The sequence below is a fragment of the Calliopsis andreniformis genome, unplaced genomic scaffold, assembly GCF_051401765.1.
Source record: "Calliopsis andreniformis isolate RMS-2024a unplaced genomic scaffold, iyCalAndr_principal scaffold0007, whole genome shotgun sequence".
Lineage (NCBI taxonomy): Eukaryota > Metazoa > Arthropoda > Insecta > Hymenoptera > Andrenidae > Calliopsis > Calliopsis andreniformis.
Genome location: NW_027480425.1, coordinates 2,283,342 through 2,355,430, shown reverse-complemented (window position 1 = coordinate 2,355,430; position 72,089 = coordinate 2,283,342).

Sequence of the window (72,089 nt, the reverse complement as noted above, 5' to 3'; positions counted from 1 at the left end):
GAGTCATAAAATACAATATAAATACAACAGCTCTTCCATCGTAAAGAACGTATAATTGCAACCAGTGTGAAAGTTATGGTTATTTCTACATTCCGAGCAACCTAGGCTTCACTCTAGGGCGTTGCTCCACCAGATCGAATTGTTAGGTCCTTAGAAGTCAACGCCAGAAGCATAAAGTACGATATAAATACAACAGCTTTTGCATCGTATAAAAGGAATAATTGCAAACAGTGTGAAAGTAATTGTCATTTCTACGTTCCGGGCAACCTAGGCTTCACTCTAGGGCGTTGTTCCACCAGCTCGAATAGTTAGGGCCTTAGAAGTCAACGCCAGAGGCATATAATACAATATAAATACAACAGCTTTTCCATCGTAAAAAACGAGTAATTGCAAACAGTGTGAAAGTAATTGTCATTTCTTCGTTCCGGGCAACCTAGGCTTCACTCTAGGGCGTTGCTCCACCAGATCAAACAGTTAGGGCCTTAGAAGTCAACGCCCGAAGCATAAAATACAAAATAAAAAGAACAGTTTTTCCATTGTATAAAACGAATAATTGCTACCAGTGTAAATGTTATGGTCATTTCTACGTTCCGGGCAACCTAGGCTTCACCCTAGAGCGTTGTTCCACCAGATCGAATAGTTAGGTCCTTAGAAGTCAACGCCAGAAGCATAAAATACGATATAAATACAGCAGCTTTTCCATCGTATAAAAGGAATAATTGCAAACAGTGTGAAAGTAATGGTCATTTATACGTTCCGGGCAACCTAGGCTTCACTCTACGGCGTTGTTCCACCAGATCGAACAGTTAGGGCCTAAGAAGTCAACAGCAGAAGAATAAAATACAAAATAAATACAACAGACTTTACACCGTATAAAACGAGTAATTGCAACCTGTGTGAAAGTTATGGTCATATCTACGTTCCGGGCAACCTAGGCTTCACTGTAGGGCGTTGCTCCACCAGATCGAAGTGTTAGGGCCTAGGAAGTGAACGCCAGAAGCATAAAACACAATATAAATACAACAGTTTTTCCATCGTATAAAACGAATAATTGCAACCAGTGTGAAAGTAATGATCATTTCTACATTCAGAGCAACCTAGGCTTCCCTCTAGGGCGTTGCTCCAACAGATTGAATAGTTAAGGCCTTAGAGGTCAACGCCCGAAGCATAAAATGCAATAAAAATACAACAGTTTTTCCATCGTATAACAGGATTAATTGCAACCAGTTCGAAAGTGATGGTCATTTCTACGTTCCGGGCAACCTAGGCTTCACTCTAGGGCGTTGCTCCACCGGATCAAACAGTTAGGGCCTTAGAAGTCAACGCCCGAAGCATAAAGTACAAAATAAATAGAACAGTTTTTCCATTGTAAAAAACGAATAATTGCTACCAGTGTAAAAGTTATGGTCATTTCTACGTTCCAGGCAACCTAGGCTTCACTCTAGGGCGTTGTTCTACCAGATCGAATAGTTAGAGCCTGAGAAGTCAACGCCAGAAGCATAAAATACGATATAAATACAACAGCTTTTTCCATCGTATAAAACAAATAATTGCAACCAGTGTGAAAGTTATGGTCATTTCTACGTTCCGGGCAACCTAGGCTTCGCCCTAGGCCGTTGTTCCACCAGATCGAATAGTTAGGGCCTAAGAAGTGAACGCCAGAAGCATAAAATGCAATAAAAATACAGCAGTTTTTCCGTCGTATAGCAGGAATAATTTGCAACCAGTGTGATAGTAGTGGTCATTTCTACGTTCCGGGCAACCCAGGTTTCACTCCAGGGCGTTGCTCCACCAGATCGAATAGTTACGGCCTAAGAAGTCAACGCCAGAAGCATAAAATACAAAATAAATACAACAGCCTTTACACCGTATAAAATGAATAATTGCAAACTGAGTGAAGGTTATGGTCATATCTACGTTCCGGGCAACCTAGCCTTCACTGTCGGGCGTTGCTCCACCAGATCGAAATGTTAGGGCCTAAGAAGTCAACGCCCGAAGCATGAAATTCGATATAAATACAACAGCATTTCCATAGTATTAAATGAATTATTGCAAACACTGTGAAAGTAGTGGTCATTTCTGAGTTCCGTGCAACCTAGGCTTCACTGTATGGCGTTCTTCCACCACATCGAATAGCTACGGCCTCAGAAGTCAACGCCAGAAGCATAAAATACAAAATAAATACAACAGCCTTTACACCGTATAAAACGAATAATTGCAAACTGAGTGAAGGTTATGGTCATATCTGCGTTCCGGGCAACCTAGCCTTCACTGTCGGGCGTTGCTCCACCAGATCGAAATGTTAGGGCCTAAGAAGTCAACGCCCGAAGCATAAAATTCGATATAAATACAACAGCATTTCCATAGTATTAAATGAATAATTGCAAACACTGTGAAAGTAGTGGTCATTTCTGCGTTCCGTGCAACCTAGGCTTCACTGTATGGCGTTCTTCCACCACATCGAATAGCTACGGCCTCAGAAGTCCACGCCTGAAGCATAAATTATAATAAAAATACAACAGTCTTTTCATCGTATAACAGGAATAATTGCAACAAGCGTGAAAGTTATGATCATTTCGGCGTTTCGGGCATCCTAGACTTAACTCTGAGGCATTGCTCCACCAAATCGAATAATTAGGGCCTTAGAAGTCAACGCCAGAAGCATAAAATACAATATAAATACAACAGCTTTTCCATCGTATAAAACAGGTAATTGCAACCAGTGTGGTAGTAGTGGTCATTTCTACGTTCCGGGCAACCCAGGTTTCACTCCAGGGCGTTGCTCCACCAGATCGAATAGTTACGGCCTAAGAAGTCAACGCCAGAAGCATAAAATACAAAATAAATACAACAGCCTTTACACCGTATAAAACGAATAATTGCAAACTGAGTGAAGGTTATGGTCATATCTACGTTCCGGGCAACCTAGCCTTCACTGTCGGGCGTTGCTCCACCAGATCGAAATGTTAGGGCCTAAGAAGTCAACGCCCGAAGCATAAAATTCGATATAAATACAACAGCATTTCCATAGTATTAAACGAATAATTGCTACCAGTGTAAAAGTTATGGTCATTTCTACGTTCCGGGCAACCTAGGCTTCACCCTAGGGCGTTGTTCCACCAGATCGAATAGTTAGGGCCTAAGAAGTGAACGCCAGAAGCATAAAATGCAATAAAAATACAACAGTCTTTCCATCCTATAACAGGAATAATTGCAACCCGTGTGAAAGTTATGGTTATTTCTACATTCCGGGCAACCTAGGCTTCACTCTAGGGCGTTGTTCCACCAGCTCGAATAGTTAGGGCCTAAGAAGTGAACGCCAGAAGCATTAAATACAATAAAAATACAACAGTTTTTCCATCGTATAACAGGATTAATTGCAACCAGTGTGAAAGTGATGGTCACTTCTACGTTCCGGGCAACCCAGGCTTCACTCTAGGGCGTTGCTACACTAGATCGAATAGCTAGGGCCTTAAAAGTCAACGCCAGAGTCATAAAATACAATATGAATACAACAGCTTTTCCATCGTAAAGAACGTATAATTGCAACCAGTTGAAAGTTATGGTTATTTCTGCATTCCGAGCAACCTAGGCTTCACTCTAGGGCGTTGCTCCACCAGATCGAATAGTTAGGTCCTTAGAAGTCAACGCCAGAAGCATAAAGTACGATATAAATACAACAGCTTTTGCATCGTATAAAAGGAATAATTGCAAACAGTGTGAAAGTAATTGTCATTTCTACGTTCCGGGCAACCTAGGCTTCACTCTAGGGCGTTGTTCCACCAGCTCGAATAGTTAGGGCCTTAGAAGTCAACGCCAGAGGCATATAATACAATATAAATACAACAGCTTTTCCATCGTAAAAAACGAATAATTGCAAACAGTGTGAAAGTAATTGTCATTTCTTCGTTCCGGGCAACCTAGGCTTCACTCTAGGGCGTTGCTCCGCCAGATCAAACAGTTAGGGCCTTAGAAGTCAACGCCCGAAGCATAAAATACAAAATAAAAAGAACAGTTTTTCCATTGTATAAAACGAATAATTGCTACCAGTGTAAATGTTATGGTCATTTCTACGTTCCGGGCAACCTAGGCTTCACCCTAGAGCGTTGTTCCACCAGATCGAATAGTTAGGTCCTTAGAAGTCAAGGCCAGAAGCATAAAATACGATATAAATACAGCAGCTTTTCCATCGTATAAAAGGAATAATTGCAAACAGTGTGAAAGTAATGGTCATTTATACGTTCCGGGCAACCTAGGCTTCACTCTACGGCGTTGTTCCACCAGATCGAATAGTTAGGGCCTAAGAAGTCAACACCAGAAGAATAAAATACAAAATAAATACAACAGACTTTACACCGTATAAAACGAGTAATTGCAACCTGTGTGAAGGTTATGGTCATATCTACGTTCCGGGCAACCTAGGCTTCACTGTAGGGCGTTGCTCCACCAGATCGAAGTGTTAGGGCCTAAGAAGTGAACGCCAGAAGCATAAAACACAATATAAATACAACAGTTTTTCCATCGTATAAAACGAATAATTGCAACCAGTGTGAAAGTAATGATCATTTCTACATTCAGAGCAACCTAGGCTTCCCTCTAGGGCGTTGCTCCAACAGATTGAATAGTTAAGGCCTTAGAAGTCAACGCCCGAAGCATAAAATGCAATAAAAATACAACAGTTTTTCCATCGTATAACAGGATTAATTGCAACCAGTTTGAAAGTGATGGTCATTTCTACGTTCCGGGCAACCTAGGCTTCACTCTAGGGCGTTGCTCCACCAGATCAAACAGTTAGGGCCTTAGAAGTCAACGCCCGAAGCATAAAGTACAAAATAAATAGAACAGTTTTTCCATTGTAAAAAACGAATAATTGCTACCAGTGTAAAAGTTATGGTCATTTCTACGTTCCAGGCAACCTAGGCTTCACTCTAGGGCGTTGTTCCACCAGATCGAATAGTTAGAGCCTAAGAAGTCAACGCCAGAAGCATAAAATACGATATAAATACAACAGCTTTTCCATCGTATAAAACAAATAATTGCAACCAGTGTGAAAGTTATGGTCATTTCTACGTTCCGGGCAACCTAGGCTTCGCCCTAGGCCGTTGTTCCACCAGATCGAATAGTTAGGGCCTAAGAAGTGAACGCCAGAAGCATAAAATGCAATAAAAATACAGCAGTTTTTCCATCGTATAGCAGGAATAATTTGCAACCAGTGTGATAGTAGTGGTCATTTCTACGTTCCGGGCAACCCAGGTTTCACTCCAGGGCGTTGCTCCACCAGATCGAATAGTTACGGCCTAAGAAGTCAACGCCAGAAGCATAAAATACAAAATAAATACAACAGCCTTTACACCGTATAAAATGAATAATTGCAAACTGAGTGAAGGTTAAGGTCATATCTACGTTCCGGGCAACCTAGCCTTCACTGTCGGGCGTTGCTCCACCAGATCGAAATGTTAGGGCCTAAGAAGTCAACGCCCGAAGCATAAAATTCGATATAAATACAACAGCATTTCCATAGTATTAAATGAATAATTGCAAACACTGTGAAAGTAGTGGTCATTTCTGCGTTCCGTGCAACCTAGGCTTCACTGTATGGCGTTCTTCCACCAGATCAAACAGTTAGGGCCTTAGAAGTCAACGCCCGAAGCGTAAAATACAAAATAAATAGAACAGTTTTTCCATCGCAGAAAACGAATAATTGCAACCAGTGTGAAAGTTATGGTCATTTCTATATTCCGAGCAACCTAGGCTTCACTCTAGGGCGTTGCTCTACCAGGTCGAATAGTTAGGGCCTAAGAAGTGAACGCCAGAAGCATAAAACACAATATAAATACAACAGTTTTTCCATCGTATAAAACGAATAATTGCAACCAGTGTGAAAGTTATGGTCATCTCTACATTCCGAGCAACCTAGGCTTCACTCTAGGGCGTTGCTCCACCAGATCGAATAGTTAGGGCCTTAGAAGTCAACGCCCGAAGCATAAAATACAAAATAAATAGAACGATTTTTCCATTGTATAAAACGAATAATTGCTACCAGTGTAAAAGCTATGGTCATTTCTACGTTCCGGGCAACCTAGGCTTCACCCTAGGCCGTTGTTCCACCAGATCGAATAGTTAGGGCCTAAGAATTGAACGCCAGAAGCATAAAATACAATATAAATACAACAGTTTTTCCATCGTATAAACCGAATAATTGCAACCAGTATGAAACTTATGGTCATTTCTACGTTCCGGGCAACCTAGGCTTCAGTGTATGGCGTTTTTCCACCACATCGAATAGCTACGGCCTCAGAAGTCAACGCCTGAAGTATAAAATACAATAGAAATACAACAGTCTTAACATTCTATAACACGAATAATTGCAACCCGTGTGAAAGTGATGGTCATTTCTACGTTCGAGGCAACCTAGGCTTCACTCTAGGGCGTTGTTCCACAAGATCGAATAGTTAGGGCCTTAGAAGTCAACGCCCGAAGCATAAAATACAAAATAAATAGAACGGTTTTTCCATTGTATAAAACGAATAATTGCTACCAGTGTAAAAACTATGGTCATTCCTACGTTCCGGGCAACCTAGGCTTCACCCTGGGCGTTGTTCCACCAGATCGAATAGTTAGAGCCTAAGAAGTGAACGCCAGAAGCATAAAATACAATATAAATACAACAGTTTTTCCATCGTGTAAAACGAATAATTGCAACCAGTATGAAACTTATGGTCATTTCTACTTTCCGAGCAACCTAGGCTTCACAATAGGGCTTTGCTCCAACAGATTGAATAGTTAGGGCCTTAGAAGTCAACGCCCGAAGCATAAAATACAAAATAAATACAACAGCTGTTCCATCGTATAAAATGAATAATTGCAAACAGTGTGAAAGTAGTGGTCATTTCTACGTTCCGGGCAACCTAGGCTTCACTCTACGGCGTTGTACCACCAGATGGAATAGTTAGGGCCTAAGAAGTCAACACCAGAAGAATAAAATACAATAAAAATACAACAGTCTTTCCATCCTATAACAGGAATAATTGCAACCCGTGTGAAAGTGATGGTCATTTCTACGTTCCAGGCAACCTAGGCTTCACTCTAGGGCGTTGTTCCACAAGATCGAATAGTTAGGGCCTAAGTAGTCAACGCCAGAAGCATAAAATACAATATAATAAGAACAGTTTTTCCATTGTATAAAACGAATAATTGCTGCCAGTGTGAAAGTTATGGTCATTTCTACGTTCCGCGCAACGTGGGCTTTACTCTAGGGCGTTGTTCCACCAGATGGAATAGTTAGGGCCTAAGAAGTCAACGCCAGAAGCATAAAATACGATATAAATACAACAGCTTTTCCATCGTATAAAACAAATAATTGCAACCAGTGTGAAAGTTATGGTCATTTCTACGTTCCGGGCAACCTAGGCTTCACCCTAGGGCGTTGTTCCACCAGATCGAATAGTTAGGGCCTAAGAAGTGAACGCCAGAAGCATAAAATGCAATAAAAATACAGCCGTTTTTCCATCGTATAGCAGGAATAATTTGCAACCAGTGTGGTAGTAGTGGTCATTTCTACGTTCCGGGCAACCCAGGTTTCACTCCCGGGCGTTGCTCCACCGGATCGAATAGTTACGGCCTAAGAAGTCAACGCCAGAAGCATAAAATACAAAATAAATACAACAGCCTTTACACCGTATTAAACGAATAATTGCAAACTGAGTGAAGGTTATGGTCATATCTACGTTCCGGGCAACCTAGCCTTCACTGTCGGGCGTTGCTCCACCAGATCGAAATGTTAGGGCCTAAGAAGTCAACGCCCGAAGCATAAAATTCGATATAAATACAACAGCATTTCCATAGTATTAAATGAATAATTGCAAACACTGTGAAAGTAGTGGTCATTTCTGCGTTCCGTGCAACCTAGGCTTCACTGTATGGCGTTCTTCCACCACATCGAATAGCTACGGCCTCAGAAGTCCACGCCTGAAGCATAAAATACAATAAAAATACAACAGTCTTTCCATCCTATAACAGAAATAATTGCAACCCGTGTGAAAGGGATGGTCATTTCTACGTTCCAGGCAACCTAGGCTTCACTCTAGGGCGTTGCTCCACCAGATCAAACAGTTAGGGCCTTAGAAGTCAACGCCCGAAGCATTAAATACAAAATAAATAGAACAGTTTTTCCATTGTATAAAACGAATAATTGCAACCAGTGTAAAAGTTATGGTCATTTCTACGTTCCGGGCAACCTAGGCTTCACTCTAGTGCGGTGCTCCACCTGATCGAATAGTTAGGGCCTTAGAAGTCAACGCCCGAAGCATTAAATACAAAATAAATAGAACAGTTCTTCCATTGTATAAAACGAATAATTGCTACCAGTGTAAAAGTTATGGTCATTTCTACGTTCTGGGCAACCTAGGCTTCACCCTAGGCCGTTGTTCCACCAGATCGAATAGTTAGGGCCTAAGAAGTCAACGCCAGAAGCATAAAATACGATATAAATACAACAGCTCTTCCATCATATAAAACGAATGATGGCAACCAGTGTGAAAGTTATGGTCATTTCTACATTTCGAGCAACCTAGGCTTCACTCTAGGGCGTTGCTCCACCTGATCGAATAGTTAGGGCCTTAGAAGTCAACGCCCGAAGCATTAATTACAAAATAAATAGAACAGATTTTCCATTGCATCAAACGAATAATTGCTACCAGTGTGAAAGTGATGGTCATTTCTACGTTCCGCGCAACCTGGGCTTTACTCTAGGACGTTGTTCCACCAGATGGAATAGTTAGGGCCTAAGAAGTCAACGCCAGAAGCATAAAATACGATATAAATACAACAGCTTTTCCATCGTATAAAACAAATAATTGCAACCAGTGTGAAAGTTATGGTCATTTCTACGTTCCCGGCAACCTAGGCTTCACTGTATGGCGTTCTTCCACCACATCGAATAGCTACGGCATCAGAAGTCAACGCCTGAAGTATAAAATACAATAAAAATACAACAGTCTTTCCATCCTATAACAGGAATAAATGCAACCCGTGTGAAAGGGATGGTCATTTCTACGTTCCAGGAAACCTAGGCTTCACTCTAGGGCGTTGCTCCACCAGATCAAACAGTTAGGGCCTCAGAAGTCAACGCCCGAAGCATTAAATACAAAATAAATAGAACAGTTTTTCCATTGGATAAAACGAATAATTGCTACCAGTGTAAAAGTTATGGTCATTTCTACGTTCCGGGCAACCTAGGCTTCACACTAGGCCGTTGTTCAACCAGATCGAATAGTTAGGGCCTAAGAAGTGAACACCAGAAGCATAAAATACAATATAAATACAACAGTTTTTCCATCATATAAAACGAATGATAGCAACCAGTGTGAAAGTTATGGTCATTTCTACGTTCCGGGCAATCTAGGCTGCACTCTAGGGCGTTGCTCCACCAGATCGAATAGTTAGGGCCTTAGAAGTCAACTCCCGAAGCATTAAATACAAAATAAATAAAACAGTTTTTCCATCGTATAAAACGAAAACTTGCAAACAGTGTGAAAGATATGGACATTTCTACGATCCGGGCTTCCGAGGCTTCACTCTATGGCGTTCTTCCACCACATCGAATAGCAACGGCCTCAGAAGTCAACGCCAGAAGCATTAAATACAAAATAAACAGAACAGTTTTTCCATTGTATAAAACGAATAATTGCAACCAGAGTAAAAGTTATGGTCATTTCTACGTTCCGCGCAACCTGGGCTTTACTCTAGGACGTTGTTCCACCAGATCGAATAGTTAGGGCCTAAGAAGTGAACGCCAGAAGCATAAAATACAATATAAATACAACAGCTTTTCCATCGTAAAAAACGAATAATTGCAACCAGTGTGAAAGTTATGGCTATTTCTACACTCCGAGCAACCTAGGCTTCACTCTAGGGCGTTGCTCCACCAGATCGAATAGTTAGGTCCTTAGAAGTCAACGCCAGAAGCATAAAATACGATATAAATACAACAGCTTTTGCATCGTATAAAAGGAATAATTGCAAACAGTGTGAAAGTAATTGTCATTTTTACGTCCCGGGCAACCTGGGCTTCACTCTAGGGCGTTGCTCCACCAGATCAAACAGTTAGGGCCTTAGAAGTCAACGCCCGAAGCATAAAATACGATATAAATAGAACAGCTTTTCCATCGTATTAAATGAATAATTGCAAACAGTGTGAAAGTAGTGGTCATTTCTGCGTTCCGAGCAACCTAGGCTTCACTCTAGGGCGGTGCTCTACCATATCGAATAGCCACGGCCTCAGAAGCCTACGCCTGAAGCATAAAATACAATAAAAATACAACAGTCTTTTCATCGTATAACAGGAATAATTCCAACATGCGTGAAAGTAATGATCATTTCGGCGTTTCGGGCATCCTAGACTTAACTCTGAGGCATTGCTCCACCAGATCGAATAGTTAGGGCCTAAGGAGTCAACGCCAGAAGCATAAAATACAATATAAATGCAACAGCTTTGCCACCGTATAAAATGAATAATTGCAAACAGTGTGAAAGATATGGACATTTCTACGATCCGGGCAACCTAGGCTTCACTCTATGGCGTTCTTCCACCACATCGAATAGCTACGGCCTCAGAAGTCAACGCCTGAAGCATAAAATACAAAATCAATATAACAGTTTTTCCATCGTATAAAACGAATAATAGCAACCAGTGTGAAAGTTATGGTCATTTCTACGATCCGGGCAACCTAGGCTTCACTCTATGGCGTTGGTCCACCAGATCAAACAGTTAGGGCCTTAGAAGCCAACGCCCGAAGCATTAAATACAAAATAAATAGAACAGTTTTTCCATTGTATAATACGAATAATTGCTACCTGCGTAAAAGTTATGGCCATTTCTACGTTGCGGGCAACCTAGGCTTCACCATAGGCCGTTGTTCCACCAGATCGAATAGTTAGGGCCTAAGAAGTGAACGCCAGAAGCATAAAACACAATATAAATACAACAGTTTTTCCATCACATAAAACGAATAATTGCAACCAGTGTGAAAGCTATGGTCATTTCTACATTCCGAGCAACCTAGGCTTCACACTAGGGCGTTGCTCCAACAGCTTGAATAGTCAGGGCCTTAGAAGTCAACGCCCGAAGCATAAAATGCAATAAAAATACAACAGTTTTTCCATCGTATAACAGGATTAATTGCAACCAGTTTGAAAGTGATGGTCATTTCTACGTTCGGGGCAACCTAGGCTTCACTCTAGGGCGTTGCTCCACTAGATCCAATAGCTAGGGCCTTAGAAGTCAACGTCAGAGGCATAAAATACAATATAAATACAACAGCTTTTCCATCGTAAAAAACGAATAATTGCAACCAGTGTGAAAGTTATGGTTATTTCTACATTCCGAGCAACCTAGGCTTCACTCTAGGGCGTTGCTCCACCAGATCGAATAGTTAGGTCCTTAGAAGTCAACGCCAGAAGCATAAAATACGATATAAATACAACAGCTTTTGCATCGTATAAAAGGAATAATTGCAAACAGTGTGAAAGTAATTGTCATTTCTACGTTCCGGGCAATCTAGGCTTCACTCTAGGGCGTTGCTCCACCAGATCAAACAGTTAGGGCCTTAGAAGTCAACGCACGAAGCATAAAATACATAATAAATAGAACAGTTTTTCCATTGTATATTACGAATAATTGCTACCAGTGTAAAAGTTATGGCCATTTCTACGTTCCAGGCAACCTAGGCTTCACCCTAGGGCGTTGTGCCATCACATCGAATAGTCAGGGCCTAAGAAATGAACGCCAGAAGCATAAAATGCAATAAAAATGCAACAGTCTTTCCATCCTATAACAGGAATAATTGCAACCCGTGTGAAAGTGATGGTCATTTGTACGTTCCAGGGAACCTATGCTTCACTCTAGGGCGTTGCTCCACCAGATCGAATTGTTAGGGCCAAAGAAGTCGACGCCCGAAGCATAAAATACGATATAAATACAACAGCTTTTCCATCGTATAAAAGGAATAATCGCAACCAGTGTGAAAGCTATGGTCATTTCTACGTGCCGGGCAACCTAGGCTTCACTCTAGGGCGTTGCTCCACTAGATCGAATGGCTAGGGCCTTAGAAGTCAACGCCAGAGGCATAAAATACAATAAAAATACAACGGTCTTTTCATCGTATAACAGGAATAATTGCAACAAGCGTGAAAGTAATGATCATTTCGGCGTTTCGGGCATCCTAGACATAACTCTGAGGCATTGCTCCACCAGATCGAATAGTTAGGCGCCTATGAAGTCAACGCCAGAAGCATAAAACACAATATAAATACAACAGTTTTTCCTTTGTATAAAACGAATAATTGCTACCAGTGTAAAAGTTATGGTCATTTCTACGTTCCGGGCAACCTAGGCTTCACCCTAGGGCGTTGTTCCACCAGGTCGAATAGTTAGGGCCTAAGAAGTCAACGCCCGAAGCATAAAATGCAACAAAAATACAACAGTTTTTCCATCGTATAACAGGATTAATTGCAACCAGTTTGAAAGTGATGGTCATTTCTACGTTCCGGGCAACCTAGGCTTCACTCTAGGGCGTTGCCCCACCAGATCAAACAGTTAGGGCCTCAGAAGTCAACGCCCGAAGCATAAAAGACAAAATAAAAAGAACAGTTTTTCCATTGTACAAAACGAATAATTGCTACCAGTGTAAATGTTATGGTCATTTCTACGTCCCGGGCAACCTAGGCTTCACCCTAGGGCGTTGTTCCACCAGATCGAATAGTTAGGGCCCAAGAAGTGAACGCCAGAAGCATAAAATACAATATAAATACAACAGCTTTTCCATCGTATAAAACGAATAATTGCAACCAGTGTGAAAGTTATGGTCATTTCTACATTCCGAGCAACCTAGGCTTCACTCTAGGGCGTTGCTCCACCAGATCATATAGATAGGTCCTTAGAAGTCATCGCCAGAAGCTTAAATACGATATAAATACAGCAGCTTTTCCATCGTATAAAAGGAATAATTGCAAACAGTGTGAAAGTAATGGTCATTTCTACGTTCCGGGCAACCTAGGGTTCACTCTGCGGCGTTATTCCACCATATCGAATAGTTAGGGCCTAAGAAGTCAACACCAGAAGAATAAAATACAAAAAAATACAACAGCCTTTACACCGTATAAAACGAATAATTGCATCCTGTGTGAAGGTTATGGTCATATCTACGTTCCAGTCAACCTAGGCTTCACTGTCGGGCGTTGCTACACAAGATCGAAGAGTTAGGGCCTAAGAAGTCAACGCCCGAAGCATAAAATACAATAGAAATACAACAGTTTTTCCATCGTATAAAACGAATAATTGCAACCATTATGAAACTTATGGTCATTTCTACCTTCCGGGCAACCTAGGCTACACCCTAGGGAGTTGCTCCACCAGATGAAACAGTTAGGGCGTTAGAAGTCAACGCCCGAAGCATAAAATACAAAATAAATAGAACAGTTTTTCCATTGTATAAAACGAATAATTGCTACCAGTGTAAAAGTTATGGTCATTTCTACGTTCCGGGCCACCTAGGCTTCACCCTAGGGCGTTGTTCCACCAGATCGAATAGTTAGGGCCTACGAAGTGAACGCCAGAAGCATAAAATACAATATAAATACAACAGTTTTTCCATCGTATAAAACGAATAATTGCAACCAGTGTGAAAGCTATGGCCATTTCTACATTCCGAGCCACCTAGGCTTCACTCTAGGGCGTTGCTCCAACAGATTGAATAGTCAGGGCCTTAGAAGTCAACGCCCGAAGCATAAAATGCAATAAAAATACAACAGATTTTCCATCGTATAACAGGATTAATTGCAACCAGTTTGAAAGTGATGGTCATTTCTACGTTCCGGGCAACCTAGGCTTCACTCTAGGGCGTTGCTCCACTAGATCGAATAGCTAGGGCCTTAGAAGTCAACGCCAGAGGCATAAAATACAAAATAAATACAACAGTTTTTCCATTGTATAAAACGAATAATTGCTACCAGTGTAAAAGTTATGGTCATTTCTACGTTCCGGGCAACCTAGGCTTCACCCTAGGGCGTTGGTCCACCAGATCGAATAGTTAGGGCCTAAGAAGTGAACGCCAGAAGCATAAAATACAATATAAATACAACAGTTTATCCATCGTATAAAACGAATAATTGCAACCAGTGTGAAAGCTATGGTCATTTCTACATTCCGAGCAACCTAGGCTTCACTCTAGGGCGTAGCTCCAACAGATTGTATAGTCAGGGCCTTAGAAGTCAACGCCCGAAGCATAAAATGCAATAAAAATACAACAGTTTTTCCACCGTATAACAGGATTAATTGCAACCAGTTTGAAAGTGATGGTCATTTCTACGTTCCGGTCAACCTAGGCTTCACTCTAGGGCGTTGCTCCACTAGGTCGAATAGCTAGGGCCTTAGAAGTCAACGCCAGAGTCATAAAATACAATATAAATACAACAGCTTTTCCATCGTAAAAAACGAATAATTGCAACTAGTGTGAAAGTTATGGTTATTTCTACATTCCGAGCAACCTAGGCTTCACTCTAGGGCGTTGCTCCACCAGATCGAATAGTTAGGTCCTTAGAAGTCAACGCCCGAAGCATAAAATGCAACAAAAATACAACAGTTTTTCCATCGTATAACAGGATTAATTGCAACCAGTTTGAAAGTGATGGTCATTTCTACGTTCCGGGCAACCTAGGCTTCATTCTAGGGCGTTGCTCCACCAGATCAAACAGTTAGGGCCTTAGAAGTCAACGCCCGAAGCATAAAATACAAAATAAATAGAACAGTTTTTCCATTGTATAAAACTAATAATTGCTACCAGTGTAAAAGTTATGGTCATTTCTACGTTCCGGGCAACCTAGGCTTCACCCAAGGGCGTTGTTCCACCAGATCGAATAGTTAGGGCCTAAGCAGTGAACGCCAGAAGCATAAAATGCAATAAAAATACAACAGTCTTTCCATCCTATAACAGGAATAATTGCAATCCGTGTGAAACTGATGATCATTTGTACGTTCCAGGCAACCTAGGCTTCACTCTAGGGCGTTGCTCCACTAGATCGAATTGTTAGGGCCAAAGAAGTCAACGCCCGAAGCATAAAATACAAAATAAATAGAACAGTTTTTCCATCGTATAAAAGGAATAATTGCAAACAGTGTTAAAGTAATGGTCATTTCTACGTTCCGGGCAACCTAGGCTTCACTCTAGGTCGTTGCTCCACCAGATCAAGCAGTTAGGGCCTTAGAAGTCAACGCCCGAAGCATAAAATACAAAATAAATAGAACAGTTTTTCCATTGTATAAAACGAATAATTGCTACCAGTGTAATAGTTATGGTCATTTCTACGTTCCGGGCAACCTAGACTTCACTCTAGGGCGGTGCTCCACCATATCGAATAGCTACCGCCTTAGAAGACTACGCCTGAAGCATAAAATACAATAAAAATACAACGGTCTTTTCATCGTATAACAGGAATAATTGCATCAAGCGTGAAAGTAATGATCATTTCGGCGTTTCGGGCATCCTAGACATAACTCTGAGGCATTGCTCCACCAGATCGAATAGTTAGGGCCTATGAAGTCAACGCCAGAAGCATAAAACACAATATAAATACAACAGTTTTTCCATTGTATAAAACGAATAATTGCTACCAGTGTAAAAGTTATGGTCATTTCTACGTTCCGGGCAACCTAGGCTTCACCCTAGGGCGTTGTTCCACCAGGTCGAATAGTTAGGGCCTAAGAAGTCAACGCCAGAAGCATAAAATACAATATAAATACAACAGTTTTTCCATCGTATAAAACGAATAATTGCAACCAGTGTGAAAGTTATGGTCATTTATACGTTCCGGGCAACCTAGGCTTCACCCTAGGGCGTTGATCCACCAGATCGAATAGTGAGGGCCTAAGAAGTGAACGCCAGAAGCATACAATACAATATAAATACAACAGTTTTTCCATCGTATAAAACGAATAATTGCAACCAGTGTGAAAGCTATGGTCATTTCTACATTCCGAGCAACCTAGGCTTCTCTCTAGGGCGTTGCTCCAACAGGTTGAATAGTCAGGGCCTTAGAAGTCGACGCCCGAAGCATAAAATGCAATAAAAATACAACAGTTTTTCCATCGTATAACAGGATTAATTGCAACCAGTTTGAAAGTGATGGTCATTTCTACGTTCAGGGCAACCTAGGCTTCACTCTAGGGCGTTGCTCCACTAGATCGAATAGCTAGGGCGTTAGAAGTCAACGCCAGAGGTATAAAATACAATATAAATACAACAGCTTTTCCATCGTAAAAAACGAATAATTGCAACCAGTGTGAAAGTTATGGTTATTTCTACATTCCGAGCAACCTAGGCTTCACTCTAGGGCGTTGCTCCACCAGATCGAATAGTTAGGTCCTTAGAAGTCAACGCCAGAAGCATAAAATACAATATAAATATAACAGTCTTTCCATCGTATAAAACGAATGATAGCAACCAGTGTGAAAGTTATGGTCATTTCTACGTTCCGGTCAACCTGGGCTTCACTCTAGGGCGTTGCTCCACCAGATCAAACAGTTAGGGCCTTAGAAGTCAACGCCCGAAGAATAAAATACAAAATAAATAGAACAGTTTTTCCATTGTATATTACGAATAATTGCTACCAGTGTAAAAGTTATGGTCATTTCTACGTTCCAGGCAACCTCGGCTTCACCCTAGGGCGTTGTGCCACCACATCGAATAGTCAGGGCCTAAGAAATGAACGCCAGAAGCATAAAATGCAATAAAAATGCAACAGTCTTTCCATCCTATAACAGGAATAATTGCAACCCGTGTGAAAGTGATGGTCATTTGTACGTTCCAGGGAACCTATGCTTCACTCTAGGGCGTTGCTCCACCAGATCGAATTGTTAGGGCCAAAGAAGTCGACGCCCGAAGCATAAAATACGATATAAATACAACAGCTTTTCCATCGTATAAAAGGAATAATCGCAACCAGTGTGAAAGCTATGGTCATTTCTACGTGCCGGGCAACCTAGGCTTCACTCTAGGGCGTTGCTCCACTAGATCGAATGGCTAGGGCCTTAGAAGTCAACGCCAGAGGCATAAAATACAATAAAAATACAACGGTCTTTTCATCGTATAACAGGAATAATTGCAACAAGCGTGAAAGTAATGATCATTTCGGCGTTTCGGGCATCCTAGACATAACTCTGAGGCATTGCTCCACCAGATCGAATAGTTAGGCGCCTATGAAGTCAACGCCAGAAGCATAAAACACAATATAAATACAACAGTTTTTCCTTTGTATAAAACGAATAATTGCTACCAGTGTAAAAGTTATGGTCATTTCTACGTTCCGGGCAACCTAGGCTTCACCCTAGGGCGTTGTTCCACCAGGTCGAATAGTTAGGGCCTAAGAAGTCAACGCCCGAAGCATAAAATGCAACAAAAATACAACAGTTTTTCCATCGTATAACAGGATTAATTGCAACCAGTTTGAAAGTGATGGTCATTTCTACGTTCCGGGCAACCTAGGCTTCACTCTAGGGCGTTGCCCCACCAGATCAAACAGTTAGGGCCTCAGAAGTCAACGCCCGAAGCATAAAAGACAAAATAAAAAGAACAGTTTTTCCATTGTACAAAACGAATAATTGCTACCAGTGTAAATGTTATGGTCATTTCTACGTCCCGGGCAACCTAGGCTTCACCCTAGGGCGTTGTTCCACCAGATCGAATAGTTAGGGCCCAAGAAGTGAACGCCAGAAGCATAAAATACAATATAAATACAACAGCTTTTCCATCGTATAAAACGAATAATTGCAACCAGTGTGAAAGTTATGGTCATTTCTACATTCCGAGCAACCTAGGCTTCACTCTAGGGCGTTGCTCCACCAGATCAAATAGATAGGTCCTTAGAAGTCATCGCCAGAAGCTTAAATACGATATAAATACAGCAGCTTTTCCATCGTATAAAAGGAATAATTGCAAACAGTGTGAAAGTAATGGTCATTTCTACGTTCCGGGCAACCTAGGGTTCACTCTGCGGCGTTATTCCACCATATCGAATAGTTAGGGCCTAAGAAGTCAACACCAGAAGAATAAAATACAAAAAAATACAACAGCCTTTACACCGTATAAAACGAATAATTGCATCCTGTGTGAAGGTTATGGTCATATCTACGTTCCAGTCAACCTAGGCTTCACTGTCGGGCGTTGCTACACCAGATCGAAGAGTTAGGGCCTAAGAAGTCAACGCCCGAAGCATAAAATACAATAGAAATACAACAGTTTTTCCATCGTATAAAACGAATAATTGCAACCATTATGAAACTTATGGTCATTTCTACCTTCCGGGCAACGTAGGCTACACCCTAGGGAGTTGCTCCACCAGATGAAACAGTTAGGGCGTTAGAAGTCAACGCCCGAAGCATAAAATACAAAATAAATAGAACAGTTTTTCCATTGTATAAAACGAATAATTGCTACCAGTGTAAAAGTTATGGTCATTTCTACGTTCCGGGCCACCTAGGCTTCACCCTAAGGCGTTGTTCCACCAGATCGAATAGTTAGGGCCTACGAAGTGAACGCCAGAAGCATAAAATACAATATAAATACAACAGTTTTTCCATCGTATAAAACGAATAATTGCAACCAGTGTGAAAGCTATGGCCATTTCTACATTCCGAGCAACCTAGGCTTCACTCTAGGGCGTTGCTCCAACAGATTGAATAGTCAGGGCCTTAGAAGTCAACGCCCGAAGCATAAAATGCAATAAAAATACAACAGATTTTCCATCGTATAACAGGATTAATTGCAACCAGTTTGAAAGTGATGGTCATTTCTACGTTCCGGGCAACCTAGGCTTCACTCTAGGGCGTTGCTCCACTAGATCGAATAGCTAGGGCCTAAGAAGTCAACACCAGAAGAATAAAATACAAAAAAATACAACAGCCTTTACACCGTATAAAACGAATAATTGCATCCTGTGTGAAGGTTATGGTCATATCTACGTTCCAGTCAACCTAGGCTTCACTGTCGGGCGTTGCTACACCAGATCGAAGAGTTAGGGCCTAAGAAGTCAACGCCCGAAGCATAAAATACAATAGAAATACAACAGTTTTTCCATCGTATAAAACGAATAATTGCAACCATTATGAAACTTATGGTCATTTCTACCTTCCGGGCAACCTAGACTACACCCTAGGGAGTTGCTCCACCAGATGAAACAGTTAGGGCGTTAGAAGTCAACGCCCGAAGCATAAAATACAAAATAAATAGAACAGTTTTTCCATTGTATAAAACGAATAATTGCTACCAGTGTAAAAGTTATGGTCATTTCTACGTTCCGGGCCACCTAGGCTTCACCCTAGGGCGTTGTTCCACCAGATCGAATAGTTAGGGCCTACGAAGTGAACGCCAGAAGCATAAAATACAATATAAATACAACAGTTTTTCCATCGTATAAAACGAATAATTGCAACCAGTGTGAAAGCTATGGCCATTTCTACATTCCGAGCAACCTAGGCTTCACTCTAGGGCGTTGCTCCAACAGATTGAATAGTCAGGGCCTTAGAAGTCAACGCCCGAAGCATAAAATGCAATAAAAATACAACAGATTTTCCATCGTATAACAGGATTAATTGCAACCAGTTTGAAAGTGATGGTCATTTCTACGTTCCGGGCAACCTAGGCTTCACTCTAGGGCGTTGCTCCACTAGATCGAATAGCTAGGGCCTTAGAAGTCAACGCCAGAGGCATAAAATACAAAATAAATACAACAGTTTTTCCATTGTATAAAACGAATAATTGCTACCAGGGTAAAAGTTATGGTCATTTCTACGTTCCGGGCAACCTAGGCTTCACCCTAGGGCGTTGGTCCACCAGATCGAATAGTTAGGGCCTAAGAAGTGAACGCCAGAAGCATAAAATACAATATAAATACAACAGTTTATCCATCGTATAAAACGAATAATTGCAACCAGTGTGAAAGCTATGGTCATTTCTACATTCCGAGCAACCTAGGCTTCACTCTAGGGCGTAGCTCCAACAGATTGTATAGTCAGGGCCTTAGAAGTCAACGCCCGAAGCATAAAATGCAATAAAAATACAACAGTTTTTCCACCGTATAACAGGATTAATTGCAACCAGTTTGAAAGTGATGGTCATTTCTACGTTCCGGTCAACCTAGGCTTCACTCTAGGGCGTTGCTCCACTAGGTCGAATAGCTAGGGCCTTAGAAGTCAACGCCAGAGTCATAAAATACAATATAAATACAACAGCTTTTCCATCGTAAAAAACGAATAATTGCAACTAGTGTGAAAGTTATGGTTATTTCTACATTCCGAGCAACCTAGGCTTCACTCTAGGGCGTTGCTCCACCAGATCGAATAGTTAGGTCCTTAGAAGTCAACGCCCGAAGCATAAAATGCAACAAAAATACAACAGTTTTTCCATCGTATAACAGGATTAATTGCAACCAGTTTGAAAGTGATGGTCATTTCTACGTTCCGGGCAACCTAGGCTTCACTCTAGGGCGTTGCTCCACCAGATCAAACAGTTAGGGCCTTAGAAGTCAACGCCCGAAGCATAAAATACAAAATAAATAGAACAGTTTTTCCATTGTATAAAACTAATAATTGCTACCAGTGTAAAAGTTATGGTCATTTCTACGTTCCGGGCAACCTAGGCTTCACCCAAGGGCGTTGTTCCACCAGGTCGAATAGTTAGGGCCTAAGAAGTCAACGCCAGAAACATAAAATACAATATAAATACAACAGTTTTTCCATCGTATAAAACGAATAATTGCAACCAGTGTGAAAGTTATGGTCATTTATACGTTCCGGGCAACCTAGGCTTCACCCTAGGGCGTTGATCCACCAGATCGAATAGTGAGGGCCTAAGAAGTGAACGCCAGAAGCATACAATACAATATAAATACAACAGTTTTTCCATCGTATAAAACGAATAATTGCAACCAGTGTGAAAGCTATGGTCATTTCTACATTCCGAGCAACCTAGGCTTCTCTCTAGGGCGTTGCTCCAACAGGTTGAATAGTCAGGGCCTTAGAAGTCGACGCCCGAAGCATAAAATGCAATAAAAATACAACAGTTTTTCCATCGTATAACAGGATTAATTGCAACCAGTTTGAAAGTGATGGTCATTTCTACGTTCAGGGCAACCTAGGCTTCACTCTAGGGCGTTGCTCCACTAGATCGAATAGCTAGGGCGTTAGAAGTCAACGCCAGAGGTATAAAATACAATATAAATACAACAGCTTTTCCATCGTAAAAAACGAATAATTGCAACCAGTGTGAAAGTTATGGTTATTTCTACATTCCGAGCAACCTAGGCTTCACTCTAGGGCGTTGCTCCACCAGATCGAATAGTTAGGTCCTTAGAAGTCAACGCCAGAAGCATAAAATACAATATAAATATAACAGTCTTTCCATCGTATAAAACGAATGATAGCAACCAGTGTGAAAGTTATGGTCATTTCTACGTTCCGGTCAACCTGGGCTTCACTCTAGGGCGTTGCTCCACCAGATCAAACAGTTAGGGCCTTAGAAGTCAACGCCCGAAGAATAAAATACAAAATAAATAGAACAGTTTTTCCATTGTATAAAACGAATAATTGCTACCAGTGTAAAAGTTATGGTCATTTCTACGTTCCGGGCAACCTAGGCTTCACCTTAGGGCGTTGTTCCACCAGATCGAATAGTTAGGTCCTAAGCAGTGAATGCCAGAAGCATAAAATGCAATAAAAATACAACAGTCTGTCCATCCTATAACAGGAATAATTGCAATCCGTGTGAAAGTGATGGTCATTTGTACGTTCCAGGCAACCTGGGCTTCACTCTAGGGCGTTGCTCCACCAGATCGAATATTTAGGGCCTATGAAGTCAACGCCAGAAGCATAAAATACAATATAAATACAACAGTTTTTAAATTGTATAAAACGAATAATTGCTACCAGTGTAAAAGTTATGGTCATTTCTACGTTCCGGGCAACCTAGGCTTCACTCTGCGGCGTTATTCCACCATATCGAATAGTTAGGGCCTAAGAAGTCAACACCAGAAGAATAAAATACAAAAAAGTACAACAGCCTTTACACCGTATAAAACGAATAATTGCATCCTGTGTGAAGGTTATGGTCATATCTACGTTCCAGTCAACCTAGGCTTCACTGTCGGGCGTTGCTACACCAGATCGAAGAGTTAGGGCCTAAGAAGTCAACGCCCGAAACATAAAATACAATAAAAATACAACAGTCTTTCCATCCTATAACAGGAATAATTGCAATCCGTGTGAAAGTGATGGTCATTTGTACGTTCCAGGCAACCTAGGCTTCACTCTAGGGCGTTGCTCCACCAGATCGAATAGTTAGGGCCTATGAAGTCAACGCCAGAAGCATAAAATACAATATAAATACAACAGTTTTTAAATTGTATAAAACGAATAATTGCTACCAGTGTAAAAGTTATGGTCATTTCTACGTTCCGGGCAACCTAGGCTCCACTCTAGGGCGTTGCTCCACTAGATCGAATAGCTAGGGCCTTAGAAGTCAACGCCAGACGCATAAAATACAATATAAATACAACAGCTTTTCCATCGTAAAAAACGAATAATTGCAACCAGTGTGAAAGTTATGGTTATTTCTACATTCCGGGCAACCTAGGCTTCACTCTAGAGCGTTGCTCCACCAGATCGAATAGTTAGGTCCTTAGAAGTCAACGCCAGAAGCATAATGTACAATATAAATATAACAGTTTTTCCATCGTATAAAACGGATAATAGCAACCAGTGTGAAAGTTATGGTCATTTCTACGTTCCGGGCAACCTAGGCTTCACTCTAGGGCGTTGCTCCACCAGATCAAACAGTTAGGGCCTTAGAAGTCAACGCCCGAAGCATAAAATACAAAATAAATAGAACAGTTTTTCCATTGTATAAAACTAATAATTGCTACCAGTGTAAAAGTTATGGTCATTTCTACGTTCCGGGCAACCTAGGCTTCACCCAAGGGCGTTGTTCCACCAGATCGAATAGTTAGGGCCTAAGCAGTGAACGCCAGAAGCATAAAATGCAATAAAAATACAACAGTCTTTCCATCCTATAACAGGAATAATTGCAATCCGTGTGAAACTGATGATCATTTGTACGTTCCAGGCAACCTAGGCTTCACTCTGGGGCGTTGCTCCACTAGATCGAATTGTTAGGGCCAAAGAAGTCAACGCCCGAAGCATAAAATACAAAATAAATAGAACAGTTTTTCCATCGTATAAAAGGAATAATTGCAAACAGTGTTAAAGTAATGGTCATTTCTACGTTCCGGGCAACCTAGGCTTCACTCTATGTCGTTGCTCCACCAGATCAAGCAGTTAGGGCCTTAGAAGTCAACGCCCGAAGCATAAAATACAAAATAAATAGAACAGTTTTTCCATTGTATAAAACGAATAATTGCTACCAGTGTAATAGTTATGGTCATTTCTACGTTCCGGGCAACCTAGACTTCACTCTAGGGCGGTGCTCCACCATATCGAATAGCTACCGCCTTAGAAGACTACGCCTGAAGCATAAAATACAATAAAAATACAACGGTCTTTTCATCGTATAACAGGAATAATTGCATCAAGCGTGAAAGTAATGATCATTTCGGCGTTTCGGGCATCCTAGACATAACTCTGAGGCATTGCTCCACCAGATCGAATAGTTAGGGCCTATGAAGTCAACGCCAGAAGCATAAAACACAATATAAATACAACAGTTTTTCCATTGTATAAAACGAATAATTGCTACCAGTGTAAAAGTTATGGTCATTTCTACGTTCCGGGCAACCTAGGCTTCACCCTAGGGCGTTGTTCCACCAGGTCGAATAGTTAGGGCCTAAGAAGTCAACGCCAGAAGCATAAAATACAATATAAATACAACAGTTTTTCCATCGTATAAAACGAATAATTGCAACCAGTGTGAAAGTTATGGTCATTTATACGTTCCGGGCAACCTAGGCTTCACCCTAGGGCGTTGATCCACCAGATCGAATAGTGAGGGCCTAGGAAGTGAACGCCAGAAGCATACAATACAATATAAATACAACAGTTTTTCCATCGTATAAAACGAATAATTGCAACCAGTGTGAAAGCTATGGTCATTTCTACATTCCGAGCAACCTAGGCTTCTCTCTAGGGCGTTGCTCCAACAGGTTGAATAGTCAGGGCCTTAGAAGTCGACGCCCGAAGCATAAAATGCAATAAAAATACAACAGTTTTTCCATCGTATAACAGGATTAATTGCAACCAGTTTGAAAGTGATGGTCATTTCTACGTTCAGGGCAACCTAGGCTTCACTCTAGGGCGTTGCTCCACTAGATCGAATAGCTAGGGCGTTAGAAGTCAACGCCAGAGGTATAAAATACAATATAAATACAACAGCTTTTCCATCGTAAAAAACGAATAATTGCAACCAGTGTGAAAGTTATGGTTATTTCTACATTCCGAGCAACCTAGGCTTCACTCTAGGGCGTTGCTCCACCAGATCGAATAGTTAGGTCCTTAGAAGTCAACGCCAGAAGCATAAAATACAATATAAATATAACAGTCTTTCCATCGTATAAAACGAATGATAGCAACCAGTGTGAAAGTTATGGTCATTTCTACGTTCCGGTCAACCTGGGCTTCACTCTAGGGCGTTGCTCCACCAGATCAAACAGTTAGGGCCGTAGAAGTCAACGCCCGAAGAATAAAATACAAAATAAATAGAACAGTTTTTCCATTGTATAAAACGAATAATTGCTACCAGTGTAAAAGTTATGGTCATTTCTACGTTCCGGGCAACCTAGGCTTCACCTTAGGGCGTTGTTCCACCAGATCGAATAGTTAGGTCCTAAGCAGTGAATGCCAGAAGCATAAAATGCAATAAAAATACAACAGTCTGTCCATCCTATAACAGGAATAATTGCAATCCGTGTGAAAGTGATGGTCATTTGTACGTTCCAGGCAACCTGGGCTTCACTCTAGGGCGTTGCTCCACCAGATCGAATATTTAGGGCCTATGAAGTCAACGCCAGAAGCATAAAATACAATATAAATACAACAGTTTTTAAATTGTATAAAACGAATAATTGCTACCAGTGTAAAAGTTATGGTCATTTCTACGTTCCGGGCAACCTAGGCTTCACTCTGCGGCGTTATTCCACCATATCGAATAGTTAGGGCCTAAGAAGTCAACACCAGAAGAATAAAATACAAAAAAGTACAACAGCCTTTACACCGTATAAAACGAATAATTGCATCCTGTGTGAAGGTTATGGTCATATCTACGTTCCAGTCAACCTAGGCTTCACTGTCGGGCGTTGCTACACCAGATCGAAGAGTTAGGGCCTAAGAAGTCAACGCCCGAAGCATAAAATACAATAAAAATACAACAGTCTTTCCATCCTATAACAGGAATAATTGCAATCCGTGTGAAAGTGATGGTCATTTGTACGTTCTAGGCAACCTAGGCTTCACTCTAGGGCGTTGCTCCACCAGATCGAATAGTTAGGGCCTATGAAGTCAACGCCAGAAGCATAAAATACAATATAAATACAACAGTTTTTAAATTGTATAAAACGAATAATTGCTACCAGTGTAAAAGTTATGGTCATTTCTACGTTCCGGGCAACCTAGGCTCCACTCTAGGGCGTTGCTCCACTAGATCGAATAGCTAGGGCCTTAGAAGTCAACGCCAGAAGCATAATGTACAATATAAATATAACAGTTTTTCCATCGTATAAAACGGATAATAGCAACCAGTGTGAAAGTTATGGTCATTTCTACGTTCCGGGCAACCTAGGCTTCACTCTAGGGCGTTGCTCCACCAGATCAAACAGTTAGGGCCTTAGAAGTCAACGCCCGAAGCATAAAATACAAAATAGATAGAACAGTTTTTCCATTGTATAAAACTAATAATTGCTACCAGTGTAAAAGTTATGGTCATTTCTACGTTCCGGGCAACCTAGGCTTCACCCAAGGGCGTTGTTCCACCAGATCGAATAGTTAGGGCCTAAGCAGTGAACGCCAGAAGCATAAAATGCAATAAAAATACAACAGTCTTTCCATCCTATAACAGGAATAATTGCAATCCGTGTGAAACTGATGGTCATTTGTACGTTCCAGGCAACCTAGGCTTCACTCTAGGTCGTTGCTCCACCAGATCAAACAGTTAGGGCCTTAGAAGTCAACGCCCGAAGCATAAAATACAAAATGAATAGAACAGTTTTTCCATTGTATAAAACGAATAATTGCTACCAGTGTAATAGTTATGGTCATTTCTACGTTCCGGGCAACCTAGGCTTCACTCTAGGGCGGTGTTCCACCATATCGAATAGCTACGGCCTTAGAAGCCTACGCCTGAAGCTTAAAATACAATATAAATATAACAGTTTTTCCATCGTATAAAACGAATAATAGCAACCAGTGTGAAAGTAATTGTCATTTCTACGTTCCGGGCAACCTAGGCTTCACTCTAGGGCGTTGCTCCACCAGATCAAACAGTTAGGGCGTTAGAAGTCAACGCCCGAAGCATAAAATACAAAATAAATAGAACAGTTTTTCGATTGTATAAAACGAATAATTGCTACCAGTGTATAAGTTATGGTCATTTCTACGTTCCGGGCCACCTAGGCTTCACCGTAGGGCGTTGTTCCACCAGATCGAATAGTTAGGGCCTACGAAGTGAACGCCAGAAGCATAAAATACAATATAAATACAACAGTTTTTCCATCGTATAAAACGAATAATTGCCACCAGTGTGAAAGCTATGGCCATTTCTACATTCTGAGCAACCTAGGCTTCACTCTAGGGCGTTGCGCCAACAGATTGAATAGTCAGGGCCTTAGAAGTCAACGCCCGAAGCATAAAATGCAATAAAAATACAACAGTTTTTCCATCGAGTAACAGGATTAATTGCAACCAGTTTGAAAGTGATGGTCATTTCTACGTTCCGGGCAACCTAGGCTTCACTCTAGGGCGTTGCTCCACTAGATCGAATAGCTAGGGCCTTAGAAGTCAACGCCAGAGGCATAAAATACAATATAAATACAACAGCTTTTCCATCGTAAAAAACGAATAATTGCAACCAGTGTGAAAGTTATGGTTATTTCTACATTCCGAGCAACCTAGGCTTCACTCTAGAGCGTTGCTCCACCAGATCGAATAGTTAGGTCCTTAGAAGTCAACGCCAGAAGCATAATGTACAATATAAATATAACAGATTTTCCATCGTATAAAACGAATAATAGCAACCAGTGTGAAAGTTATGGTCATTTCTACGTTCCGGGCAACCTAGGCTTCACTCTAGGGCGTTGCTCCACCAGATCAAACAGTTAGGGCCTTAGAAGTCAACGCCCGAAGCATAAAATACAAAATAAATAGAACAGTTTTTCCATTGTATAAAACTAATAATTGCTACCAGTGTAAAAGTTATGCTCATTTCTACGTTCCGGGCAACCTAGGCTCCACCCAAGGGCGTTGTTCCACCAGATCGAATAGTTAGGGCCTAAGCAGTGAACGCCAGAAGCATAAAATGCAATAAAAATACAACAGTCTTTCCATCCTATAACAGGAATAATTGCATTCCGTGTGAAACTGATGGTCATTTGTACGTTCCAGGCAACCTAGGCTTCACTCTAGGGCGTTGCTCCACTAGATCGAATTGTTAGGGCCAAAGAAGTCAACGCCCGAAGCATAAAATACAAAATAAATAGAACAGTTTTTCCATCGTATAAAAGGAATAATTGCAAACAGTGTTAAAGTAATGGTCATTTCTACGTTCCGGGCAACCTAGGCTTCACTCTAGGTCGTTGCTCCACCAGATCAAACAGTTAGGGCCTTATAAGTCAACACCCGAAGCATAAAATACAAAATAAATAGAACAGTTTTTCCATTGTATAAAACGAATAATTGCTACCAGTGTAATAGTTATGGTCATTTCTACTTTCCGGGCAACCTAGGCTTCACTCTAGGGCGGTGCTCCACCATATCGAATAGCTACCGCCTTAGAAGACTACGCCTGAAGCATAAAATACAATAAAAATACAACGGCCTTTTCATCGTATAACAGGAATAATTGCAACAAGCGTGAAAGTAATGATCATTTCGGCGTTTCGGGCATCCTAGACATAACTCTGAGGCATTGCTCCACCAGATCGAATAGTTAGGGCCTATGAAGTCAACGCCAGAAGCATAAAACACAATATAAATACAACAGTTTTTCCATTGTATAAAACGAATAATTGCTACCAGTGTAAAAGTTATGGTCATTTCTACGTTCCGGGCAACCTAGGCTTCACCCTAGGGCGTTGTTCCACCAGGTCGAATAGTTAGGGCCTAAGATGTCAACGCCAGAAGCATAAAATACAATATAAATACAACAGTTTTTCCATCGTATAAAACGAATAATTGCAACCAGTCTGAAAGTTATGGTCATTTATACGTTCCGGGCAACCTAGGCTTCACCCTAGGGCGTTGATCCACCAGATCGAATAGTTAGGGCCTAAGAAGTGAACGCCAGAAGCATACAATACAATATAAATACAACAGTTTTTCCATCGTATAAAACGAATAATTGCTACCAGTGTAAAAGTTATGGTCACTTCTACGTTCCGGGCAAACTAGGCTTCACCCTAGGGCGTTGTTCCACCAGGTCGAATAGATAGGGCCTAAGAAGTAAACGCCAGAAGCATAAAATACAATATAAATACAACAGTTTTTCCATCGTATAAAACGAATAATTGCAACCAGTGTGAAAGTTATGGTCATTTCTACATTCCGAGCAACCTAGGCTTCACTCTAGGGCGTTGCTCCAACAGATTGAATAGTTAGGGCCTTAGAAGTCAACGACCGAAGCATAAAATGCAACAAAAATACAAAGGTTTTTCCATCGTATAACAGGATTAATTGCAACCAGTTTGAAAGTGATGGTCATTTCTAGGTTCCGGGAAACCTAGGCTACACTCTAGGGCGTTGCTCCACTAGATCGAATAGCTAGGGACTTAGGAGTCAACGCCAGAAGCATAAAATGCAATAAAAATACAACAGTCTTTCCATCCTATAACAGGAATAATTGCAGCCCGTGCGAAAGTGATGGTCATTTGTACGTTCCAGGGAACCTAGGCTTCACTCTAGGGCGTTGCTCCACCAGATCGAATTGTTAGGGCCAAAGAAGTCAACGCCCGAAGCATAAAATACAAAATAAATAGAACAGTTTTTCCATTGTATAAAACGAATAATTGCTACCAGTGTAAAAGTTATGGTCATTTCTACGTCCCGGCAACCTAGGCTTCACCCTAGGGTATTGTTCCATCAGATCGCATAGTTAGGCCCTAAGAAGTGAACGCCAGAAGCATAAAATACAATATAAATACAACAGTTTTTCCATCGTAGAAAACGAATAATTGCAGCCAGTGTGAAAGTTATGGTCATTTCTATATTCCGAGCAACCTAGGCTTCACTCTAGGGCGGTGCTCCACCATATCGAATAGCTACGGCCTTAGAAGCCTACGCCTGAAGCATAAAATACAATAAAAATACAACGGTCTTCTCATCGTATAACAGGAATAATTGCAAACAGTGTGAAAGTAATGGTCATTTCTGCGTTCCGGGCAACCTAGGCTTCACTCTACGGCGTTGTTCCACCAGATCGAATAGATCGGGCCTAAGAATTCAACACCAGAAGAATAAAATACAAAATAAATACAACAGCCTTTACACCGTATAAAACGAATAATTGCAACCTGTGTGAAGGTTATGGTCATATCTACGTTCCGGGCAACCTAGGCTTCACTGTAGGGCGTTGCTCCACCAGATCGAATAGTTAGGTCCTTAGAAGTCAACGCCAGAAGCATAAAATACAATATAAATATAACAGTCTTTCCATCGTATAAAACGAATGATAGCAACCAGTGTGAAAGTTATGGTCATTTCTACGTTCCGGTCAACCTGGGCTTCACTCTAGGGCGTTGCTCCACCAGATCAAACAGTTAGGGCCGTAGAAGTCAACGCCCGAAGAATAAAATACAAAATAAATAGAACAGTTTTTCCATTGTATAAAACGAATAATTGCTACCAGTGTAAAAGTTATGGTCATTTCTACGTTCCGGGCAACCTAGGCTTCACCTTAGGGCGTTGTTCCACCAGATCGAATAGTTAGGTCCTAAGCAGTGAATGCCAGAAGCATAAAATGCAATAAAAATACAACAGTCTGTCCATCCTATAACAGGAATAATTGCAATCCGTGTGAAAGTGATGGTCATTTGTACGTTCCAGGCAACCTGGGCTTCACTCTAGGGCGTTGCTCCACCAGATCGAATATTTAGGGCCTATGAAGTCAACGCCAGAAGCATAAAATACAATATAAATACAACAGTTTTTAAATTGTATAAAACGAATAATTGCTACCAGTGTAAAAGTTATGGTCATTTCTACGTTCCGGGCAACCTAGGCTTCACTCTGCGGCGTTATTCCACCATATCGAATAGTTAGGGCCTAAGAAGTCAACACCAGAAGAATAAAATACAAAAAAGTACAACAGCCTTTACACCGTATAAAACGAATAATTGCATCCTGTGTGAAGGTTATGGTCATATCTACGTTCCAGTCAACCTAGGCTTCACTGTCGGGCGTTGCTACACCAGATCGAAGAGTTAGGGCCTAAGAAGTCAACGCCCGAAGCATAAAATACAATAAAAATACAACAGTCTTTCCATCCTATAACAGGAATAATTGCAATCCGTGTGAAAGTGATGGTCATTTGTACGTTCTAGGCAACCTAGGCTTCACTCTAGGGCGTTGCTCCACCAGATCGAATAGTTAGGGCCTATGAAGTCAACGCCAGAAGCATAAAATACAATATAAATACAACAGTTTTTAAATTGTATAAAACGAATAATTGCTACCAGTGTAAAAGTTATGGTCATTTCTACGTTCCGGGCAACCTAGGCTCCACTCTAGGGCGTTGCTCCACTAGATCGAATAGCTAGGGCCTTAGAAGTCAACGCCAGAAGCATAATGTACAATATAAATATAACAGTTTTTCCATCGTATAAAACGGATAATAGCAACCAGTGTGAAAGTTATGGTCATTTCTACGTTCCGGGCAACCTAGGCTTCACTCTAGGGCGTTGCTCCACCAGATCAAACAGTTAGGGCCTTAGAAGTCAACGCCCGAAGCATAAAATACAAAATAGATAGAACAGTTTTTCCATTGTATAAAACTAATAATTGCTACCAGTGTAAAAGTTATGGTCATTTCTACGTTCCGGGCAACCTAGGCTTCACCCAAGGGCGTTGTTCCACCAGATCGAATAGTTAGGGCCTAAGCAGTGAACGCCAGAAGCATAAAATGCAATAAAAATACAACAGTCTTTCCATCCTATAACAGGAATAATTGCAATCCGTGTGAAACTGATGGTCATTTGTACGTTCCAGGCAACCTAGGCTTCACTCTAGGTCGTTGCTCCACCAGATCAAACAGTTAGGGCCTTAGAAGTCAACGCCCGAAGCATAAAATACAAAATGAATAGAACAGTTTTTCCATTGTATAAAACGAATAATTGCTACCAGTGTAATAGTTATGGTCATTTCTACGTTCCGGGCAACCTAGGCTTCACTCTAGGGCGGTGTTCCACCATATCGAATAGCTACGGCCTTAGAAGCCTACGCCTGAAGCTTAAAATACAATATAAATATAACAGTTTTTCCATCGTATAAAACGAATAATAGCAACCAGTGTGAAAGTAATTGTCATTTCTACGTTCCGGGCAACCTAGGCTTCACTCTAGGGCGTTGCTCCACCAGATCAAACAGTTAGGGCGTTAGAAGTCAACGCCCGAAGCATAAAATACAAAATAAATAGAACAGTTTTTCGATTGTATAAAACGAATAATTGCTACCAGTGTATAAGTTATGGTCATTTCTACGTTCCGGGCCACCTAGGCTTCACCGTAGGGCGTTGTTCCACCAGATCGAATAGTTAGGGCCTACGAAGTGAACGCCAGAAGCATAAAATACAATATAAATACAACAGTTTTTCCATCGTATAAAACGAATAATTGCCACCAGTGTGAAAGCTATGGCCATTTCTACATTCTGAGCAACCTAGGCTTCACTCTAGGGCGTTGCGCCAACAGATTGAATAGTCAGGGCCTTAGAAGTCAACGCCCGAAGCATAAAATGCAATAAAAATACAACAGTTTTTCCATCGAGTAACAGGATTAATTGCAACCAGTTTGAAAGTGATGGTCATTTCTACGTTCCGGGCAACCTAGGCTTCACTCTAGGGCGTTGCTCCACTAGATCGAATAGCTAGGGCCTTAGAAGTCAACGCCAGAGGCATAAAATACAATATAAATACAACAGCTTTTCCATCGTAAAAAACGAATAATTGCAACCAGTGTGAAAGTTATGGTTATTTCTACATTCCGAGCAACCTAGGCTTCACTCTAGAGCGTTGCTCCACCAGATCGAATAGTTAGGTCCTTAGAAGTCAACGCCAGAAGCATAATGTACAATATAAATATAACAGATTTTCCATCGTATAAAACGAATAATAGCAACCAGTGTGAAAGTTATGGTCATTTCTACGTTCCGGGCAACCTAGGCTTCACTCTAGGGCGTTGCTCCACCAGATCAAACAGTTAGGGCCTTAGAAGTCAACGCCCGAAGCATAAAATACAAAATAAATAGAACAGTTTTTCCATTGTATAAAACTAATAATTGCTACCAGTGTAAAAGTTATGCTCATTTCTACGTTCCGGGCAACCTAGGCTCCACCCAAGGGCGTTGTTCCACCAGATCGAATAGTTAGGGCCTAAGCAGTGAACGCCAGAAGCATAAAATGCAATAAAAATACAACAGTCTTTCCATCCTATAACAGGAATAATTGCATTCCGTGTGAAACTGATGGTCATTTGTACGTTCCAGGCAACCTAGGCTTCACTCTAGGGCGTTGCTCCACTAGATCGAATTGTTAGGGCCAAAGAAGTCAACGCCCGAAGCATAAAATACAAAATAAATAGAACAGTTTTTCCATCGTATAAAAGGAATAATTGCAAACAGTGTTAAAGTAATGGTCATTTCTACGTTCCGGGCAACCTAGGCTTCACTCTAGGTCGTTGCTCCACCAGATCAAACAGTTAGGGCCTTATAAGTCAACACCCGAAGCATAAAATACAAAATAAATAGAACAGTTTTTCCATTGTATAAAACGAATAATTGCTACCAGTGTAATAGTTATGGTCATTTCTACTTTCCGGGCAACCTAGGCTTCACTCTAGGGCGGTGCTCCACCATATCGAATAGCTACCGCCTTAGAAGACTACGCCTGAAGCATAAAATACAATAAAAATACAACGGCCTTTTCATCGTATAACAGGAATAATTGCAACAAGCGTGAAAGTAATGATCATTTCGGCGTTTCGGGCATCCTAGACATAACTCTGAGGCATTGCTCCACCAGATCGAATAGTTAGGGCCTATGAAGTCAACGCCAGAAGCATAAAACACAATATAAATACAACAGTTTTTCCATTGTATAAAACGAATAATTGCTACCAGTGTAAAAGTTATGGTCATTTCTACGTTCCGGGCAACCTAGGCTTCACCCTAGGGCGTTGTTCCACCAGGTCGAATAGTTAGGGCCTAAGATGTCAACGCCAGAAGCATAAAATACAATATAAATACAACAGTTTTTCCATCGTATAAAACGAATAATTGCAACCAGTCTGAAAGTTATGGTCATTTATACGTTCCGGGCAACCTAGGCTTCACCCTAGGGCGTTGATCCACCAGATCGAATAGTTAGGGCCTAAGAAGTGAACGCCAGAAGCATACAATACAATATAAATACAACAGTTTTTCCATCGTATAAAACGAATAATTGCTACCAGTGTAAAAGTTATGGTCACTTCTACGTTCCGGGCAAACTAGGCTTCACCCTAGGGCGTTGTTCCACCAGGTCGAATAGATAGGGCCTAAGAAGTAAACGCCAGAAGCATAAAATACAATATAAATACAACAGTTTTTCCATCGTATAAAACGAATAATTGCAACCAGTGTGAAAGTTATGGTCATTTCTACATTCCGAGCAACCTAGGCTTCACTCTAGGGCGTTGCTCCAACAGATTGAATAGTTAGGGCCTTAGAAGTCAACGACCGAAGCATAAAATGCAACAAAAATACAAAGGTTTTTCCATCGTATAACAGGATTAATTGCAACCAGTTTGAAAGTGATGGTCATTTCTAGGTTCCGGGAAACCTAGGCTACACTCTAGGGCGTTGCTCCACTAGATCGAATAGCTAGGGACTTAGGAGTCAACGCCAGAAGCATAAAATGCAATAAAAATACAACAGTCTTTCCATCCTATAACAGGAATAATTGCAGCCCGTGCGAAAGTGATGGTCATTTGTACGTTCCAGGGAACCTAGGCTTCACTCTAGGGCGTTGCTCCACCAGATCGAATTGTTAGGGCCAAAGAAGTCAACGCCCGAAGCATAAAATACAAAATAAATAGAACAGTTTTTCCATTGTATAAAACGAATAATTGCTACCAGTGTAAAAGTTATGGTCATTTCTACGTCCCGGCAACCTAGGCTTCACCCTAGGGTATTGTTCCATCAGATCGCATAGTTAGGCCCTAAGAAGTGAACGCCAGAAGCATAAAATACAATATAAATACAACAGTTTTTCCATCGTAGAAAACGAATAATTGCAGCCAGTGTGAAAGTTATGGTCATTTCTATATTCCGAGCAACCTAGGCTTCACTCTAGGGCGGTGCTCCACCATATCGAATAGCTACGGCCTTAGAAGCCTACGCCTGAAGCATAAAATACAATAAAAATACAACGGTCTTCTCATCGTATAACAGGAATAATTGCAAACAGTGTGAAAGTAATGGTCATTTCTGCGTTCCGGGCAACCTAGGCTTCACTCTACGGCGTTGTTCCACCAGATCGAATAGATCGGGCCTAAGAATTCAACACCAGAAGAATAAAATACAAAATAAATACAACAGCCTTTACACCGTATAAAACGAATAATTGCAACCTGTGTGAAGGTTATGGTCATATCTACGTTCCGGGCAACCTAGGCTTCACTGTAGGGCGTTGCTCCACCAGATCGAAGTGTTAGGGCCTAAGAAGTCAACGCCCGCGGCATAAAATACGATATAAATACAACAGCTTTTCCATCGTATTAAATAAATAATTGCAAACTGTGTGAAAGTAGTGGTCATTTCTGCGTTCCGAGCAACCTAGGCTTCACTCCAGGGCTGTGCTCCACCATATCGAATAGCTACGGCCTTAGAGGATTACGCCTGAAGCATAAAATACGATATAAATACAACAGCTTTTCCATCGTATAAAAGGAATAATTGCAAACAGTGTGAAAGTAATGGTCATTTCTACGTTCCGGGCAACCTAGGCTTCACCCTAGGGCGTTGCTCCACCAGATGAAACAGTTTGGGCCTTAGAAGTCAACGCCCGAAGCATAAAATACAAAATAAATAGAACAGTTTTTCCATTGTATAAAACGAATAATTGCTACCAGTGTAAAAGTTATGGTCATTTCTACGTTCTGGGCAACCTAGGCTTCACCCTAGGGCGCTGTTCCACCAGATCGAATAGTTAGGGCCTAAGAAGTGAACGCCAGAAGCATAAAATACAATATAAATACAACAGTTTTTCCATCGTATAAAACGAATAATTGCAGCCAGTGTGAAAGTTATGGTCATTTCTACATTTCGAGCAACCTAGGCTTCACTCTAGGGCGTTGCTCCAACAGATTGAATAGTTAGGGCCTTAGAAGTCAACGCCCGAAGCATAAAATGCAATAAAAATACAACAGCTTTTCCATCGTATAACAGGATTAATTGCAACCAGTTTGAAAGTGATGGTCATTTCTACGTTCCGGGCAACCTAGGCTTAACTCTAGGGCGTTGCTCCACCAGATCAAACAGTTAGGGCCTTAGAAGTCAACGCCCGAAGCATAAAATACAAAATAAAAAGAACAGTTTTTCCATTGTATAAAACGAATAATTGCTAGCAGTGTTAATGTTATGGTCATTTCTACGCTCCGGGCAACCTAGGCTTCACTCTACGGCGTTATTCCACCATATCGAATAGTTAGGGCCTAAGAAGTCAACACCAGAAGAATAAAGTACAAAATAAATACAACAGCTTTTCCATCGTAAAAAACGAATAATTGCAACCAGTGTGAAAGTTATGGTTATTTCTACATTCCGAGCAACCTAGGCTTCACTCTAGAGCGTTGCTCCACCAGATCGAATAGTTAGGTCCTTAGAAGTCAACGCCCGAAGCATAAAATGCAATAAAAATACAACAGTTTTTCCATCGTATAACAGGATTAATTGCAACCAGTTTGAAAGTGATGGCCATTTCTACGTTCAGGGCAACCTAGGCTTCACTCTAGGGCGTTGCTCCACTAGATCGAATAGCTAGGGCGTTAGAAGTCAACGCCAGAGGTATAAAATACAATATAAATACAACAGCTTTTCCATCGTAAAAAACGAATAATTGCAACCAGTGTGAAAGTTATGGTTATTTCTACATTCCGAGCAACCTAGGCTTCACTCTAGGGCGTTGTTCCACCAGATCGAATAGTTAGGGCCCAAGAAGTGAACGCCAGAAGCATAAAATACAATATAAATACAACAGCTTTTCCATCGTATAAAACGGATAATTGCAACCAGTGCGAAAGTTATGGTCATTTCTACATTCCGAGCAACCTAGGCTTCACTCTAGGGCGTTGCTCCACCAGATCGAATAGTTAGGGCCTAAGCAGTGAACGCCAGAAGCATAAAATGCAATAAAAATACAACAGTCTTTCCATCCTATAACAGGAATAATTGCATTCCGTGTGAAACTGATGGTCATTTGTACGTTCCAGGCAACCTAGGCTTCACTCTAGGGCGTTGCTCCACTAGATCGAATTGTTAGGGCCAAAGAAGTCAACGCCCGAAGCATAAAATACAAAATAAATAGAACAGTTTTTCCATCGTATAAAAGGAATAATTGCAAACAGTGTTAAAGTAATGGTCATTTCTACGTTCCGGGCAACCTAGGCTTCACTCTAGGTCGTTGCTCCACCAGATCAAACAGTTAGGGCCTTATAAGTCAACACCCGAAGCATAAAATACAAAATAAATAGAACAGTTTTTCCATTGTATAAAACGAATAATTGCTACCAGTGTAATAGTTATGGTCATTTCTACTTTCCGGGCAACCTAGGCTTCACTCTAGGGCGGTGCTCCACCATATCGAATAGCTACCGCCTTAGAAGACTACGCCTGAAGCATAAAATACAATAAAAATACAACGGCCTTTTCATCGTATAACAGGAATAATTGCAACAAGCGTGAAAGTAATGATCATTTCGGCGTTTCGGGCATCCTAGACATAACTCTGAGGCATTGCTCCACCAGATCGAATAGTTAGGGCCTATGAAGTCAACGCCAGAAGCATAAAACACAATATAAATACAACAGTTTTTCCATTGTATAAAACGAATAATTGCTACCAGTGTAAAAGTTATGGTCATTTCTACGTTCCGGGCAACCTAGGCTTCACCCTAGGGCGTTGTTCCACCAGGTCGAATAGTTAGGGCCTAAGATGTCAACGCCAGAAGCATAAAATACAATATAAATACAACAGTTTTTCCATCGTATAAAACGAATAATTGCAACCAGTCTGAAAGTTATGGTCATTTATACGTTCCGGGCAACCTAGGCTTCACCCTAGGGCGTTGATCCACCAGATCGAATAGTTAGGGCCTAAGAAGTGAACGCCAGAAGCATACAATACAATATAAATACAACAGTTTTTCCATCGTATAAAACGAATAATTGCTACCAGTGTAAAAGTTATGGTCACTTCTACGTTCCGGGCAAACTAGGCTTCACCCTAGGGCGTTGTTCCACCAGGTCGAATAGATAGGGCCTAAGAAGTAAACGCCAGAAGCATAAAATACAATATAAATACAACAGTTTTTCCATCGTATAAAACGAATAATTGCAACCAGTGTGAAAGTTATGGTCATTTCTACATTCCGAGCAACCTAGGCTTCACTCTAGGGCGTTGCTCCAACAGATTGAATAGTTAGGGCCTTAGAAGTCAACGACCGAAGCATAAAATGCAACAAAAATACAAAGGTTTTTCCATCGTATAACAGGATTAATTGCAACCAGTTTGAAAGTGATGGTCATTTCTAGGTTCCGGGAAACCTAGGCTACACTCTAGGGCGTTGCTCCACTAGATCGAATAGCTAGGGACTTAGGAGTCAACGCCAGAAGCATAAAATGCAATAAAAATACAACAGTCTTTCCATCCTATAACAGGAATAATTGCAGCCCGTGCGAAAGTGATGGTCATTTGTACGTTCCAGGGAACCTAGGCTTCACTCTAGGGCGTTGCTCCACCAGATCGAATTGTTAGGGCCAAAGAAGTCAACGCCCGAAGCATAAAATACAAAATAAATAGAACAGTTTTTCCATTGTATAAAACGAATAATTGCTACCAGTGTAAAAGTTATGGTCATTTCTACGTTCCGGGCAACCTAGGCTTCACCCTAGGGTATTGTTCCATCAGATCGCATAGTTAGGCCCTAAGAAGTGAACGCCAGAAGCATAAAATACAATATAAATACAACAGTTTTTCCATCGTAGAAAACGAATAATTGCAGCCAGTGTGAAAGTTATGGTCATTTCTATATTCCGAGCAACCTAGGCTTCACTCTAGGGCGGTGCTCCACCATATCGAATAGCTACGGCCTTAGAAGCCTACGCCTGAAGCATAAAATACAATAAAAATACAACGGTCTTCTCATCGTATAACAGGAATAATTGCAAACAGTGTGAAAGTAATGGTCATTTCTGCGTTCCGGGCAACCTAGGCTTCACTCTACGGCGTTGTTCCACCAGATCGAATAGATCGGGCCTAAGAATTCAACACCAGAAGAATAAAATACAAAATAAATACAACAGCCTTTACACCGTATAAAACGAATAATTGCAACCTGTGTGAAGGTTATGGTCATATCTACGTTCCGGGCAACCTAGGCTTCACTGTAGGGCGTTGCTCCACCAGATCGAAGTGTTAGGGCCTAAGAAGTCAACGCCCGAGGCATAAAATACGATATAAATACAACAGCTTTTCCATCGTATTAAATAAATAATTGCAAACTGTGTGAAAGTAGTGGTCATTTCTGCGTTCCGAGCAACCTAGGCTTCACTCCAGGGCTGTGCTCCACCATATCGAATAGCTACGGCCTTAGAGGATTACGCCTGAAGCATAAAATACGATATAAATACAACAGCTTTTCCATCGTATAAAAGGAATAATTGCAAACAGTGTGAAAGTAATGGTCATTTCTACGTTCCGGGCAACCTAGGCTTCACCCTAGGGCGTTGCTCCACCAGATGAAACAGTTTGGGCCTTAGAAGTCAACGCCCGAAGCATAAAATACAAAATAAATAGAACAGTTTTTCCATTGTATAAAACGAATAATTGCTACCAGTGTAAAAGTTATGGTCATTTCTACGTTCTGGGCAACCTAGGCTTCACCCTAGGGCGCTGTTCCACCAGATCGAATAGTTAGGGCCTAAGAAGTGAACGCCAGAAGCATAAAATACAATATAAATACAACAGTTTTTCCATCGTATAAAACGAATAATTGCAGCCAGTGTGAAAGTTATGGTCATTTCTACATTTCGAGCAACCTAGGCTTCACTCTAGGGCGTTGCTCCAACAGATTGAATAGTTAGGGCCTTAGAAGTCAACGCCCGAAGCATAAAATGCAATAAAAATACAACAGCTTTTCCATCGTATAACAGGATTAATTGCAACCAGTTTGAAAGTGATGGTCATTTCTACGTTCCGGGCAACCTAGGCTTAACTCTAGGGCGTTGCTCCACCAGATCAAACAGTTAGGGCCTTAGAAGTCAACGCCCGAAGCATAAAATACAAAATAAAAAGAACAGTTTTTCCATTGTATAAAACGAATAATTGCTAGCAGTGTTAATGTTATGGTCATTTCTACGCTCCGGGCAACCTAGGCTTCACTCTACGGCGTTATTCCACCATATCGAATAGTTAGGGCCTAAGAAGTCAACACCAGAAGAATAAAGTACAAAATAAATACAACAGCTTTTCCATCGTAAAAAACGAATAATTGCAACCAGTGTGAAAGTTATGGTTATTTCTACATTCCGAGCAACCTAGGCTTCACTCTAGAGCGTTGCTCCACCAGATCGAATAGTTAGGTCCTTAGAAGTCAACGCCCGAAGCATAAAATGCAATAAAAATACAACAGTTTTTCCATCGTATAACAGGATTAATTGCAACCAGTTTGAAAGTGATGGCCATTTCTACGTTCAGGGCAACCTAGGCTTCACTCTAGGGCGTTGCTCCACTAGATCGAATAGCTAGGGCGTTAGAAGTCAACGCCAGAGGTATAAAATACAATATAAATACAACAGCTTTTCCATCGTAAAAAACGAATAATTGCAACCAGTGTGAAAGTTATGGTTATTTCTACATTCCGAGCAACCTAGGCTTCACTCTAGGGCGTTGTTCCACCAGATCGAATAGTTAGGGCCCAAGAAGTGAACGCCAGAAGCATAAAATACAATATAAATACAACAGCTTTTCCATCGTATAAAACGGATAATTGCAACCAGTGCGAAAGTTATGGTCATTTCTACATTCCGAGCAACCTAGGCTTCACTCTAGGGCGTTGCTCCACCAGATCGAATAGTTAGGTCCTTAGAAGTCATCGCCAGAAGCTTAAATACGATATAAATACAGCAGCTTTTCCATCGTATAAAAGGAATAATTGCAAACAGTGTGAAAGTAATGGTCATTTCTACGTTCCGGGCAACCTAGGCTTCACTCTGCGGCGTTATTCCACCATATCGAATAGTTAGGGCCTAAGAAGTCAACACCAGAAGAATAAAATACAAAAAAATACAACAGCCTTTACACCGTATAAAACGAATAATTGCAACCTGTGTGAAGGTTATGGTCATATCTACGTTCCAGTCAACCTAGGCTTCACTGTCGGGCGTTGCTACACCAGATCGAAGAGTTAGGGCCTAAGAAGTCAACGCCCGAAGCATAAAATGCAATAGAAATACAACAGTTTTTCCATCGTATAAAACGAATAATTGCAACCATTATGAATCTTATGGTCATTTCTACCTTCCGGGCAACCTAGGCTACACCCTAGAGAGTTGCTCCACCAGATGAAACAGTTAGGGCCTTAGAAGTCAACGCCTGAAGAATAAAATACAAAATAAATAGAACAGTTTTTCCATTGTATAAAACGAATAATTGCTACCAGTGTAAAAGTTATGGTCATTTCTACGTTCCGGGCAACCTAGGCTTCACCCTAGGGCGTTGTTCCACCAGGTCGAATAGTTAGGGCCTAAGAAGTAAACGCCAGAAGCATAAAATACAATATAAATACAACAGTTTTTCCATCCTATAAAACGAATAATTGCAACCAGTGTGAAAGTTATGGTCATTTCTACATTCCGAGCAACCTAGGCTTCACTCTAGGGCGTTGCTCCAACAGATTGAATAGTTAGGGCCTTAGAAGTCAACGATCGAAGCATAAAATGCAACAAAAATACAACGGTTTTTCCATCGTATAACAGGATTAATTGCAACCAGTTTGAAAGTGATGGTCATTTCTACGTTCCGGGAAACCTAGGCTTCACTCTAGGGCGTTGCTCCACTAGATCGAATAGCTAGGGCCTTAGAAGTCAACGCCAGAAGCCAAAAATACGATATAAGTACAACAGCTTTTCCATCGTAAAAAACGAATAATTGCAACCAGTGTGAAAGTTATGGTTATTTCTACATTCCAAGCTACCTAGGCTAAACTCTAGGGCGTTGCTCCACCAGATCGAATAGTTAGGTCCTTAGAAGTCAACGCCCGAAGCATAAAATGCAATAAAAATACAACAGTTTTTCCATCGTATAACAGGATTAATTGCAACCAGTTTGAAAGTGATGGTCATTTCTACGTTCCGGGCAACCTAGGCATCACTCTAGGGCGTTGCTCCACCAGATCAAACAGTTAGGGCCTTAGAAGTCAACGCCCGAAGCATGAAATACAAAATAAGAAGAACAGTTTTTCCATTGTATAAAACGAATAATTGCTACCAGTGTAAATGTTATGGTCATTTCTACGTCCCGGGCAACCTAGGCTTCACCCTAGGGCGTTGTTCCACCAGATCGAATAGTTAGGGCCCAAGAAGTGAACGCCAGAAGCATAAAATACAATATAAATACAACAGTTTTTCCATCGTATAAAACGAATAATTGCAACCAGTGTGAAAGTTATGGTCATTTCTACATTCCGAGCAACCTAGGCTTCACTCTAGGGCGTTGCTCCACCAGATGGAATAGTTAGGTCCTTAGAAGTCAACGCCAGAAGCATAAGATACGATAAAAATACAGCAGCTTTTACATCGTATAAAAGGTATAATTGCAAACAGTATGAAAGTAATGGTCATTTCTACGTTCCGGGCAACCTAGGCTTCACTCTACGGCGTTATTCCACCATATCGAATAGTTAGGGCCTAGGAAGTTAACACCAGGAGCATAAAATACAATATAAACACTACAGCTTTTCCATCGTATGACAGGAATATCTGCAACCAGTGTGATGGTACTGGTCATTTCTACGTTCCGGGCATCCGAGGCTTCACTCTAGCGCGTTGCTCCACGAGATCGAATAGCTGGGGCCTAAGAAGACAACGCCAGAAGCATAAAATACAAAATAAATACAACAGCTTTTCCATCGTATAAAAGGGATAATGGCAACCAGTGTGAAGGTAATGATCATTTCTGCGCTCCCGGCAACCTAGTCTTCACTCTAATGTGTTGCTCCACCACATCGAATAGTTACGGCCCTAGAAGTCAACCCCACTAGCATAAAATACAATATGAACACAGCAGCTGTTTCATCGTATAAAATGATTAATTGCAACCAGTGTGAAAGTGATAGTCTTTTCTACGTCCTGGGCTACCTAGGCTTCAATCTAGGGCGTTGTTCCACCAGATCGAATGGTTAGGGCCTGAGAAGTCAACGACAGAAGCATAAAATACAATCTAAATACAACATCTTTTCCATCGTATAAAACGGATAATTGCAACCAGTGTGAAAGTACTGGTCATTTCTACGTTCCGGACAACGTAGGCTTCACTCTAGGGCGTTGCTCCACCACATCAAATAGCTACGGCCTTAGAAGTCAACGCCACTAGCATAAAATACAATATAAATACAGCAGCTGTTTCATCGTATAAAATGATTAATTGCAAACAGTGTGAAGGTAATGGTCATTTCTGCGCTCCGGGCAACCTAGGCTTCACTCTAGTGTGTTGCTCCACCGCATCGAATAGTTAGGGCCTTAGAAGTCAACGGCAGAAGAATAAAATACAATATAAATAGAAGAGCTTTTCCATCGCATAAAATGAATATCTGCAACCAGTGTGAACGTAATGTTCTTTTCTACGTTGCGGGCAATCTAGGCTTCAGTCTAGGGCGTTGCTCCATCAGATCGCATAGTTAGGGCCTATAGACTCAAAGCCAGAAGCATAAAATACGATATAAATACAACAGCTTTTCCATCGCATAAAACGGATAATGGCAACCAGTGCGAAAGTGATGGTCATTTCTACGTTCCGGGCAACCTAGGCTTGACTCTAGGGCGTAGCTCCACCACATCGAATAGCTACGGCCTTAGAAGTCAACGCCACTAGCATAAAATACAATATAAATACAGCAGCTGTTTCATCGTATAAAATGATTAATTGCAAACAGTGTGAAGGTAATGGTCATTTCTGCGCTCCGGGCAACCTAGGCTTCACTCTAGTGTGTTGCTCCACCGCATCGAATAGTTAGGGCCTTAGAAGTCAGCGGCAGAAGAATAAAATACAATATAAATAGAAGAGCTTTTCCATCGCATAAAATGAATATCTGCAACCAGTGTGAACGTAATGTTCTTTTCTACGTTGCGGGCAATCTAGGCTTCAGTCTAGGGCGTTGCTCCATCAGATCGCATAGTTACGGCCTAAAGACTCAAAGCCAGAAGCATAAAATACGATATAAATACAACAGCTTTTCCATCGTATAAAACGAATAATTGCAACCAGTGTGTAAGTTATGGTCATTTCTATGTTCCGGGCAACCTATGCCTCACTCTAGGGCGTTGCTCCTCGAGATCGAATAGTTAGGGACTTAGAACTCAACACCAGAAGCATAAAATACAATTAAGTTGCAACAGTTTTTCCATCGTATAACAGGAATAACTGCAACCAGTGTGAAAGTACTGGTCATTTCTACGTTCCGTGTAACCTGGGTATCACTCTAGGGCGTTGCTCCACCACATCGAATAGCTACGGCCTTAGAAGTCGACGCCACTAGCATAAAATACAATATGAATACAGCAGCTTTTTCATCGTATAAAATGATTAATTGCAGCCAGTGTGAAAGTGATAGTCTTTTCTACGTCCTGGGCTACCCAGGCTTCAATCTAGGGCGTTGTTCCACCAGATCGAATAGTTAGGGCCTGAGAAGTCAACGTCAGAAGCATAAAATACAATCTAAATACAACATCTTTTCCATCGTATAAAACGGATAATTGCAACCAGTGTGTAAGTACTGGTCATTTCTACGTTCCGGGCAACGTAGGCTTCACTCTAGGGCGTTGCTCCACCACATCAAATAGCTACGGCCTTAGAAGTCAACGCCACTAGCATAAAATACAATATAAATACAGCAGCTGTTTCATCGTATAAAATGATTAATTGCAAACAGTGTGAAGGTAATGGTCATTTCTGCGCTCCGGGCAACCTAGGCTTCACTCTAGTGTGTCGCTCCACCGCATCGAATAGTTAGGGCCTTAGAAGTCAACGGCAGAAGAATAAAATACAATATAAATACAAGAGCTTTTCCATCGTATAAACGGGATAATTGCAACCAGTATGAAGGTTATGGTCATTTCTACTTTCAGCGCAACCTAGACTTCACCCTAGGGCGTTGCTCCAACAGATTGAATAGTTACGGCCTTAGAAGTCAACGCCCGAAGCATAAAATGCAATAAAAATACAACAGCTTTTCCATCGTATAAATCGAATAATTGCAACCAGTGTGAAGGTAATGGTATGTTCTACGTTCCGGGCAACCTAGCCTTCACTCTAGGGCGGTGCTCCATCAGATCAAATAGTTAGGGCCTAAGAAGTCAACGCCAGAAGCATAAAATACAATATAAATTCAACCGCTTTTCCATCGTCTAAATCGAATAATTGCATCCAGTTTGAAGGCTATGGACATTTCTACATTCCGAGCAACCTAGGCTTCTCTCTAGGGCGCTACTCCACCAGATCGTATAGCTAGGGACTTAGAAGTCAACGCCAAAAGCATAAAATACAATAAGGATGCAACAGTTTTTCCATCGTATAACAGGAATAACTGCAACCAGTGTGAAAGTACTGTTCATTTCTACGTTCCTGGTAACATAGGTTTCACTCTAGGGCGTTGCTCCACCAGATAGAATAGTTAGGGACTTAGAATTCAACGCCAGAAGGATAAAATACAATAAAGATGCAACAGTTCTTACATCGTATAACAGGAATAATTGCAACCAGTGTGAAGGTAATGGTATGTTCTACGTTCCGTGTATGCTAGGTTTCACTCTATGGCGTTCCTCCACCAGATCGAATAGTTAGGGCCTAAGAAGTCAACGCCAGAATCATAAAATACGATATAAATACAACAGATTTTCCATCGCATAAAACGAATAAGTGCAACCAGTGTGAAAGTTATGATCATTTCTGCGTTCCGGGCGACCTAGGCTTCAATGTAGGGCGTTGCTCCACCAGATCGAATAGTTAGGGCCTTAGAAGTCTATGCCATAAGCATAAAATACAATAAAGATGCAACAGTTTTTCCATCGTATAACAGGAATAATTGCAACCAGTGTGAAGGTAATGGTCTTTTCAACGTTCCGGGCAACCTAGGCTTCACTCTACGGCGTTGCTCCACCAGATCGAATAGATAGGGTCTTAGAAGTCAACGCCAGAAACATAAAATACAATAAAAATACTACAGTATTTCCATCGTATAACAGGAATAATTGCAACCAGTGTGAAAGTCATGGTCATTTCTACGTTCCGGGCAACCTAGGTATCACTCTAAGGCGTTGCTCCACGAGATCGAATACTTAGGGACTTAGAATTCAACGCCAGAAGCATAAAATACAATAAAAATGCAACAGTTTTTCCATCGTATAAAACGAATAACTGCAACCAGCGCGAAAGTACTGGTCATTGCTACGTTCCGGGTAACCTAGGTTTCACTCTAGGGCGTTGCTCCACCAGATCGAATAGTTAGGGCCTTAGAAGTCGACGCCAGTAGGATAAAATACAATATAATTGCAACAGCTTTTCCATCGTATAACAGTATTAATTGCGGCCAGTGTGAAAGTAATGGTCATTTCTACGTTCCGGGCAGCCTAGGTTTCGCTCTAGGGTGTAGATCCTCCGCATCGAATAGTTAGGGCCTTAGAAATCAACACCAGAAGCACAAAATACAATATAAATACAACAGTTTTTCCATTGTGTAAAATGAATAATTTCAAACAGTTAGGAAGTAATGTTCATTTCTACGTTCCGAGCAACGTAGACATCACTCTAGGGCGTTGATCCTCCAGATCGAATAGTTAGAGCCTAAGAAGTCAACGCCAGAAGCATAAAATACAACATAAATACAACAGTTTTTCCATCGTATAACAGGAATAATTGCAACTAGTGTGAATGTGATGGTCATTTCTACGTTCCGGGCAACCTAGGCTTCACTCTAGGGCGTTGCTCCACCAGATCGAAGAGTTAGAGCCTTAGAAGTCAACGCCAGAATCATAAAATACGATATAAATACAACACATTTTCCATCGCATAAAACGAATAAGTGCAACCAGTGTGAAAGATATGGTTATATCTACGTTCCGGGCAACCTAGGCTACACTCTTGGACGTTGCCCCACCATTTCGGATAGCTAGGACCTAGGAATTCAAAGCCAGAAGCAGAAAATACAATAAAAATGCTACAGTTTTTCTATCGTATAGATTGAATAATTGCAACCAGTGTGAAAGTAATGATCATTTCGACGTTTCGGGCATCTTAGACTTAACTCTGAGGCATTGCTCCACCAGATCGAATAATTAGGGCCTAAGAAGTCAACGCCAGAAACATAAAACACAATATAAATACAACAGCTTTTCCATCGTATAAAACGAATAATTGCAACCAGTGTGAAAGTTATGGTCATTTCTACGTTCCGTACAACCTATGCTTCACTCTAGGGAGGTGCTCCACGAGATCGAATAGCTATGGACTAAGAACCCAACGCCAGAAGCATAAAATACAATAAAAATACTACAGCTTTTCCATTGTATATAATGTATATTTGCAATCAGTGTGAATGTAATGGTTATTTCTACGTAACGGGCAACCTAGGCTTCACTCTAGGGCGTTGCTCCATGAGATCGAATAGTTAGGGACTTAGAATTCAACGCCAGAAGCATAAAGTACGATATATGTCCAACAGATTTTCCATCGTATAAAACGAATAACTGCAACCAGTGTGAAAGTAATAGTCATTTCAACTTTCCGGGCATCCTGGACTTAACTTGGAGGCATTGCTCCACAAGATCGAATAGTTAGGGCCTTAGAAGTCAACGCCAGAAACATAAAATACAATAAGGATGCAGCAGTTTTTCCATCGTGTAACTGGAGTAATTGAAACCAGTGTGAAATTAATGGTCTTTTTTACGTTCCGGGCAACCTATGCTTCAATCTAGGGCGGTGCTGCACCAGGTCAAATAGTTAGGGCCTAAGACGTCAACGCAAGGAGCATAAAATACAATATAAATACAACAGCTTTTCCATCGTATATAGTGTATATTTGCAAACAGTGTGAAAGGTATGGTCATTTCTACGTTCCGCGCATCCTAGGCTTCACTCTATTACGTTGCACCACGAGATCGAATAGTTAGGGACTTAGAATTCAACGCCAGAAACAAAAAATAAAATAAAAATACAACAGTTTTTCATCGTATAACAGGAATGATTGCATCAACTGTGAAGGTAATGGTCATTTCTACGTTCCGGGCAGCCTAGGCTTGACTCTAGGGCGTTGCTCCACCAGATCGAATAGGTAGAGCCTTAGAAGTCAATGCCCGAAGCATAAAATACAATATAAGTAAAACAGTTTTTCCATCGTATAAAATGAATAATTGCAACCAGTGTGAAGGTGATGGTCATTTCTATGTTCCGGGCAACCTGTGCTTCACACTAGGTCGTTGCTCCTCCAGATCGAATATCTACGGACTAAGAAGTCAACACCAGGAGGATAAAATACAATAAAAATACAACAGTTTTTCCATCGTATAAAATGAATAATTGCAACGAGTGTGAAAGTGATGGTCATTTCTACGTTCCGGGTAACCTATGCTTCACACAAGGGCGTTGCTCCTACAGATCGAATAGCTAGCCCATTAGAAGTCAACGCCAGACACATAAAATACAATAAAAATACAACAGTTTTTCCATCGTACAACAGGAGTGTTTGCAACCAGTGTGAAAGTGATAGTCACTTCTACGTTCCGGGCTACCTAGGCTTTACTCTGAGCCATTGCTCCACCAGATCGAATAGATAGGGCCTTAGAAGTCAACGCCAGAAGCATTAAGTGCAACAAAAATACCACAGTGTTTCCATCGTATAACAGGAATAATTGCATTTACTGTGAAGGTAATGGTCATTTCTACGTTCCGGGCAGCCTATGCTTCACTCGAGGGCGTTGCTCCACCAGATCGAATAGTTAGAGCCTTAGAAGTCAACGCCCGAAGCACAAAGTATAAAATAAATAGAACAGTTTTTCCATCGTATAAAACGAATAATTGCTACCAGTGTGAAAGTTATGGTCATTTCTACTTTCCGGGCAACCTAGATTTCACCCTAGGGCGTTGTTCCACCAGATGGAATAGTTAGGGCCTAAGAAGTCAACGCCAGAAGCATAAAATACGATATAAATACAACAGCTTTTCCATCGTATGAAACGAGTAATTGCAACCAGTGTGAAAGTTATGGTCATTTCTACGTTCCGGGCAACCTAGGCTTCCCCCTAGGGCGTTGCTCCAACAGATTGCATTGTTAGGGCCTTAGAAGTCAATGACCGAAGCATAAAATGCAATGAAAATACAACAGTTTTTCCATCGTATAGCAGGAATAATTTGCAACCAGTGTGAAGGTTATGGACATATCTACGTTCCGGGCCACCTAGGCAGCACTGTAGGGCGTTGCTCCACCAGATCGAAATGTTAGGGCCTAAGAAGTCAACGCCCGAAGCATAAAATACGATATAAATACAACAGCTTTTCCATCGTATAAAATGAATAATTGCAAACAGTGTGAAAGTAGTGGTCATTTCTACGTTCCGAGGAACCTAGGCCTCAATCTAGGGCGGTGCTCCACCATATCGAATAGTTACGGCCTTAGAAGCCGACGCCTGAAGCATAAAATACAATAAAAATACAACGGTCTTTTCATCGTATAACAGGAATAATTGCATCAAGCGTGAAAGTAATTATCATTTCGGCGTTTCGGGCAGCCTAGACTTAACTCTGAGGAATTGCTCCACCAGATCGAATAGATAGGGCCTAAGAAGTCAACGACAGAAGCATAAAATACAGTATAAATACAACAGCTTTGCCATCGTATAAAATGAACAATTGCAAACAGTGAGAAAGATATGGACATTTCTACGTTCCGGGCAACCTACGCTTCACTCTATGGCGTTCTTCCACCACTTCGAATAGCTACGGCCTCAGAAGTCAACGCCTGAAGCATAAAAAACGATATAAATACAACAGCTTTTCCATCGTATGAAACGAATAATTGCAACCTGTGTGGAAGTTATGGTCATTTCTACGTTCCGGGCAACCTAGGCTTCACTCTAGGGCGGTGCTCCACCAAATCGAGTAGCTAGGGCCTTAGAAGTCAGCGCCAGAAGCATAAAATACAAAATAAATAGAACAGGTTTTCCATCGTATAAAACGAATAATAGCAACCAGTGTGAAAGTTATGGTCATTTCTACGTTCCGGGCAACATAGGCTTCACTCTACGACGATGCTCCACCAGATCAAACAGTTAGCGCCTTAGAAGTCAACGCCCGAAGCATAAAATACAAAATAAATAGAACGGTTTTTCCATTGTATAAAACGAATAATTGCTGCCAGTGTAAAAGTTATGGTCATTTCTACTTCCCGGGCAACCTAGGCTTCACCATAGGGCGTTGTTCCACCAGATGGAATAGTTAGGCCCTAAGAAGTGAACGCCAGAAGCATAAAATACAATATAAATGCAACAGTTTTTCCATCGTAGAAAACGAATATTTGCAACCAGTGTGAAAGTTATGGTCATTTGTATATTCCGAGCAACCTAGGCTTCACTCTAGGGCGGTGCTCCACCATATCGAATAGCTACGGCCTTAGAAGCCTACGCCTGAAGCATAAAATACAATATAAATGCAACAGTTTTTCCATTGTATAAAACGCTACCAGTGTAAAAGTTATGGTCATTTCTACGTTCCCGGAAACCTAGGCTTCACCCTAGGGCGTTGTTCCACCAGATCGAATAGTTAGGGCCTAAGATGTGAACGCCAGAAGCATAAAATACAATATAAATACAACAGTTTTTACATCGTATAAAACGAATAATTGCAGCCAGTGTGAAAGTTATGGTCATTTCTACATTCCGAGCAACCTAGGCTTCACTCTAGGGCGTTGCTCCAATAGATTGAATAGTTAGGGCCTTAGAAGTCAACGCCAGAAGCATAAAATACGATATAAATACAACAGCTTTTCCATCGTATAAAAGGAATAATTGCAAACAGTGTGAAAGTAATGGTCATTTCTACGTTCCGGGCAGCCTAGGCTTCACTCTAGGGCGTTGCTCCACCAGATCAAACAGTTAGGGCCTTAGAAGTCAACGCCCGAAGCACAAAATACAAAATAAGTAGAACAGTTTTTCCATTGCATAAAACGAATAATTGCTACCAGTGTAAAAGTTATGGTCATTTCTGCTTTCCGGGCCACCTAGGGTTCACCCTAGGGCGTTGTTCCAACAGATGGAATAGTTAGGGCCTAAGAAGTCAACGCCAGAAACATGAAATACGATATAAATACAACAGTTTTTCCATCGTATAAAACGAATAGTAGCAACCAGTGTGAAAGTTATGGTCGCTTCTACATTCCGAGCAACCTAGGCTTCACTCTAGGGCGTTGCTCCAACAGATTGAATAGTTAGGGCCTTAGGAGTCAATACCCGAAGCATAAAACGCAATAAAAATACAACAGTTTTTCCATCGTATAACAGGATTAATTGCAATCAGTTTGAAAGTGATGGTCATTTCTACGTTCCGGGCAACCTAGACTTCACTCTAGGGCGTTGCTCCACTAGATCGAATAGCTAGGGCCTAAGAAGTCAACACCAGAAGAATGAAATACAAAATAAATACAACAGCCTTTACACCGTATAAAACGAATAATTGCAACCTGTGTGAAGGTTATGGTCATATCTACGTTCCGGGCAACCTAGGCTTCACTGTAGGGCGTTGCTCCACCAGATCGAAGTGTTAGGGCCTAAGAGGTCAACGCCCGAAGCATAAAATACAATATAAATACAACAGTTTTTCCATCGTATAAAACGATTAATTGCAACCATTATGAAACTTATGGTCATTTCTACGTTCCGGGCAACCTAGGGTTCACCCTAGGGCGTTGTTCCACCAGATGGAATAGTTAGGGCCTAAGAAGTCAACGCCAGAAGCATAAAATACGATATAAATACAACAGCTTTTCCATCGTATAAAACAAATAATTGCAACCAGTTTGATAGTGATGGTCATTTCTACGTACCGGGCAACCTATGCTTCACTCTAGGGCGTTGCTCCACCAGATCGAATAGTTAGAGCCTTACATGTCAACGCCCGAAGCACAAAGTATAAAATAAATAGAACAGTTTTTCCATCGTATAAAACGAATAATTGCTACCAGTGTGAAAGTTATGGTCATTTCTACTTTCCGGGCAACCTAGATTTCACCCTAGGGCGTTGTTCCACCAGATGGAATAGTTAGGGCCTAAGAAGTCAACGCCAGAAGCATAAAATACGATATAAATACAACAGCTTTTCCATCGTATGAAACGAGTAATTGCAACCAGTGTGAAAGTTATGGTCATTTCTACGTTCCGGGCAACCTAGGCTTCCCCCTAGGGCGTTGCTCCAACAGATTGCATTGTTAGGGCCTTAGAAGTCAATGACCGAAGCATAAAATGCAATGAAAATACAACAGTTTTTCCATCGTATAGCAGGAATAATTTGCAACCAGTGTGAAGGTTATGGACATATCTACGTTCCGGGCCACCTAGGCAGCACTGTAGGGCGTTGCTCCACCAGATCGAAATGTTAGGGCCTAAGAAGTCAACGCCCGAAGCATAAAATACGATATAAATACAACAGCTTTTCCATCGTATAAAATGAATAATTGCAAACAGTGTGAAAGTAGTGGTCATTTCTACGTTCCGAGGAACCTAGGCCTCAATCTAGGGCGGTGCTCCACCATATCGAATAGTTACGGCCTTAGAAGCCGACGCCTGAAGCATAAAATACAATAAAAATACAACGGTCTTTTCATCGTATAACAGGAATAATTGCATCAAGCGTGAAAGTAATTATCATTTCGGCGTTTCGGGCAGCCTAGACTTAACTCTGAGGAATTGCTCCACCAGATCGAATAGATAGGGCCTAAGAAGTCAACGACAGAAGCATAAAATACAATATAAATACAACAGCTTTGCCATCGTATAAAATGAACAATTGCAAACAGTGAGAAAGATATGGACATTTCTACGTTCCGGGCAACCTACGCTTCACTCTATGGCGTTCTTCCACCACTTCGAATAGCTACGGCCTCAGAAGTCAACGCCTGAAGCATAAAAAACGATATAAATACAACAGCTTTTCCATCGTATGAAACGAATAATTGCAACCTGTGTGGAAGTTATGGTCATTTCTACGTTCCGGGCAACCTAGGCTTCACTCTAGGGCGGTGCTCCACCAAATCGAGTAGCTAGGGCCTTAGAAGTCAGCGCCAGAAGCATAAAATACAATAAAGATGCAAAAGCTTTTCCATCGTATAACAGGAATAACTGCAAACAGTATGAAAGTACTTGTCATTTCTACGTTCCGGGTAACCTAGGTTTCACTCTAGGGCGTTGCTCCACCAGATCGAATAGCTAGGGCCTTAGAAGTCCACGCCTGAAGCATTAAATACAAAATAAATGGAACACTTTTTCCATTGTATAAAACGAATAATTGCTACCAGTGTGAAAGTTATGGTCATTTCTACGTACCGGGCTACCTAGGCTTCACTCTAGGGCGTTGCTCCACCAGATCGAATAGTTAGGGCCTTAGAAGTCAACGCCCGAAGCATAAAGTATAAAATAAATAGAACAGTTTTTCCATCGTATAAAACGAATAATTGCTACCAGTGTGAAAGTTATGGTCATTTCTACTTTCCGGGCAACCTAGATTTCACCCTAGGGCGTTGTTCCACCAGATGGAATAGTTAGGGCCTAAGAAGTCAACGCCAGAAGCATAAAATACGATATAAATACAACAGCTTTTCCATCCTATAACAGGAATAATTGCAACCCGTGTGAGAGTGATGGTCATTTCTACGTTCCGGGCAACCTAGGCTTCACTGTAGGGCGTTGCTCCACCAGATCGAAGAGTTAGGGCCTAAGAAGTCAACGCCCGAAGCATAAAATACAATAGAAATACAACAGTTTTTCCATCGTATAAAACGAATAATTGCGACCATTATGAAACTTATGGTGATTTCTACGTTCCGGACAACCTAGGCTTCACCCTAGGTCGTTGTTCCACCAGATCGAATAGTTAGGGCCTAAGAAGTGAACGCCAGAAGCATAAAATGCAATAAAAATACAACAGCCTTTCCATCCTATAACAGGTGTAATTGCAACCCGTGTGAAAGTGATGGTCATTTCTACGTTCCAGGCAACCTAGGCTTCCCTCTAGGGCGTTGCTCCACCAGATCGAATTGTTAGGGCCAAAGAAGTCAACGCCCGAAGCATAAAATACAAAATAAATGGAACAGTTTTTCCATCGTATAAAAGGAATAATTGCAAACAGTGTGAAAGTAATGGTCATTTCTACGTTCCGGGCAACCTAGGCTTCACTCTAGGGCGTTGCTCCACCAGATGAAACAGTTAGGGCCTTAGAAGTCAACGCCCGAAGCATAAAATACGATATAAATACAACAGCTTTTCCATCGTATGAAACGAATAATTGCAACCAGTGTGAAAGTTATGGTCATTTCTGCTTTCCGGGCAACCTAGGGTTCACCCTAGGGCGTTGTTCCACCAGATGGAATAGTTAGGGCCTAAGAAGTCAACGCCAGAAGCATAAAATACGATATAAATACAACAGCTTTTCCATTGTATGAAACGAGTAATTGCAACCAGTGTGAAAGTTATGGTCATTTCTACGTTCCGGGCAACCTAGGATTCCCCCTAGGGCGTTGCTCCAACAGATTGCATTGTTAGGGCCTTAGAAGTCAATGACCGAAGCATAAAATGCAATAAAAATACAACAGTTTTTCCATCGTATAGCAGGAATAATTTGCAACCAGTGTGAAGGTTATGGTCATATCTACGTTCCGGGCCACCTAGGCAGCACTGTAGGGCGTTGCTCCACCAGATCGAATAGTTAGGTCCTTAGAAGTCAACGCCAGAAGCATAAAATACGTTATAAATACAACAGCTTTTCCATCGTATAAAAGGAATAATTGCAAACAGTGTGAAAGTAATGGTCATTCCTACGTTCCGGGCAACCTAGGCATCTCTCTACGGCGTTGTTCAACCAGATCGAATAGTTAGGGCCTCAGAAATCAACACCAGAAGAATAAAATACAAAATAAGTACAACAGCCTTTACACCGTATAAAACGAATAATTGCAACCTGTGTGACGGTTATGGTCATATCTACGTTACGGGCAACCTAGGCTTCACTGTAGGGCGTTGCTCCACCAGATCGAAATGTTAGGGCCTAAGAAGTCAACGCCCGAAGCATAAAATACGATATAAATACAACAGCTTTTCCATCGTATAAAATGAATAATTGCAAACAGTGTGAAAGTAGTGGTCATTTCTACGTTCCGAGCAACCTAGGCCTCAATCTAGGGCGGTGCTCCACCATATCGAATAGTTACGGCCTTAGAAGCCTACGCCTGAAGCATAAAATACAATAAAAATACAACGGTCTTTTCATCGTATAACAGGAATAATTGCATCAAGCGTGAAAGTAATTATCATTTCGGCGTTTCGGGCAGCCTAGACTTAACTCTGAGGAATTGCTCCACCAGATCGAATAGATAGGGCCTAAGAAGTCAACGACAGAAGCATAAAATACAATATAAATACAACAGCTTTGCCATCGTATAAAATGAACAATTGCAAACAGTGAGAAAGATATGGACATTTCTACGTTCCGGGCAACCTACGCTTCACTCTATGGCGTTCTTCCACCACTTCGAATAGCTACGGCCTCAGAAGTCAACGCCTGAAGCATAAAATACAATAAAACTGCAACAGTCTTTCCATCCTATAACAGGAATAATTGCAACCCGTGTGAAAGTGATGGTCATTTCTACGTTCCGGGCAGCCTAGGCTTCACCCTAGGGCGTTGTTCCACCAGATCGAATAGTTAGGGCCTAACAAGTGAACGCCAGAAGCATAAAATACAATATAAATACAACAGTTTTTCCATCGTATAAAACGAATAATTGCAACCAGTGTTAAAGTAATGGTCATTTCTGCATTCCGAGCAACCTAGGCTTCACTCTAGGGCGTTGCACCAACAGATTGAATAGTTAGGGCCTTAGAAGTCATCGCCCGAAGCATTAAATACAATATAAATACAACAGTTTTTCCATCGTATAAAACTAATAATTGCATCCAGTGTGAAAGTTATGGTCATTTCTACAAACCGAGCAACCTAGGCTTCACTCTATGGCGTTGCTCCAACAGATTGAATAGTTAGGGCCTTAGAAGTCAACGCCCGAAGCATAAAATGCAATAAAAATACAACAGTTTTTCCATCGTATAACAGGATTAATTGCAACCAGTTTGAAAGCGATGGTCATTTCTACGTTCCGGGCAACCTAGGCTTCACCCTAGGGCGTTGCTCCACCAGATTAAAAAGTTAGGGCCTTAGAAGTCAACGCCCGAAGCATAAAATACAAAATAAATAGAACAGTTTTTCCATCGTATAAAAGGAATAATTGCAAACAGTGTGAAAGTTATGGTCATTTCTACGTTCCGGGCAACCTAGGCTTCACCCTAGGGCGTTATTCCACAAGATCGAATAGTTAGGGCCTAAGAAGTCAACACCAGAAGAATAAAATACAAAATAAATACATCAGCCTTTACACCGTATAAAACGAATAATTGCAACCTGTGTGAAGGTTATGGTCATATCTACGTTCCGGGCAACCTAGGCTTCACTCTAGGGCGTTGCTCCATCAGATCAAACAGTTAGGGCCTTAGAAGTCAACGCCCGAAGCATAAAATACAAAATATAAAGAACAGTTTTTCCATTGTATAAAACGAATAATTGCTACCAGTGTAAATGTTATGGTCATTTCTACGTTCCGCGCAACCTAGGCTTCACCCTAGGGCGTTGTTCCACCAGATCGAATAGTTAGGTCCTTAGAAGTCAACGCCAGAAGCATAAAATACAATAAAAATGCAACAGTCTTTCCATCCTATAACAGGAATAATTGCAACCCGTGTGAAAGTGATGGTCATTTCTGCGTTCCGGGCAGCCTAGGCTTCACTGTAGGGCGTTGCTCCACCAGATCGAAGTGTTAGGACCTAAGAAGTCAACGCCAGAAGCATTAAATACAATATAAATACAACAGTTTTTCCATCGTATAAGACGAATAATTGCAACCAGTGTCAAAGTAATGGTCATTTCTACATTCCGAGCAACCTAGGCTTCACTCTAGGGCGTTGCACCAACAGATTGAATAGTTAGGGCCTTAGAAGTTAACGCCCGAAGAATAAAATGCAATAAAGATACAACAGCTTTTCCATCGTATAAAATGAATAATTGCAACCAGTATGAAAGTTATGGTCATTTCTGCTTTCCGGGCAACCTAGGCTTCACCCTAGGGCGTTGTTCCACCAGATGGAATAGTTAGGGCCTAAGAAGTCAACGCCAGAAGCATAAAATGCGATATAAATACAACAGCTTTTCCATCGTATAAAAGGAATAATTGCAAACAGTGTGAAAGTAATGGTCATTTCTACGTTCCGGGCAACCTAGGCTTCACTCTAGGGCGTTGCTCCACCAGATGAAACAGTTAGGGCCTTAGAAGTCAACGCCCGAAGCATAAAATACAAAATAAATAGAACAGTTTTTCCATTGTATAAAACGAATAATTGCTACCAGTGTAAAAGTTATGGTCATTTCTGCTTTCCGGGCAACCTAGGGTTCACGATAGGTCGTTGTTCCACCAGATGGAATAGTTAGGGCCTAAGAAGTCAACGCCAGAACCATAAAATACGATATAAATACAACAGCTTTTCCATCGTATGAAACAAATAATAGCAACCAGTTTGATAGTGATGGTCATTTCTACGTACCGGGCAACCTAGGCTTCTCCCTAAGGCGTTGCTCCAACAGATTGCATAGTTAGGGCCTTAGAAGTCAATGCCCGAAGCATAAAATGCAACAAAAATACAACAGTTTTTCCATCGTATAACAGGATTAATTGCAGCCAGTTTGAAAGTGATGGTCATTTCTACGTTCCGGGCATCCTAGGCTTCACTCTAGGGCGTTGTTCCACTAGATCGAATAGCTAGGGCCTTAGAAGTCAACGCCAGAAGCATAAAATACGATATAAATACAACAGCTTTTGAATCGTATAAAAGGAATAATTGCAAACAGTGTGAAAGTAATGGTCATTCCTACGTTCCGGGCAACCTAGGCATCTCTCTACGGCGTTGTTCAACCAGATCGAATAGTTAGGGCCTCAGAAATCAACACCAGAAGAATAAAATACAAAATAAGTACAACAGCCTTTACACCGTATAAAACGAATAATTGCAACCTGTGTGACGGTTATGGTCATATCTACGTTACGGGCAACCTAGGCTTCACTGTAGGGCGTTGCTCCACCAGATCGAAATGTTAGGGCCTAAGAAGTCAACGCCCGAAGCATAAAATACGATATAAATACAACAGCTTTTCCATCGTATAAAATGAATAATTGCAAACAGTGTGAAAGTAGTGGTCATTTCTACGTTCCGAGCAACCTAGGCCTCAATCTAGGGCGGTGCTCCACCATATCGAATAGTTACGGCCTTAGAAGCCTACGCCTGAAGCATAAAATACAATAAAAATACAACGGTCTTTTCATCGTATAACAGGAATAATTGCATCAAGCGTGAAAGTAATTATCATTTCGGCGTTTCGGGCAGCCTAGACTTAACTCTGAGGAATTGCTCCACCAGATCGAATAGATAGGGCCTAAGAAGTCAACGACAGAAGCATAAAATACAATATAAATACAACAGCTTTGCCATCGTATAAAATGAACAATTGCAAACAGTGAGAAAGATATGGACATTTCTACGTTCCGGGCAACCTACGCTTCACTCTATGGCGTTCTTCCACCACTTCGAATAGCTACGGCCTCAGAAGTCAACGCCTGAAGCATAAAATACAATAAAACTGCAACAGTCTTTCCATCCTATAACAGGAATAATTGCAACCCGTGTGAAAGTGATGGTCATTTCTACGTTCCGGGCAGCCTAGGCTTCACCCTAGGGCGTTGTTCCACCAGATCGAATAGTTAGGGCCTAACAAGTGAACGCCAGAAGCATAAAATACAATATAAATACAACAGTTTTTCCATCGTATAAAACGAATAATTGCAACCAGTGTGAAAGTAATGGTCATTTCTGCATTCCGAGCAACCTAGGCTTCACTCTAGGGCGTTGCACCAACAGATTGAATAGTTAGGGCCTTAGAAGTCATCGCCCGAAGCATAAAATGCAATAAAAATACAACAGTTTTTCCATCGTAAAACAGGTTTAATTGCAACCAGTTTGAAAGTGATGGTCATTTCTACGTTCCGGGCAACCTTGGCTTCACCCTAGGGCGTTGTTCCACCAGATCGAACAGTTAGGGACTAACAAGTGAACGCCAGAAGCATAAAATACAATATAAATACAACAGTTTTTCCATCGTATAAATCGAATAATTGCAACCAGTGTGAAAGTAATGGTCATTTCTACGTTCCGGGCAGCCTAGGCTTCACTCTAGGGCGTTGCTCCACTAGATCGAATAGTTAGGGCCTAAGAAATGAACGCCAGAAGCATAAAATACAATATAAATACAACAGCCTTTCCATCGTATAAAAGGAATAACTGCAACCAGTGTGAATGTACTGGTCATTTCTACGTCCCGGGTAACCTATGTTTCACTCTAGGGCGTTGCTCCACCAGATCGAATAGCTAGGGACTCAGAATTTAACGCCAGAAGGATAAAATACAATATAAGTACAACAGTATTTCCATCGTATAAAATGAAGAATTGCAGACATTGAGAAAGTAATGGTCATTTCTACGTGCCGGTCAACCTAGGCGTCACTCTAGGGCGTTGCTCCACCACGTCTAATAACTACGGCCTTAGAAGTCAACGCCAGGAGCATAAAATACAATATAAATACAACCGCTTTTCCATCGTATAAAATGAATAATTGCAAACACTGTGCAAGTAATGGTCATTTCTACGTTCCGGGCAACCTGGGCTTCACTCTAGGGCGTTGCTCCACCAGATCGAATAGCTAGGGACTTAGAATTCAATGCCAGGAGCATAAAATGCAATATAAATAGAACAGCTTTTCCATCGTTTACAACGAATAATAGCAACCAGTGTGAACGTTATGGTCATTTCTACGTTCCGGGCAACCTGGGCTTCACTCTGGGGCGTTGCTCCACCAGATCGAATAGTAAGGGCCTTAGAAGTCAACGCCCGAAGCACAAAATGCAATAAAGATGCAAGAGTTTTTCCATCGCATAACAGGAATAATTATCACCAGTGTGAAGGTAATGGTATGGTCTACGTTCTGGGCAACCTAGGCTTCACTCTAGGGCGGTGCTCCACCAGATCAAATAGTTAGGGCCTAAGAAGTCAACGCCAGAAGAATAAAATACGATATAAGTACAACCGTTTTTCCATCGTATAAAATGAATGATTATGAACATTGTGAAAGTAATGGTCATTTCAGCGTGGCTGGCAACCTACGCGTCACTCTAGGGCGTTGCTGCTCCTAATCTGATAGCTACGGCGTTAGAAGTTAACGCCGGAAGCATAAAATACAATATAAATACAACAGCTTCGCCATCGTATAAAATGAATAATTGCAAACAGTGTGAAGGTAATGGTCATTTCTACATTCCGAGCAACCTAGGATTCACTCTAGGGCGTTGTTCCACCAGACGGAATAGTTAGGGCCTAAGAAGTCAACGCCAGGAGCATAAAAAACGATATAAATACAACAGCTTTTCCATCGTATGAAACGAATAATTGCAACCAGTGTGGAAGTTATGGTCATTTCTACGTTCCGGGCAACCTAGACTTCACTCTAGGGCGGTGCTCCACCAAATCGAGTAGCTAGGGCATTAGAAGTCAGCGCCAGAAGCATAAAATACAATAAAGATGCAAAAGCTTTTCCATCGTATAACAGGAATAACTGCAAACAGTATGAAAGTACTTGTCATTTCTACGTTCCGGGTAACCTAGGTTTCACTCTAGGTCGTTGCTCCACCAGATCGAATAGCTAGGGCCTTAGAAGTCCACGCCTGAAGCATTAAATACAAAATAAATGGAACAGTTTTTCCATTCTATAAAACGAATAATTGCTACCAGTGTGAAAGTTATGGTCATTTCTACGTACCGGGCAACCTAGGCTTCACTCTAGGGCGTTGCTCCACCAGATCGAATAGTTAGGGCCTTAGAAGTCAACGCCCGAAGCATAAAGTATAAAATAAATAGAACAGTTTTTCCATCGTATAAAACGAATAATTGCTACCAGTGTGAAAGTTATGGTCATTTCTACTTTCCGGGCAACCTAGATTTCACCCTAGGGCGTTGTTCCACCAGATGGAATAGTTAGGGCCTAAGAAGTCAACGCCAGAAGCATAAAATACGATATAAATACAACAGCTTTTCCATCGTATGAAACGAATAATTGCAACCAGTGTGAAAGTTATGGTCATTTCTACGTTCCGGGCAACCTAGGCTTCCCCCTAAGGCGTTGCTCCAACAGAGTGCATAGTTAGGGCCTTAGAAGTCAATGCCCGAAGCATAAAATGCAACAAAAATACAACAGTTTTTCCATCGTATAACAGGATTAATTGCAACCAGTTTGAAAGTGATGGTCATTTCTACGTTCCGGGCAACCTAGGCTTCACTGTAGGGCGTTGCTCCACCAGATCGAAGAGTTAGGGCCTAAGAAGTCAACGCCCGAAGCATAAAATACAATAGAAATACAACAGTTTTTCCATCGTATAAAACGAATAATTGCGACCATTATGAAACTTATGGTGATTTCTACGTTCCGGACAACCTAGGCTTCACCCTAGGTCGTTGTTCCACTAGATCGAATAGTTAGGGCCTAAGAAGTGAACGCCAGAAGCATAAAATGCAATAAAAATACAACAGCCTTTCCATCCTATAACAGGTATAATTGCAACCCGTGTGAAAGTGATGGTCATTTCTACGTTCCAGGCAACCTAGGCTTCCCTCTAGGGCGTTGCTCCACCTGATCGAATTGTTAGGGCCAAAGAAGTCAACGCCCGAAGCATAAAATACAAAATAAATGGAACAGTTTTTCCATCGTATAAAAGGAATAATTGCAAACAGTGTGAAAGTAATGGTCATTTCTACGTTCCGGGCAACCTAGGCTTCACTCTAGGGCGTTGCTCCACCAGATGAAACAGTTAGGGCCTTAGAAGTCAACGCCCGAAGCATAAAATACGATATAAATACAACAGCTTTTCCATCGTATGAAACGAATAATTGCAACCAGTGTGAAAGTTATGGTCATTTCTACGTTCCGGGCAACCTAGGGTTCACCCTAGGTCGTTGTTTCACCAGATGGAATAGTTAGAGCCTAAGAAGTCAACGCCAGAACCATAAAATACGATATAAATACAATAGCTTTTCCATCGTATAAAACAAATAATAGCAACCAGTTTGATAGTGATGGTCATTTCTACGTACCGGGCAACCTAGGCTTCACTCTAGGGCGTTGCTCCACCAGATCGAATAGTTAGGGCCTAAGAAGGCAACGCCAGAAGCATAAAATACGATATAAATACAACAGCTTTTCCATCGTATGAAACGAATAATTGCAACCAGTGTGAAAGTTATGGTCATTTCTACGTTCCGGGCAACCTAGGCTTCCCCCTAAGGCGTTGCTCCAACAGATTGCATAGTTAGGGCCTTAGAAGTCAACGCCCGAAGCATAAAATACAACAAAAATACAACAGTTTTTCCATCGTATAACAGGATTAATTGCAACCAGTTTGAAAGTGATGGTCATTTCTACGTTCCGGGCAACCTAGGCTTCACTCTAGGGCGTTGTTCCACTAGATCGAATAGCTAGGGCCTTAGAAGTCAACGCCAGAAGCATAAAATACGATATAAATACAACAGCTTTTCCATCCTATAACAGGAATAATTGCAACCCGTGTGAGAGTGATGGTCATTTCTACGTTCCGGGCAACCTAGGCATCTCTCTACGGCGTTGTTCAACCAGATCGAATAGTTAGGGCCTCAGAAATCAACACCAGAAGAATAAAATACAAAATAAGTACAACAGCCTTTACACCGTATAAAACGTATAATTGCAACCTGTGTGACGGTTATGGTCATATCTACGTTACGGGCAACCTAGGCTTCACTGTAGGGCGTTGCTCCACCAGATCGAAATGTTAGGGCCTAAGAAGTCAACGCCCGAAGCATAAAATACGATATAAATACAACAGCTTTTCCATCGTATAAAATGAATAATTGCAAACAGTGTGAAAGTAGTGGTCATTTCTACGTTCCGAGCAACCTAGGCCTCAATTTAGGGCGGTGCTCCACCATATCGAATAGTTACGGCCTTAGAAGCCTACGCCTGAAGCATAAAATACAATAAAAATACAACGGTCTTTTCATCGTATAACAGGAATAATTGCATCAAGCGTGAAAGTAATTATCATTTCGGCGTTTCGGGCAGCCTAGACTTAACTCTGAGGAATTGCTCCACCAGATCGAATAGATAGGGCCTAAGAAGTCAACGACAGAAGCATAAAATACAATATAAATACAACAGCTTTGCCATCGTATAAAATGAACAATTGCAAACAGTGAGAAAGATATGGACATTTCTACGTTCCGGGCAACCTACGCTTCACTCTATGGCGTTCTTCCACCACTTCGAATAGCTACGGCCTCAGAAGTCAACGCCTGAAGCATAAAATACAATAAAACTGCAACAGTCTTTCCATCCTATAACAGGAATAATTGCAACCCGTGTGAAAGTGATGGTCACTTCTACGTTCCGGGCAGCCTAGGCTTCACCCTAGGGCGTTGTTCCACCAGATCGAATAGTTAGGGCCTAACAAGTGAACGCCAGAAGCATAAAATACAATATAAATACAACAGTTTTTCCATCGTATAAAACGAATAATTGCAACCAGTGTGAAAGTAATGGTCATTCCTGCATTCCGAGCAACCTAGGCTTCACTCTAGGGCGTTGCACCAACAGATTGAATAGTTAGGGCCTTAGAAGTCATCGCCCGAAGCATAAAATGCAATAAAAATACAACAGTTTTTCCATCGTAAAACAGGTTTAATTGCAACCAGTTTGAAAGTGATGGTCATTTCTACGTTCCGGGCAGCCTAGGCTTCACTCTAGGGCGTTGCTCCACTAGATCGAATAGTTAGGGCCTAAGAAATGAACGCCAGATGCATAAAATACAATATAAATACACCAGCCTTTCCATCGTATAAAAGGAATAACTGCAACCAGTGTGAATGTACTGGTCATTTCTACGTCCCGGGTAACCTATGTTTCACTCTAGGGCGTTGCTCCACCAGATCGAATAGCTAGGGACTCAGAATTTAACGCCAGAAGGATAAAATACAATATAAGTACAACAGTATTTCCATCGTATAAAATGAAGAATTGCAGACATTGAGAAAGTATTGATCATTTCTACGTTCCGGTCAACCTAGGCGTCACTCTAGGGCGTTGCTCCACCACGTCTAATAGCTACGGCCTTAGAAGTCAACGCCAGGAGCATAAAATACAATATAAATACAACCGCTTTTCCATCGTATAAAATGAATAATTGCAAACACTGTGCAAGTAATGGTCATTTCTACGTTCCGGGCAACCTAGGCTTCACTCTAGGGCGTTGCTCCACCAGATCGAATAGCTAGGGACATAGAATTCAATGCCAGGAGCATAAAATGCGATATAAATAGAACAGCTTTTCCATCGTTTACAACGAATAACAGCAACCAGTGTGAACGTTATGGTCACTTCTACGTTCCGGGCAACCTGGGCTTCACTCTGGGGCGTTGCTCCACCAGATCGAATAGTAAGGGCCTTAGAAGTCAACGCCCGAAGCATAAAATGCAATAAAGATGCAAGAGTTTTTCCATCGCATAACAGGAATAATTACCACCAGTGTGAAGGTAATGGTATGGTCTACGTTCTGGGCAACCTAGGCTTCACTCTAGGGCGGTGCTCCACCAGATCAAATAGTTAGGGCCTAAGAAGTCAACGCCAGAAGAATAAAATACGATATAAGTACAACAGTTTTTCCATCGTATAAAATGAATGATTATGAACATTGTGAAAGTAATGGTCATTTCAGCGTGGCTGGCAACCTACGCGTCACTCTAGGGCGTTGCTGCTCCTAATCTGATAGCTACGGCGTTAGAAGTTAACGCCGGAAGCATAAAATACAATATAAATACAACAGCTTCGCCATCGTATAAAATGAATAATTGCAAACAGTGTGAAGGTAATGGTCATTTCTACATTCCGAGCAACCTAGGATTCACTCTAGGGCGTTGTTCCACCAGACGGAATAGTTAGGGCCAAAGAAGTCAACGCCCGAAGCATAAAATACAAAATAAATAGAACAGTTTTTCCATCGTATAAAAGGAATAATTGCAAACAGTGTGAAAGTAATGGTCATTTCTACGTTCCGGGCAACCTAGGCTTCCCCCTAGGCCGTTGCTCCAACAGATTGCATAGTTAGGGCCTTAGAAGTCAATGCCCGAAGCATAAAATGCAATAAAAACACAACAGTTTTTCCATCGTATAACAGGATTAATTGCAACCAGTTTGAAAGTGATAGTCATTTCTACGTTCCGGGCAACCTGGGCTTCACTCTAGGGCGTTGCTCCACTAGATCGAATAGCTAGGGCCTTAGAAGTCAACGCCAGAAGCATAAAATACGATATAAATACAACAGCTTTTCCATCCTATAACAGGAATAATTGCAACCCGTGTGAGAGTGATGGTCATTTCTACGTTCCGGGCAACCTAGGCTTCACCCTAGGGCGTTGTTCCACCAGATCGAATAGTTAGGGACTAACAAGTGAACGCCAGAAGCATAAAGTACAATATAAATACAACAGTTTTTCCATCGTATAAATCGAATAATTGCAACCAGTGTGAAAGGTATGGTCATTTCTACATTCCGAGCAACCTAGGCTTCACTCTAGGGTGTTGCTCCACGAGATCGAATTGTTAGGGCCAAAGAAGTCAACGCCCGAAGCATAAAATACAAAATAAATAGAACAGTTTTTCCATCGTATAAAAGGAATAATTGCAAACAGTGTTAAAGTAATGGTCATTTCTACTTTACGGGCAACCTAGGCTTCACTCTAGGTCGTTGCTCCACCAGATCAAACAGTTAGGGCCTTAGAAGTCATCGCCCGAAGCATAAAATACAAAATAAATAGAACATTTTTTCCATTGTATTAAACGAATAATTGCTACCAGTGTAAAAGTTATGGTCATTTCTACGTTCCGGGCAACCTAGGCTTCACTCTAGGGCGGTGCTGCACCATATCGAATAGCTACGGCCTTAGAAGCCTACGCCTGAAGAATAAAATACAATAAAAATACAACGGTCTTTTCATCGTATAACAGGAATAATTGCAACAAGCGTGAAAGTAATGATCATTTGGGCGTTTCGGGCATCCTAGACTTAACTCTGAGGCATTGCTCCACCAGATCGTATAGTTAGGGCCTAAGAAGTCAACGCCAGAAGCATAAAATACAATATAAATACAACAGCTTTTCCATTGTATAAAACGAATAATTGCTACCAGTGTAAAAGTTATGGTCATTTCTACTTCCCGGGCAACCTAGGCTTCACCCTAGGGCGTTGTTCCACCAGATGGAATAGTTAGGGCCTAAGAAGTCAACGCCAGAAGCATAAAATACGATATAAATACAACAGCTTTTCCATCCTATGAAACAAATAATTGCAACGAGTTTGATAGTGATGGTCACTTCTACGTACCGGGCAACCTAGGCTTCACTCTAGGGCGTTGCTCCACCAGATCGAATAGTTAGGGCCTTAGAAGTCAACGCCCGAAGCATAAAATACAATATAAATACAACAGTTTTTCCATCGTATAAAACGAATAATTGCAACCAGTGTGAAAGTAATGGTCATTTCTACGTTCCGGGCAACCTAGGCTTCACTATACGGCGTTGTTCCACCAGATCGAATAGTCAGGGCCTAAGAAGTCAACACCAGAAGAATAAAATACAAAATAAATACAACAGCCTTTACACCGTATAAAACGAATAATTGCAACCTGTGTGAAGGTTATGGTCATATCTACGTTCCGGGCAACCTAGGATTCACTGTAGGGCGTTGATCCACCAGATTGAAGTGTTAGGGCCTAAGAAGTCAACGCTCGAAGCATAAAATACAATAGAAATACAACAGTTTTTCCATCGTATAAATCGAATAATTGCAACCGTTATGAAAACTATGGTCATTTCTACGTTCCGGGCAACCTAGGCTTCACTCTATGGCGTTCTTCCACCACATCGAATAGCTACGGCCTCAGAAGTCAACGCCTGAAGCATAAAATACAATAAAAATGCAACAGTCTTTCCATCCTATAACAGGAATAATTGCAACCCGTGTGAAAGTGATGGTCATTTCTACGTTCCAGGCAACCTAGGCTTTACTCTAGGGCGTTGTTCCACCAGATCGAATAGTTAGAGCCTGTGAAGTCAACGCCAGAAGCATAAAATACAATATAAATATAACAGTTTTTCCAACGTATAAAACGAAAAATAGCAACCAGTGTGAAAGTTATGGTCATTCCTACGTTCCGGGCAGCCTAGGCTTCACTCTAGGGCGTTGCTCCACCAGATCAAACAGTTAGGGCCTTAGAAGTCGACGCCCGAAGCATAAAATACAAAATAAATACAACAGTTTTTCCATTGTATAAAACGAATAACTGCTACCAGCGTAAAAGTTATGGTCATTTCTACGTTCCGGGCAACCTAGGCTTCACCCTAGGGCGCTGTTCCACCAGATCGAATAGTTAGGGCCTAAGAAGTGAACGCCAGAAGCATAAAATGCAATAAAAATACAACAGTCTTTACACCGTATAAAACGAATAATTGCAACCTGTGTGAAGGTTATGGTTATAGCTACGTTCCGGGCAACATAGGCTTCACTGTAGGGCGTTGCTCCACCAGATCGAAGTGTTAGGGCCTAAGAAGTCAACGCCCGAAGCATAAAATACGATATAAATACAACAGGTTTTCCATCGTATAAAACGAATAATTGCTACCAGTGTAAAAGTTATGATCATTTCTTCGTTCCGGGCAACCTAGGCTTCACCCTAGGGCGTTGTTCCACCAGATCGAATAGTTAGGGCCTAAGAAGTCAACGCCCGAAGCATAAAATACAATATAAATACAACAGTTTTTCCATCGTATAAAACGAATAATTGCAACCAGTGTGAAAGTAATGGTCATTTCTACGTTCCGGGCAACCTAGGCTTCACTCTACGGCGTTGTTCCACCAGATCGAGTAGTCAGGGCCTAAGAAGTCAACACCAGAAGAATAAAATACAAAATAAATACAACAGCCTTTACACCGTATAAAACGAATAATTGCAACCTGTGTGAAAGATATGGACATTTCTACGTTCCGGGCAACCTAGGCTTCACTCTATGGCGTTCTTCCACCACATCGAATAGCTACGGCCTCAGAAGTCAACGCCTGAAGCATAAAATACAATATAAATATAACAGTTTTTCCATCGTATAAAACGAATAATAGCAACCAGTGTGAAAGCTATGTTCATTTCTACGTTCCGGGTAACCTAGGCTTCACTCTAGGGCGTTGCTCCACCAGATCAAACAGTTAGGGCCATAGAAGCCAACGCCCGAAGCATTAAATGCAAAATAAATAGAACAGTTTTTCCATTGTGTAAAACGAATAATTGCTACCAGTGTAAAAGTTATGGCCATTTCTACGTTGGGGCAACCTAGGCTTCACCTTAGGCCGTTGTTCCACCAGATCGAATAGTTAGGGCCTAAGAAGTGAACGCCAGAAGCATAAAATACAATATAAATACAACAGTTTTTCCATCATATAAAACGAATAATTGCAACCAGTATGAAAGTTATGGTCATTTCTACTTTCCGGGCAACCTAGGATATACCCTAGGGCGTTTCTCCAACAGATTGAATAGTTAGCGCCTTAGAAGTCAACGCCCGAAGCATAAAATGCAAAATAAATAGAACAGTTTTTCCATCGTATAAAACGAATAACTGCAACCAGTGTGAAAGTACTGGTCATTTCTACGATCCGGGCAACCTAGGCTTCACCTTAGGGCGTTGTTCCACCAGATGGAATAGTTATGGCCTAAGAAGTCAACGCCAGAAGCATAAAATACGATATAAATTCAACAGCTTTTCCATCGTATAAAACGAATAATGGTAACCAGTGTGAAAGTTATGGTCATTTCTACGTTCCGGTCAACCTAGGCTTCACCCTAGGGCGTTGCTCCACCAGATTAAACAGTTAGGGCCTTAGAAGTCAACGCCCGAAGCATAAAATACTAAATAAATACAACAGCTTTTGCATCGTATAAAAGGAATAATTAAAAACAGTGTGAAAGTAATTGTCATTTCTACGTTCCGGGCAACCTAGGCTACACTCTAGGGCGTTGCCCCACCAGATCAAACAGTTAGGGCCTTAGAAGTCAACGCCCGAAGCATAAAATACAAAATAAATAGAACAGTTTTTCCGTCGCAGAAAACGAATAATTGCAACCAGTGTGAAAGTTATGGTCATTTCTATATTCCGAGCAACCTAGGCTTCACTCTAGGGCGTTGCTCCACCAGGTCGAATAGTTAGGGCCTTAGAAGTCAACGCCAGAGGCATATAATACAATATAAATACAACAGCTTTTCCATCGTAAAAAACGAATAATTGCAAACAGTGTGAAAGTAATTGTCATTTCTTCGTTCCGGGCAACCTAGGCTTCACTCTAGGGCGTTGCTCCACCAGATCAAACAGTTAGGGCCTTAGAAGTCAACGCCCGAAGCATAAAATACAAAATAAAAAGAACAGTTTTTCCATTGTATAAAACGAATAATTGCTACCAGTGTAAATGTTATGGTCATTTCTACGTTCCGGGCAACCTAGGCTTCACCCTAGGGCGTTGTACCACCAGATCGAATAGTTAGGTCCTTAGAAGTCAACGCCAGAAGCATAAAATACGATATAAATACAGCAGCTTTTCCATCGTATAAAAGGGATAATTGCAAACAGTGTGAAGGTAATGGTCATTTATACGTTCCGGGCAACCTAGGCTTCACTCTACGGCGTTGTTCCACCAGATCGAATAGTTAGGGCCTAAGAAGTCAACACCAGAAGAATAAAATACAAAATAAATACAACAGACTTTACACCGTATAAAACGAATAATTGCAACCTGTGTGAAGGTTATGGTCATATCTACGTTCCGGGCAACCTAGGCTTCACTGTAGGGCGTTGCTCCACCAGATCGAAGTGTTAGGGCCTAAGAAGTCAACGCCCGAAGCATAAAATACAATAGAAATACAACAGTTTTTCCATCGTATAAAACGAATAATTACAACCATTATGAAGCTTATGGTCATTTCTACGTTCCGGGCAACCTAGGCTTCACCCTAGGGCGTTGTTCCACCAGATCGAATAGTTAGGGCCTAAGAGGTGAACGCCAGCAGCATAAAATGCAATAAAAATACAACAGTTTTTCCATCGTATAACAGGATTGATTGCAACCAGTTTGATAGTGAAGGTCATTTCTACGTTCCGGGCAACCTAGGCTTCACTCTAGGGCGTTGCTCCACTAGATCGAATAGCTAGGGTCTTAGAAGTCAACGCCAGAAGAATAAAATACGATATAAAAACAACAGCTTTTCCATTGTATAAAACGAATAATTGCTACCAGTGTAAAAGTTATGGTCATTTCTGCGTTCCGGGCAACCTAGGCTTCACCCTAGGGCGTTGTTCCACCAGATCGAATAGTTAGGGCCTAAGAAGTGAACGCCAGAAGCATAAAATGCAAGAAAAATACAACAGTCTTTCCATCCTATAACAGGAATAATTGCAACCCGTGTGAAAGTTATGGTTATTTCTACATTCCGAGCAACCTGGGCTTCACTCTAGGGCGTTGTTCCACCAGCTCGAATAGTTAGGGCCTAAGAAGTGAACGCCAGAAGCATAAAATACAAAATAAATAGAACATTTTTTCCATTGTATAAAACGAATAATTGCTACCAGTGTAAAAGTTATGGTCATTTCTACGTTCCGGGCAACCTCGGCTTCACTCTAGGGCGGTGCTGCACCATATCGAATAGCTACGGCCTTAGAAGCCTACGCCTGAAGCATAAAATACAATAAAAATACAACGGTCTTTTCATCGTATAATAGGAATAATTGCAACAAGCGTGAAAGTAATGATCATTTGGGCGTTTCGGGCATCCTAGACTTAACTCTGAGGCATTGCTCCACCAGATCGAATAGTTAGGGCCTAAGAAGTCAACGCCAGAAGCATAAAGTACGATATAAATACAACAGCTTTTCAATCGTATAAAAGGAATAATTGCAAACAGTGTGAAAGTAATGGTCATTTCTACGTTCCGGGCAACCTAGGCTTCACGCTAGGGCGTTGCTCCACCAGATTAAACAGTTAGAGCCTTAGAAGTCAACGCCCGAAGCATAAAATACAAAATAAATAGAACAGTTTTTCCATTGTATAAAACGAATAATTGCTACCAGTGTAAAAGTTATGGTCATTTCTACGTTCCGGGCAACCTAGGGTTCACCCTAGGGCGTTGTTCCACCAGATGGAATAGTTAGGGCCTAAGAAGTCAACGCCAGAAGCATAAAATACGATATAAATACAACAGCTTTTCCATCGTATAAAACAAGTAATTGCAACCAGTTTGATAGTGATGGTCATTTCTACGTACCGGGCAACCTATGCTTCACTCTAGGGCGTTGCTCCACCAGATCGAATAGTTAGAGCCTTAGAAGTCAACGCCCGAAGCATAAAATACAATAGAAATACAACAGTTTTTCCATCGTATAAAACGAATAATTGCGACCATTATGAAACTTATGGTGATTTCTACGTTCCGGGCAACCTAGGCTTCACTCTAGGGCGTTGCTACACTAGATCGAATAGCTAGGGCCTTAGAAGTCAACGCCAGAGTCATAAAATACCATATAAGTACAACAGCTTTTCCATCGTATAAAACGAATAATAGCA